Source organism: Centropristis striata, chromosome 17 (genome assembly GCF_030273125.1).
Source record: "Centropristis striata isolate RG_2023a ecotype Rhode Island chromosome 17, C.striata_1.0, whole genome shotgun sequence".
NCBI lineage: Eukaryota > Metazoa > Chordata > Actinopteri > Perciformes > Serranidae > Centropristis > Centropristis striata.
In genome coordinates, this window is record NC_081533.1 from 17,256,016 (window position 1) to 17,328,104 (window position 72,089).

General features: G+C 37.3%; 2 protein-coding genes and 3 non-coding genes across 5 annotated transcripts; all 5 read left to right on the plus strand.

Moving 5' to 3' along the window:
- The first annotated feature begins 9,073 nt into the window (after positions 1-9,073).
- Positions 9,074-23,680, plus strand: cited1 (Cbp/p300-interacting transactivator, with Glu/Asp-rich carboxy-terminal domain, 1). The gene is made up of 2 exons (XM_059355182.1): positions 9,074-9,240; positions 16,551-23,680. Exon 2 carries the CDS (start codon positions 16,571-16,573, stop codon positions 17,150-17,152), a length of 582 nt encoding a protein of 193 aa, XP_059211165.1. The 5' UTR covers positions 9,074-9,240; positions 16,551-16,570; the 3' UTR covers positions 17,153-23,680.
- Positions 23,681-28,715: 5,035 nt separating this feature from the next.
- rps4x (ribosomal protein S4 X-linked) lies at positions 28,716-39,765 on the plus strand. Its single transcript, XM_059355176.1, has 7 exons — positions 28,716-28,778; positions 29,335-29,412; positions 30,863-31,043; positions 33,976-34,073; positions 36,179-36,350; positions 37,349-37,506; positions 39,610-39,765. Exons 1-7 carry the CDS (start codon positions 28,776-28,778, stop codon positions 39,709-39,711), a joined length of 792 nt encoding a protein of 263 aa, XP_059211159.1. The 5' UTR covers positions 28,716-28,775; the 3' UTR covers positions 39,712-39,765.
- LOC131990252 (small nucleolar RNA SNORD61) lies at positions 31,254-31,329 on the plus strand. Its single transcript, XR_009396056.1, has one exon. It is a non-coding gene; the product is annotated as a small nucleolar RNA SNORD61 (small nucleolar RNA).
- LOC131990249 (small nucleolar RNA SNORD61) lies at positions 35,964-36,034 on the plus strand. Its single transcript, XR_009396054.1, has one exon. It is a non-coding gene; the product is annotated as a small nucleolar RNA SNORD61 (small nucleolar RNA).
- Positions 37,621-37,691, plus strand: LOC131990251 (small nucleolar RNA SNORD61). The gene has a single exon (XR_009396055.1). It is a non-coding gene; the product is annotated as a small nucleolar RNA SNORD61 (small nucleolar RNA).
- Positions 39,766-72,089: the final 32,324 nt, after the last annotated feature.

A 72,089-nucleotide genomic window follows, 5' to 3' on the forward strand; every position in this document is an offset into this window, starting at 1 on the left:
GAGGTTACCACTAGGTGAGGTTAACGCTAGGTGAGGTTAACGCTAGGTGAGGTTACCGCTAGGTGAGGTTACCGCTAGATGAGGTTACCACTAGGTGAGGTTAACGCTAGGTGAGGTTAACGCTAGGTGAGGTTACCGCTAGATGAGGTTACCGCTAGGTGAGGTTACCACTAGGTGAGGTTACCGCTGGGTGAGGTTACCACTAGGTGAGGTTAACGCTAGGTGAGGTTAACGCTAGGTGAGGTTACCGCTAGGTGAGGTTACCGCTAGATGAGGTTACCGCTAGGTGAGGTTACCGCTAGGTGAGGTTACCGCTAGGTGAGGTTACCTGTGTATACTGCAGTAGGGATGTTACACAAGACATTATAGCCTATTTTAAACTTTTCTGTAGGGATTTTTAAAATTTAAATAAATGAATAAACGTTTAATGTATCCCTTATTTAGTTGTTTTTGTCACACAAATGAATTTAATGCTGACTCATCTATATTTAACACATTAGATTTATTACATCCCTGCTTTAGAGCTCCATCAGCTTCATTAACCCTCAATATAATACCTGAAAAAAGTTCTTTTTTCTTTCCCTGTTCAATGACTCATAAAGTTTTCCAGAGCTGAACAACTGGTTTCATTTTCTTTTACTAGTTCCTGTTCTGGTTTGTGTTGAACACACCTTTACTGCTCCGTGACAAAAGAAACTTTTCCAACGACTTTTATGCAAATCAGGAGTTGTGGGCCCCTCGAGGCGCTTTGAATAGAGTCATCTGACCCTTCGCTGTACTTTAGTTTAGATAAACCACAAGCCTCGTCCTTCCTCTTCCTCTGTTATTCTTTAGGTCCGCTTTGGTTTTGCCAATTGTGCTAAACATTTGCATAAATCTGCTTCAGTTTGGGGATTTTTTTTTTTTCAAAAACAATGCATCTACTTTGGGAGTGGAAAATAACTTAAAATATCTTATCCCCAACCTCAGAACAAAAATCCAGTTTGTGCCCTGGAACTCTGACAAAAAAAATAAATCTGAATTTCAACGATTAAAATTGTAAACATACAAGGAAAAAAATGAAAGACACCAATAAATTATTTGAGATTAAAGTCATACATTTATGTGAAAGAACTTGAACCAACATGCTTAAATTATTTGTCCTGCTAAAGTTAATTTATATATATATATATATATATATATATATATATATATATATATATATATATATATATATATATATATATATATATATATATATATACATATATTAATATAATTTATAATAAATAATAAAATTCAGAGAAAATAACCTTTTTCTAAAGTGCTTAAATTATTTGTCCTGCTAAGGTTAAAAAAAAATATATATTTATATATATATATATATATATATATGTATAAATTATTATTAATAACTTTTTTTAAATATTTATTTTTTATTTTAAAGATTAAATTTGAAAGTTTATATAAAATGAAACTCAAATATAATTTTTAGAATTGAGTAAAAGGATTACAATTTTACAAGAAAAAAGTCAAATATTCTGTGACATTGTAAAGACACAAATTTGCAAGAAAATAAATAAAGGATAATTGTATTTTTTTTTTTTTTATTTGGCCAAGGAAGTCCAACATTTCTACCTAAAACATACATTTTTAAACAAACATTTAATAAGTCTGCTTTACTTTGGGGAGGGACAAAAGAAGACAAAATATCTGGGGAGTCCACGCTGTTATTAGATGGAAGTCACAAATTTCCAAGAGGAAAAAAAAGGAATCATGACCACTTCTTCCTAAAACAAGATTATTGATAAATTTACAAGAAACAACACTATTTTATTTATATTCCCTGAGATATTTTTTTGGGTCAAGGAACCATGACACATTAGGAAGTCCAGACAGTCCAACACTTCTTCCTAAATCAAGATTATTCATACGTTTACGAGAAAAAACCTTGTTTATATATTCTCTGAGATGTCTAAATTTAGGGTAAAGCCACAAATTTACAAGAAAAAAACTCAAATATCCCCTGAGATTATTAAATCATGAATTGGCGGGAAAAAACTAACAGAAAACTCTGAGATTTTAGTAATTTTTTGAGATAGAAGGGGAAAAGGAAAATTGTTGGGTTTTTTTTGTCAAGGAACCATGACACATTAGGAAATCAAGATTATTCATACACTTACGAGAAAAAAACTTTTTTTTTTCTCTAAGATGTCTAAATTTAGGATAAAGTCACAGATTTACAAGAAAAAACTCAAATATCCTTAATATTATTAAATCATGAATTGGCGGGAAAAAAAGAAAACTCTGAGATTCAAGTCACAAATTTACGAGAAAAGTTTTGTCACTGTTGTCAAGAAACGCCACATCACATGAGTAAATCATGCCGTTTTAAAGCTTTCATCTCTTCTTCTTCTTCTTCTTCTTCTTCTTCTTCTTCTTCTTCTTCTTCTTCTTCCCTCTGCTCATGTCCTGGCAGTCTGACCAACATGCTAAAATTATTTGTCCTGCTAAAATGGAAATCACAAAAGATTATTCACTCAATAAAAGATTATTACAAGAAAGTAAAGTAAATTTTCTGTTCAAAGATACAAGATTATTCATAAGTTTATGAGAAAAAACTTTATTTATATTCTCTGAGATGTCTAAATTTAGGGTAAAATCACAAATTTACAAGAAAAATATCTTATTATTAATTCATGAATTGGCGGGAAAAAAAGAAAACTCTGAGATTCAAGTCACAAATTTACAAGAAAAGTTTTGTCAAGAAACGCCACATGACATGAGGAAATCATGCAGCTTTTAAAGCTTTCATCCCTTCTTCTTCTTCTTCTTCTTCTTCTTCTTCTTCCCTCTGCTCATGTCCTGGCAGTCTGACCAACATGCTAAAATTATTTGTCCTGCTAAGACAAAATAAATATAATAATATATATAAATTGGCGGGGGAAAAAACTAACACAAAACTCTGAGATTTAAGTCACAAATTCACAAGTCAAGTTTTTTAATTGTTGTTAATTGAAACGACACATCACACAACAATTCAGAGAAAAAACTCAAACATTATTTGAAAATTTACAAGAAAAAAATTAAATGTTCTGTTCAAAGATACAAGATTATTCATAAATTTATGAGGAAAAAACTCACAAATTTACAAGAAAATATCTTATTATTAATTCATGATTTGGCGGGAAAACAAACAAACTGAGATTCAAGTCACAAATTTACAAGAAAAGTTTTGTCAAGAAACGCCAAATCACATGAGGAAGTCATGCAGCTTTTAAAGCTTTCATCCCTTCTGCCTCTTCTTCTTCTTCTTCTTCTTCTTCTTCTTCTTCTTCTTCTTCTTCTTCTTCTTCTTCTTCTTCTTCTTCTTCCCTCTGCTCATGTCCTGGCAGTCTGACCAACATGCTAAAATTATTTGTCCTGCTAAGATGGAAATCACAAAAGATTATTCACTCAATAAAAGATTATTACAAGAAAGAAAAAAAACATATTTTTATTCTCTAAGATATCTAAATTTAGGGTAAGGTCACAAAAAACTCAAGATTCTTAAATCATGAATTGGCGGGAAAAAACTAACACAAAACTCTGAGATTTAAGTCACAAATTCACAAGTAAAGTTTTTTAATTGTTGTTAATTGAAACGACACATCACACAACAATTCAGAGAAAAAACTCAAACATTATTTGAAAATTTACAAGAAAAAAATTAAATGTTCTGTTCGAAGATACAAGATTATTCATAAGTTTATGAGGAAAAAACTCACAAATTTACAAGAAAAATATCTTATTATTAATTCACGAATTGGCGGGAAAAAAACAAACTCTGAGATTCAAGTCACAAATTTACGAAAGTTTTAAGAAAAGTTTTGTCAAGAAACGCCACATCACATGAGGAAATCATGCCGTTTTAAAGCTTTCATCCCTTCTTCTTCTTCTTCTTCTTCTTCTTCTTCTTCTTCTTCTTCTTCTTCTTCTTCCCTCTGCTCATGTCCTGGCAGTCTGACCAACATGCTAAAATTATTTGTCCTGCTAAGATGGAAATCACAAACGGTTTGTTAGATTTGCATAACGTCTCCCCCCGGGGGAACAAAGCTGCCGGGGCCTCGTCTCTCCGTCCTCCTCCTCATCAACATGTGAAGTGTCGGCGGTCAATGGCGGAGGGGATTTACTCACACAATAAAGACAGATGCCACCTTTTATCTGCTTAACGGAAGAGAGGCGAGCGCGTGGCACTTGACCACGCCGACGCATGTTGTTGGCGCGTAAAGACGTCCTCCCTCCGCACCGGGGACATGAATGCTCAATGGACTTGTCCTTTTTTTTCTGGGGACATGGGGGAGGGACAGAGGAGGGTTTTTTTTTTTAGGGATGAATTGTTGGAGGTTCCCCAACGACACTTTGGGTGATTTTTCTTTTTCTCCCAAGCAGCCTTTTGTTTGTCCCGTATGAATAAAAGAGGCTAAATCGACCCTCGGGAGAGCAGAATCTGTGGTTTTTAGCAGATCTGGTGACAAACTTTTATACTTTTAAAAAGTCCAATACACTTTTTATATTGTGACAGTCTGTGATCACCTCTGATACCTGATATTTCAGCAGGAATTAGATTTAAAGCAGGGGTCTCAAACTCAAATTACCTGGGGGCTGCTGGAGGCAGTATCAAAATGACCAAAAAAAGACACAAAATGACTAAAAAAGACACAAAATGACTAAAAAAAAAAGACACAAAATGACAGAAAAAAAACTAAATTACTTAAAAAAGACACAAAATGACCAAAAGCAGACACAAAATTACAAAAAGACACAGAATTCCAAAGAAGACACAAAATTATAAAAAAAGATACAAAATGACCAAAAAAGACACAAAATGACTAAAAAAAGACACAAAATGACTTAAGAAAAGACACAAAATGACTAAAAAAAGACACAAAATTATATAAAAAAGACACAAAATGACAAAAAATGACAGAAAAAAGTAATTAAAGGGACCTTCCACACACAACACGGTAAAGTTCCATTCATATAAAACTCACATTAAACTTTAATCACTTTATCAAGGTGGGGGCCACAAGATATCGTCACAAGGGCCGAAATTGGCCCGCGGGCCGCGAGTTTGACACCCATGATTTAAACAGTCCAGCAGGCCGATACTGTGAAGTTTTAAAGCCTTTAAAGTGTCTGACAGTCAGTGATCATCTCTGATAGTGATTCATATTTAGCAGAAAATAGTTTAAAGTGTTGCATCTGTATCTAATTAAACTGCAACGGCAAGAATGCATGCAGATGTCAGACACAAATCAAAGAGTAAAAGCTACAAAATCACATAAATGAAACATTTTATGTATTTATTCTGCAAAATTTCATAACATACTGACTGACTTTGACTCTATTTCTTTTATTTTGTGTATATATTTTGCAAGAATGCTGTTTTATGACAGATTATAACCTTGCCAGAGCAAACTTTGTGACCAAAAACACTAAATAAAAGCAATAAAATGAAATAAACTTTAAAGAGGGGAAGTTTTAAAGCCTATAAAGTGTCTGTCAGTTAGTGATAATCTCTGATACTGATTCAAATTTAGCAGAAAATAGTTTAAAATGTTGCATTTGCATCTAATTAAACTGCGACAGCAAGAATGCATGCAGCTGTCAGACACAAATCAAAGAGTAAAAGCTACAAAATCACATAAATGAAACGTTTTATGTATTTATTCTGCAAAATTTCATAACATACTGACTGACTTTGACTCTATTTCTTTTATTTTGTGTATATATTTTGCAAGAATGCTGTTTTATGACAGATTATAACCTTGCCAGAGCAAACTTTGTGACCAAAAACACTAAATAAAAGCAATAAAATGAAATAAACTTTAAAGAGGGACATTTTAATGATGTCAATAAAGTGTCTGACAGTTAGTGGTCATCTCTGATACTTTATATTTAGCAGAAAATAGTTTAAAATGTTGCATTTGCATCTAATTAAACTGAAACTGCAAAAATTCATGCACAAGAATAAATGATGTTTTTATTCCCCAATATTTTCCTACACAAATACCTTTTATTTTGTTAATTTTCTGTATATATTTTGCAAGAATGCTGTTTTATGACAGATTAAAACCTTACCAAAGCAAACTTTGTGACCAAGAACACCAAATTAATGTACAATAAAATGAAATAAACTTTAAAGAGGGAAAGTTTTAAAGCCTATAAAGTGTCTGATAGTCAGTGATCATCTCTGATACTGATTCAAATTTAGCAGAAAATAGTTTAAAATGTTGCATTTGCATCTAATTAAACTGCGACAGCAAGAATGCATGCAGCTGTCAGACATAAATCAAAGAGTAAAAGCTACAAAATCACATAAATGAAAGATTTTATGTCTTTATTCTGCAAAATTTCATAACATACTGACTGAGTATGACTCTATTTCTTTTATTTTGTGTATATATTTTGCAAGAATGTTGTTTTTATGACAGATTAAAACCTCTCCAAAACAAACTTTGTGACCAAAAACACCAAATAAAAGCAATAAAATAAAATAAATACTTTAAAGATGCCAATAAAGTGTCTGACAGTCAGTGATCATCTCTGATACTTTATATTTAGCAGAAAATAGTTTAAAATGTTTCATTTGCATCTAATTAAACTGAAAACTGCAAGAATTCATGCACCTAAATAAATGATGTTTTTATTCCCCAATATTTTCCGATATAAATATCTTTTATTTTGTTAATTTTGTGTATATATTTGCAAGAATGTTGTTTTATGACAGATTAAAACGTCTCCAAAACAAACTTTGTGACCAAAAACACCAAATAAAAGCAATAAAATAAAATAAATACTTTAAAGAGGGAACATTTAAATGACGCCAGTAAAAAAGTTGTAAGTGGCTCTTAAACTCTCATGTCAGTGATATAAGTTTTTCCTCTTATGTCACTTTGTATTTAAAAGGTGGTAAATTAACTGTTTATGGGAGCCAAACATGACAAACGTTATTTCTTCTGTTCTAACCACCAAGCAGCCTGACAGAATAAATCACCCAGGACATATTCATCAGAGTCTCTAATCACATGAGGACATTTCCACAACAAGAACACGCAGTTATTATGCAAATCAGAGCGAGGTCCCGCTCTCTCTCTCTCTGGGTGAGGGACACAGACAAAGACAGGCTGGTCTCAAATGGTCCATTTGATCCCTGATGGTGTTTGCTTCATTCTGAGCAACATCTGCCCTGCGGAGCGGCAACGAGCAAACTCTGGAGGCCGGATCCATCAGGACACACGGAGCTGGAAGGAGGCTTTTTTGGTCCACCGAGGACAAATCAAGGGACAATCGTTCTTCTAAATCAGGGGCCTCAAACTCAAATTATCTGCGGGTAGCTGGAGCTGTATCAAAATGACCAAAAAAAAGACACTAAATTACTAAAATAAAGACACAAAATGACAAAGAAGACACCAAAATGACCAAAAAAAATTCACAGAATTACTGCAAAAGACACAATTATTTTTTTAAAAGACACAAAATTACCCAAGAAAGACACAAAATGACGAAAAAAGACCCAAAATGACCAAAAAAGACCCAAAATGACCAAAAAAACACACAATTATTTAAAAAAAGACACAAAATTACCAAAAAAATACACAAAATTACAAAAAAAGACAAACATTTTTTAAGAAAGAAGACACAAAATTACCAAAAAAATAATAATTAAAGGGACCTTCCACACACAACACGGTAAAGTGCCATTCATATAAAACTCACATTAAACTTTCATATCAAGGTGGGGGCCACAAAATATCGTCACAAGGGCCACAATTGGCCCGCGGGCCGCAAGTTTGAGACCCATGCTCTAAATGAACCAAACACTGAACAAGACGTTTTTATGTGACCAAAATGTTCCAGTTTACTTTGATGAAATGAAAACAAACTGTGAAAGGATCAAAGACGGAAACACGCAGCGCGACCCGGCCGTCCTGCCAAGAAGCATAACCGGTTTTATCGTCTAGTTTCTCTAAACAGGAACATAATTTACAAAACAAACATCATGCTGTGTTGAAGAAGACTTTGAAATACAGATTGAGACCATAAACTTATTTGAGAATGTTTACTGAGGTAATAAATTAAGTGAAAAGTAGACTCATTTCCATAATATTGGACTTCTTTCTGCAGCCAGTGGAGTCGCCCCCTGCTGGCCATGACAGAGAATGCTAAAGGCTGTTTTATAAAATGGTTTAAAGAAATAGTAACAACAAAAACAGTAAAAAGTTTGGCAGCAAAAGTTGCCAAACACTTTGTCATATTAAAGTAAAAACAACTGCATTTTTTTGTGTTTGTAAACCATAATATTTTTAGTTATTTCATTTATTTTCTCATAAATATAACTAAAGTTGCCTGCTTTCTGTTGAGATTTTGCATCTTTGTCTTGATTTAATTTTTTTAATATAATTTTGTCTTTTTTTTTTCTTGGTAATTTGTCCAGCCTCACAGTTGTCTTCTGATATTGTCAAATAATTTTGTAAATACTGATTTTTAAAATTGTATTAGTTATTTTTTCTTTTAGTATTTTATTATATATATTTTTACATTATAATTATTATAGTTCTTTTTATTATTTATTTTAATATTTTATTATATTTTTTTTACATTTTAATTTAAACAAAACTTTAAGATGCTAATATATATATATATATATATATATATATATATATATGAGAGAGAGAGACAATAGACATACTAAACTTATATGAAAAACGATTTAGATTTGAAAAAGAAGGCTGGTTTGGGGAACTATAAACTTTCCAATTCTATAATATTTCCTCAAATGTATTTACATGAAGTTTCATTATTTCCTTTACAAAAAATCCATAAATTATATCATACCATTATCCTATAAACGGAGTGTCCCTAAACATTGTTTTTAAAGGATCTTTATAAATAAAATTACTATTTAGCCCCGCCCACTCGCTCAGCCTCAGCCAATAAGATTCCTCCACCCAGATCCTGTGGAAAATCCAGCTCCTTGTTTTGGGATGGCGGCATGCCCGGACACACACACACACACACACACACTCCGGGCTGGTCAGTGAGAAGAGAGCGAGGCACAAAATGCTTTTTATTCAGTGAGGAGCTCATTGAGCGGCAGGCAGCCAGTCAGAGAGGACTTCAGCCTCCGAGTCTCCAAACACACTCTAACTTCTCCTCTCTGGACTTTATTATCCTCCTCCTGCGGACTCCACCGGGCTTCTCTCTCTTTTCTCTCAGGTCAGTTTATTTCTCTTCGGTTTGTTTTTTCACGCTGCACTGACAGGACTTGTCAGTGTGTTTCAGTGTGTGTGTGTGTGTGTGTGTGTGTGTGTGTGTGTGTGTGTGCGTGCTGTAAATCTGCCCGGTGAAAGTTTTTTTCCCCAACCTGAAGTGTTTACATAACATTTTCAATGAGGTCAAGCGTTTGCGCTGACTTTCGCTGCAAAAGCTTGTGTGCAATTCAACATTTTGAGCTGAAAATAAGTCAGTTTGCACGCTTTTTATTGCACACATGCTCTCATCTGTATACTAGAAATTCAATTATTGTATTGCATTTGCAACAAAACTGATAAAAAAAGGCGTTTAATTGAAAAAAAAACCCTCTTTAATTATGTTTTTCATTGTAATTTTCCCCCTAATTCACGTTAAAATCAATAAAAAATGTCACATAAGCTTATTAATTAGAGTTTTTAATGAGTATTTTGACTCTTTTCCGAGTTTTGCAGACTGCAACAGACAAAAAGTTTGCTGAACAAAAGTCAATTATCCTGTTTTTTCCCTGTTTTAATTTGTCTTCTCATTAACTGTGTTCAATATGGAGTTTGAGGCAATTAAAGCAAGTGGTGAATGCGTCACGCAGGGACAGCATATGGTGTGTGTGTGTGTGTGTGTGTTTGAAAGGGACAGACTGACGTTTCAATTGGCTCGTCACGCTTTAATTGTGTAATTGAAACCTCTGTTGTTTTGTGTGTGTGCGTGTGTGTAGTCATCAATAGTTACTTTATATTGAAGTTTTTGCACTTTTATTAACATTATATCATTTCTTTTTACTTATTTTGATCACTTTGAGGACTTCTAGTTCATGCATTGCATGAAAACTTGAAGTGATGAAGGCCATGTGGTTTGATAGAAAGCTCCAGAACAGCTACTAAATGGATTGTTGTCAAGAATAAACTTAATCTTATGTCTCCTGTGGGGACTTTTGTACGTTTGTAGAACCCACATTGACTTTCTACAGTGTGAGGACTTAAAGGTACAATGTGTAACTTTTCAGCATTAACCCTTTGCAGTAGAAATAGTCGCTATTTATGCTTATTGTGATGTAATGTCTTGGAGTATCTTAAAAAGCTTTATATCACTAAAATCTGTACAAACTAGGTTATGTAATAACTCAGGAGCTAAATGTCTAAAAAACAACTCGAACTATGTTATTTATTTGTTGAATTGTGGACTTAGATTACCCCAGATCAGAAGAAATCTGTAATTATCATGAAGGTAATGGTCTGTCATATTTGGTCGCCAGAAGCTCATAAATTTACATTTTATCAAGTTTTAAGCACATTTTGGGAAACACTTTTTTAGTTCTTGGTTGTTTTACCCATATGTTTGAACCAGATGAACATTTCCAACAGTCCTTGAATGGATCATATGTTACAGAAGTTTCTGTTAGAAAAAGTGACCAAAACTAAGCTTAAAATTGTGATATTTCTGTAAAAAATAACTTTATTCTACACTACAAATGATTTGGTTCTTACCAAGATAAAATTTAGAAGTGTAAGCTAGATAATTTATCTTGTTTTAAAAGTTCATGTTCAAAATGCTTATTTCTAGATTTAAGAATCTTAATTCAAGAAATCTTGTCAAGTGAAATTATATTTCCATGCAGCAGGATAATTTCCCTCAGATTTAGTGTTTTTATCTTGTTTTTAGACACACCTTTTTTGCAGTGTACATGTCTCAAACATGTCTAAAACATAGTTTTTAATAGCTAGATCCTGTTAAAAAGATTAAATTATCCTCCTCAGAAAAACTGTAAAGCTGTGATTGATTCTAATGAGACAAACAGTCATGTGACAAATATTCACAGAAAATCTGTTTACACAGAGCTGAGAGGAGAGGACAGGAGAGGCTGTAAAAATACAAATAGTTCAACATGTATAGCATGTGGAGACCCGTTTTCAATTCTTTTTTAACATGTTGTAATTGATTTCCTTGAATGCACAGTGATTCCTCACTAAATTAATAATCATTAGGTGCAGCCTGAATATATAATAAGACATGGAGACTCTGTTGTTCTCTGTCATCTGTTACGGAGACTTTCCGACTTTCACTGCTGATAATTAAAATAAATGCAGACCAGTCGACGGCCAACACAGCAGCCGAGACTGCTAATGAAACCGTTTACTGAGCCAGGGCAGATTTCACAAACTCATAAAAAAGTGCTGGAAGAACACAATGAGTCAGGTCAGCTGTGAACAGGAAAAAACATTGGCCCGGCTCCAGCAGTTTCACACAGAACGGCGTCCTTCCTCCACTGGACCGTCCTCCTGCTCTGCAGCCCGTGAAGACGCTTTTCACTCCAATCCATCCTCATTTCTGGGTTTGTGTTATTGTGAGCGACAGCCAAAAAAGCTGTTAATGTGAATACGAGGGAAATAAAACTAACTTCTTGACTTCCTCCAGGCATTTTTATGTCTCCTGAGTGCTTATAAATGTCAAATTGACTCAATTAAAATACTGAAAATCACAACTGGGACACTTTATTTTATGAGGAATAAAAACATTTCGACTTACATGGACATACAACCTGATTTAATCATTTAGATTTCCCTGAAAATATGAACTCCAAGTCGTTTTGCAAGGTTTCTAAGTTTATAATTTGTGGTTTTGTGGCTCCAAAGTATCCAAAATGACATCTGCACCGCTGTTAAGTCATGACTTCTTTGCGTTTGTTTGCGTTTCAGTTACCAATCAGCGTAACCTCATAGTTGGCTACATTTACATGGTCAAAATATTCAAGTTTTTGCCCGTATTAACTAGGTTTTCTTGAAAAGATTGCCAAAAATACACCGTTTATTGTAGAAAGAAACTTAAAACAGGCATTCTCGTTGAAATTTGAACATTCCGTACTTGCATTTATAGTTTCTGTGAGAAAAAGTAACCAAAATGAAGCTTAAAATTGCGATAGTTATGTCAGAATCACTTTATTCTACATGTCTTATTCAAAACATCGGCAAAAATAAACTGTTTGTATAACTAAATTTGTCCTCAGAGACACTGTGAAGCCATGATTGATTCTGCTGAGACGAATGACAAATATTCACTGAAAATCTGTTTACACAGAGCTGAGAGGAGAGGGCAGGAAAATGTAAATAGTTCAATATGTAAAGCATGTGGAGACCCAATTTTTTTCCAATATTCATGACACGTTTGGGCACTTGGAAAAGTGTTGTTTATATAAATTCTAATTTTATTTATTACTCTCACTTCTAGCCATGATTTTGCTGATTCCATAGAGGTGCAGTACTTATATATTGCAGTAAAATACAAGGCCACAGTGAGGAAAATGTAGAAAAAGCAAAAGGGTTTGAGCACTAGTGTGTATTTAACTGTAATCACTGACAGTAGTTGCTGTTGTGCAATAGTAATAAAGGGGGGGGGGGGGAATGTGGAAAAGTGTCAATATCCAACTCTAACAATAACAATCAATGGCCTCTAATTTTTAAAATGTAAAAATGTGAGTTTATATTTCGTTTTTAGGAATCAAAATTCTGAGATGTTCTCTTCTGCACCCTGGGGAAAAGAATGTGCAGTTTTTTTTTATTTGTTTGTGTCTCCTGGACTCAATGTGCTGGAAAGCTGTTTAGCAGAGGCACCATGTGCAGGCTGGCCCTGACAGTAATCAGTCAATGAATAATGAACACACACACACACACACACACACACACACACACACACACAAACGGACCTGCCATTGACAGCTGTTTGGTATCTTTGTGTGTGTATTAACTCTATCAGTGGAGTGCAGCTGCATGCCTGCCTGTAGCAATTATGTCCTGCTAAATAAGAGCCAGTGCTGGGAGGAGGGGCTCTGTGTGAGTGTGTGTGTGTGTGTGAGCGAGCACATATTAAGTGATTAACTTACTCAAAGGATAGCCGCATGATGTGTGTGTGTGTTGAGGCACACATGCTGTTTGAACTGTATGTAATATAAACCAGCTCGGGGACTCTAACATGAGCCTCCAGGAGCCTTTTTGCAAGCGGGTTTTGAGTCTAACACACACCTTTTTTTTTTCTTACCTCAACACACATCTCAATAACATTTTGTCAGTGTGTCAGGCTTTACACAACACACACTTCCTCCCATGCACACACACACACATTCTTGTACTTCTATCTTTGTGAGGACCCTCATTGGAACAGTGAATTCCCTTGCAAGGTTATAATAGTTTTGGATTTTTCATTAGTTTTAGTTTTAATTTTGTTGTGAGTTTTTGTTTTCAAATACAGTTGGTTTTAATGAGTTTTTAGAGTGAGTTTGCTAGTTTTAGTTTAGTTTTTATTAGTTGTAGTTTTTTGTAATGTGGTATTTGTTGGGTGGGAGATTAAAAGAGGTCACAGTAAATTTTGCCTTTATTTCCTTTGTCTCTCAACTTTTTTCATACATAATGAAGATGGATCAAAGATGAAAACGAAGGACATTTTTGCTGTAATTTTAGTTAGTTTTGTAACCACACAATACAGTTCCTTAACCTTTAAAACAAAGTCTGAAATCTAAAAAATGCCTTAAAAGAAGTGAGGACCGGCCGAAATGTCCTCACTCTGTTGGTTAAAAATGTGTTCTGGTCCTCACTATGTAGGAAGTACAAGAACACACACACACACAAACACATATGCTCTGTTCTCAGGGCCCATATGTATTTATCCTTCCATGTGACCCAATCACTCTTTAAGATCCTCAAAGGCTCTGTTGTGTCGTGAACTCCATTCACACACGCACACACACACACACACACAGACCTATAAACACTCACTAACCCCGTCAGTGCCCACAGGTCGCCTCCCCGCAGCTTTTTCATGGTTAATTTGCTGCTCAATAGGTCAAGAGAAAAAACAGACATCAAGCAAACACACACACACACACAGACACACACAGACAGCCTCAAACACGTCGAGTCATGCGGCCGCCCAGTCACCGGGGTCGGCTCTCTCGCTGCATGTTTCCCAGACAGTCGGTGATTTAAAGACTCATAAGAACGCGGATAAAGAGCCGCTCTCAAGTCAACAGCACCATTGTTGTTGCGGTCTGAAGCCGCCACATGTTTGTCAGGAAACACTACTTACTGACCACTTCACTTATTTGTCATCTCTTTCTGTCTGTGTGTGTGTGTGTGTGTGTGTGTGTTTGTCCAGTGGTGGAAGAAGTACTCAGAGCCTTAAGTAAAAGTTTCTAATACACCGTGTAAGTCCTGCATTTACTAGTATATAATATAATCAGGAAAATGTATTGAAATTATGCAGTATGACTGTTATTTTATTATATATCAGGGATGGGCAACTTAAATGCTGCAGGGGGCCACAATTTTTCATGGAGACTACCACAGGGGCACATATAGGAGCGTGCACTTAACCAGATATGATGAAACTGCAATTTTAAATATGTTTACAGTGCAGTAACTTAACATATTTCATGGTCAAATGCATGTATAACAGTATAAATAGAAATACAAAAGGTTGGAAGCAAATAAAAAGCTGTGATTTCTGCTGTGAAAATGACATTTCATTCTTCTTTTCATTGCACTACATTTGTCTGATGGTTGAAGTTGTTTTAGAAATCAAGATTTTTGCACATAAAACATAAAAAAGCTTATAAAATATGGTAATTTGTTATGAATTAAAGTACCCAGCAGCTGAAGAGAAAATGTATTTTAAACTATTATTTATTTTTTTTATACAAAAATTACATATTTTAAACAACTTTATTTTCATTCTTCTTTTTTTTTCTTTTAGATTTTCCCTGCCTTAATCACTTTGCCTTTTTATAGTTCTGCATTAATTACATTTTCCTGATTTGATTTACATGCTTTAACTTGATTTTCGGATGCAGGACTTTTTGGGACTTTTTTTAAAAGTGGTATTCACGCTTTTTACTTCAGTAAAGGATCTGATTACTTCCACCACTGCAAGTTCTTTCACTTTCTGCAGCTGATATTAAGCTCGTGAAATCTTTGCAAAACGATCTAATTAATTAAGTCTGGACGATTCGTTACAACCCGACAACCAGTTGCAGATCAGCAGGAAAGTCCCTTCTGCCGAACAACACACAAAGATAGAGAGATATCACACAAATATTAAAGTTGCCAAGATGTGAAGCCCGCAGGCTCCTCGTGTGTCTCCTACATCACTGTTGTTGTGCAGAGCAGACATGTGCACATGTTCACACAGGTGCAAAGCAAGCAATAAAAAAAATAAAAAACAAGCTGATGAATCAATTCACAGCTGTGTCTGATGTTTCTAGTTGGAGCTGCTCTCCTAACCTGCAGCACTTAAAACTGACAGAGAGCAACTCTTGTTTTGAAATGTCACATAGAAATGCTAATAAATTCACACACATAATGAGCAGGTTCAGGTTTGTACAGCAGATTTTGAGCTGCCTACAAAGTGTTCAAAGATATGAAGCATTACAAATTTGATAAACTTTGATTTGGGCCTTGCTAATGCATGTTTAAAATCTTCTTTTTTTCTTTAAATAATCGTTCTGCTTCATAGTTGAAGTGCCCAAACATGTGAAAAACATTTTGGAAAATATGCTAAATCGCAGATCATTACCACTCTCTCTCATATTAGTTTGTTAAGTATAAAACTTAAAGCCAGGCTATTAGCTTAGCTTAGCATAAAGACTGGAAGCAGAGGGAAACAGCTAGCCAACAGGTGATGCATGTCATAAATCACCCTTTTTTTTAATCATTATTTTGCAATAATGACCCATTCACTGGACATTATCCTTCTTATTACACGGCCACTCACAGAACACATTCATAATTTGACACAAAATATTAATTTAAACTGAACTAAAGGAAACTAAAACTTTGCTTCCGCTTAAAAATCAACAAAAAATCCAACCCAAATCCATTTTATTGGTCTGTTGTTTATAAATAACAGAAAATCTAAAAGACTAAAAATTGAAAATAACAGAAAATTGTTTAAAATATGTAATTTTTGTATAAAAAAATTAAAATTAATAGTTTAAAATACATTTTCTGTCAATATACTGATTAATTGACTAATAATTTCAGCTGCTGGGTACTTTAATTCATAACAAAACACCATATTTTATAAGCTTTTTTATGTTTTATGTGCAAAAATCTTGATTTCTAAAACAACTAACAGACAGAATGATTCTGTAATCAATCAAAATTATCTCTTCCACTTAAGTCTTTATCTTTATTTTGAATCCAGCCCACATGACGGAGCCTCTCCAGCTATCGAGCTCATCTCTGTTTCTCTGTTTTATGACATTATGTAACATCTCCCGTTTCTTGCGGCAGGCTGTGGCGTTTTCCTGGTGATGACCTCACTGCTGTTTCCTGGCAACGCCCACGCTGCGATGAAGGACCTCTCCTCCTCCTCCTCTCCTCTCAGCTCCCTGCTCCACTACCCGTCCTCCAAAACCTCCGTCGTGCCGTTCACCCCGTCCGCCGGCCCCGCCTCCTCGCCGGGATCGCCGCTGACATCGTCGGCGCCGCTCTCCAAACCTCAGCCCTTCTGCCTCCAGACGGGGCCGCACCTCATCGCCAGCATGCAGCTGCAGAAGCTCAACTCGCACTACCAGAACCTCGCCGGCGCCTCCGCCGGACACCCGGCACCCGGCGCTGCACAACGGGGCTTCGGGGCCTCGCCCCTGGGCACGGATCGGAACCAGCTCCTGGGGCCGTCCGGAGGACTCGCAGGAGCCGGTCTGGGCGTCGGGATCTCCATGGCGAACCAAAGCTCCGGCGCCGGTGGAATTATCGACTTTGACCCCGTGGACGAGGAGGTCCTCATGTCGCTGGTGGTGGAGCTGGGACTGGACCGAGCCAACGAGCTGCCCGAGCTCTGGCTGGGTCAGAACGAGTTCGACTTCATGTCAGACGTCCCGGCAGGATGCTGACCGACAAAACTATTGAGGAGCACCAGAGTTGATTGACAAAGAGAGGGAAGACTTTCTTTCTCTCCTCTGTTTCGTTGTACTCTTTCCTCCTTTTCTTGGTTGGTAAAAAGAGGAAACCGGAGAGACGCTGGAGAGATTAGAGGCGTATTCTTGTTTCATACAAAGACGGATAAAAGACAAGTTTTCTTTCGATCGAGCACGTTTTTTCGTTCGATCAGTCCTTTTTATTTCATTTTTTTTCTGTTAAAGTGAAAAAAAAAAGTCAGATCATGGTGAAGCTGTGCTGAAAAAATGGATACCAACATTTTTTTTTTGACGGATAAAAGACAAGTTTTCTTTCCATTTCCTTCGATCAGTCCTTTTTATTTCTTTTAATTAAAAAAAAAAAAAAATTCTGTTAAAGTGAAAAAAAAGTCAGATCATGGTGAAGTTGTGCTGAAAAAATGGATACCAACATTTTTAATTTAATTTTTTTTTTGACGGATAAAAGACAAGTTTTCTTTCGATCAAGCAAGTTTTTTTTTCCGTTTCGTTCGATCAGTCCTTTTTTATTTCTTTTCTAGGATAAAACTGGTGGTTGAACCTGTTGGGATTAATAATACGTCTTTAGTTTTTTTGGCCTCATCGAACTCTTGACTTTTACAGTGCAAACAGAAACAGGGACTCTTTCTGCTGGAGGTGATTCATTGACAGGTGTTTGGAGACGTTTCTCACTTTTAGGAAACAAGTCCGTCAAGATGACGTTGACGCGCCTGTTGGACTTTCTCCGTGCAGACAACTTAAGGAAAAATTGAAATGGGAAACATGACATTATGGGAGATTTGTGAAGGATGACAAACACCACATTTCCTGTTTGTTTCCTAATGGACGATATAAGACTCTGGTCTCACGGGAAAGAGACTCCTGTCTCTCGCCTTCACAAAGAAACTGATTGTTTGAGAACTGGTTATCTCAATGTACTTTTTCTTTCTTTCTTTCCCTTTTTTTTTGTTTGAATTAAGTTCAACCATTCACAGAACATGTTATTTAAGACAGTGGCTGATATCCATCTGGACTTCTGGACAAGGAGCGCTTCTGTAGCGCGTCTATAATCGGTTCTACTTTTCCGAACGTAATGAATTAGATCAAGGGACGTGGAATCTCTCGGAGCATGGGACCTGAATGGAGTAAATTGTTTCTTGCTCTGGAGCGCAGCCTCATTAAAACCATCGAGGCCTTTTTTGGTCATGCAAGTCGCCGCTACATGTACATGTTTGGTTTTCTGGCCTGCAGTGTAGGAAACGTTGACCCAGGTGGCCTCTGTGATCATGGATAGCACTTCCTCCCACATGGAGGACACAAGGTCTTGTCAACCAAATGGCAAGAACAGATAAATTCATGCGGCCGGTCTGTTTAACCGTCGTTGTTTGTGTCAAAACAGTTTGTTCAGCCCCCACAGACCTTATTATCACCACACTTCCATGTCCCTGATAAGGAAGCATTGTCTGTTTTGTCATCATTAGGCCTGGAGGCGGCTGTTTGCACACTTTACTGTGCAGCCTTTGACCTGAACACACACTGTGGTTTGGTTTCAGCGGTGCAGGCTTGGCATGATTAGAGTTAGACCAATGCAAACCAAACCTCAAAGATGCTACTGCGTTAATAATCATAAAAAAGTCAGCATAATTTAACTACTAGCTGCTTTTGTTCTTACTGCTTTACTGTGTTTTGAAGGCAAAGACAATATGGAGACCATATTTTAATCTTGGTAGCCGTCTGGCAGCATTGGAGGTCCTTATGTTGTTGGGCTTCAGTTGAATTTTGTTGTTATTTGTTGGTTTAACAAATAATTAACTTTTTCAACTTACAAAAAAACAGAAGACATTGTGGTTTTGGTTTAAGCACTTGCTAGCTAACTAATATCTGCTAAATATTTGATTTTTAGGTATGTTAGCATTAGCTTTATATATATTTATTTGCGTAACTGTCGAAATCTTTACACAAAAAAATCGCAAATGAAAATGATTTGACAGTAAAATATTATGTTTCCCCTTTGTTAATATAGTAGCTCATTAAAACAAAACCAACTCAAGCTCCACTTACAGGTTTTTCCAGCGCTTTCAGTCGTATCACACACATTAACTTCTAAGCTAACGTGGACAAGAAGTCCTAAAAGTTTTACAGCATAAGAGCTACTTATTTGTTAAACTTCTACTCACGAGATTAAACAATATATTGTTGTTTTGGTTTAACCACTTGCTACCTTGCTAACAATCTCTATCTGCTAAGCATTTGACTTTGGTGGCTACTTGTAGAAATTAGCATGAGCATTTGCTGTATATTTATTATGTTGAAATCCTACATCCTGCATGTGAAATATCAAGTTTTATCACTTTAAAATAGTAGTGGGGAGAATAAAAAAAACATTGTTCTTTCATTGCATTAGCTAACAGTAGTAGCCCTTTTAGGACAATCTGATATGACTAGTAAATGGACCTTAAATTGGGATTATTTTGTAAAAAAAATCCTTAATTAACCAACCCAAAAATCTAACTAATATCTTAGCAGTGTTTCTGTTGCCTGGCTGTTGCAAACCACTGTCATATATTTCTTTTGTTGCCTGATATTGGACCTCCATGTTGCTGCCAAATGCTGCTGCAATTAAATTCATAGAGTCCATCTACCAGGTGTCGTTTCTTGTTGCTGCAGACTTTAGTGGTTGAATAAATCCCCAGGGGTTAAACCGTCACCCACCCCTCCACCCTAACCCACCTATAGGAGCTTTACTGCTGTTTTTCCTGCTGCAGATGGATGCAAGTCAGCATGGGGCCTTAACCTAAATCTGTAGTGGTAAGAGGAGACAAGGCTGGAACTGTGCGGCGGCAACAAAGGCCTTTCACCTCAACCTGGCGTGTCTGTCATCTGGGCATTGTGGGTCTCCTCTTGGACCACACACACATGAAATAACACACCTGTACGTGCATGCACACACCTTTTATAGAACCTTGCACGCATGCTGAAACCAAACTATGTGCGGGCGTACAAAGGCACCGAAATAAACCCACCACACACACACACATAGGAGCTGAACGGGGATGGTATTACAGCAGGGAAATGGGAGTAGCAGCCATGAAACAGGCACTTGTTCAGTTACACACAGACTTCACAGGGTATTGAGGTTGTTGGTGTGTGTGTGTGTGTGTGGGGAAAGAGATAGTGATGTTAGACCAGACCTGGGCATTGGGCGGCCCTTGGGCCACATCCGGCCCGTTGGCTGCCCTTGTCCGGCCCAGAAATTAGAAATCAATACAACCGCAGTGCTTTTATTTTGAAGGTGGTTTACGTACCCACCTGCAAAGACTCGACTCTTTAACTGATAGTTCACAAGATTTATTTAAAATCGTTGCTCCATGAACATAAAAATAAGACATTCCTTGGTCACCTTGTGAATCCACCGTAAGAGATAACGAACATTAGCATTAGCACTTGAGCTAACAAGCAGTTTTACTATAGTTAAGACAAAAAATACAGCCGCTAATATATGACAGAAAAAAATAAACTTTAACAAACCTTGTTCCTGTCAGCCAGCCGCTGTAGAAGCCTTTTAGATACTTTATATCAACTTTATATGAATTGCGACGCACTCGTTATTATTTACCGTTCATTTTTATTTTTTTTACCGTTCTACCGGTTATATCCTTTCACTACCTTTCAAAATAAAAGCATCCGTTTCACACTGGACGGCGCCTTTTCAAAATAAAAGCATCACAACATTGTGAAACACCTAGAAAATTTACAAACATGAAAAAACAAGCTATATAATACAAAAACACCAATAGGAACCTTGCTAAATGTCATTTACAGTTGTGTTTAAAATAAATGTTAAAGTGATATAGTGATCGGAGTATTTACTACTTTTTACTAGTTTATATTTGATTTACTCCACATTAACAGTCTTATCATAACAAGTATTCTTATCAGTAGCAGGTCAAAGCCAGATAATTTACTGTATTTTATAAAGCGATTAAATTAATATTAAGCAGAATTTAGTTCCGAGTTTTGGTCCGGCCCCTGCAACCTTCGTAGAATTGGTCATGTGGCCCCTTGGGAACATTAATTGCCCACCCCTGTGTTGGACTGTATGCAAGTCTGAAAACGCAAGTTGTGTGTGAGAGGAAACTGTGAGCAGCAAGTAATCCGTCCACATAAAGACCACTGACTGAGGGGAAAAAAACACGCCGGGCCTTGTTAATTTATTTAGATACAGACAGGTCAGCTTACACACTTGTTCCCTAACAAGTCGGCTATTTTCCCTACACACACACACACACATGCTGCCTAATACCAGTTTTTGACGCTGATTATGGTCTCGGTTACAGTCGCCGAACTTCCTCTTCTTTCTTTAATGAAACGTGAGAAGCTGTGATTAATGAAAAGCCGACGAAGGAATAATTTGACAGAATCCCTTCTTTAAAAGGGGATTTGCGGGAGATTTTCCTTCGTAACAATCGCTTTATTGAAAGAAATAAAGACGCAGCTTTTCATCACCTCCAAATCCAAAAGACAGACTGAGTGCTGATTCTTCTCTTCCTCTGTCTCGTCGCCTGACTGGGTCAAAGAAACAAACCCAAGACTGTCTTGTGTTTGTTTCCATCTACTAGACATTGTTTTAAAGTCCTTTTTTTTCTCTGTGTGTTGTTTTGTGGTCCAGCCTTGATCCCAGCTGAGTGAATGTTGTTTTTTGGCTGTGTGAAGCAGAGAGACGCCCCCCTCCTCTTCTCCTGCTCCCCTGAGAAGTCGCCTGGTCGAAACGTTTGAATCGTCTTAGGGCTTTCATTTCCTCTTCCCCTTGACGCCCAATATTGCAGATTAACCCCGACCGGGAGAGACCTTTTGAACCTAAATATACCTCACAGCTATCTGGTGTCTAATGACACTTAACCCCATGCAAAATATTCATCATTTTGCTCTCAATTTGCTTGGAATGTGTCATTTAGCCACTACAACTGCAAAGTTATCACAGTAAACTATTTAAAACTGGGTATTTCTCCAACAGACAACCCAAACATGATCTTAGAGTCTGTCTTTTTGCATGAGAAGCCCAAACTACAAAGCATAATAGAGATCATGAACCAGAAGTTCAAAAGTTAAATTGGTTGGATTTATTGCAGGACTTTTGTTTGTACCTAATAAACTGGCATGTAAATGTTTCTTTAGTTGCTGTCCTGTCAAGAGTTAGCAAGCTGGAAGAACATATCAATAACACTGTCATGTTTGGATTGTAATTAAACTACAGCTAGTGGCTAGTTAGCTAGTCTAGCTTGGTGCCGTCACTACCAGATTCATAATGAAAGCCCCAATTTGTCACTCCGGTTTCACTCCTAACTCGCAAACAAGCTCCCATTACTGTGTGTATGACTTGCACAGGGCTTTCCAATTGACTATAATGTAATATTAGATGCTTAGAGTCAATTACATAATCCAAAAAGCGTGATGGTTTGCTCAGGGCAGGTGGCAGTGGAGGTGAATGGGTCTTTGACCCAGAAGATGCTTTCACAACTCAAGTCCCTTTGGTTAGTCCCAAGTCCCAGAGGGAAATTGATACTTTTGGTTGTTTTTTTTTTTTTAGTTTGGTTTGCTTTTGCATAAGCGAACAAACAAACCATAACAAGGATTTAACCACCAGATTTCGATCAAAACAGACTAGACTTTGGGTTGTGAAAGCGTTCTTGGTGTCCAGTGGGACGAACCGAGAATCCGTGTTGTTATTTGGAGTCAACCTGCATAACTGTGTTCATAGTTCAGTAGCAGTTTTTAAACCCAACCCTGTTCTTTTACCCTAACAATAGTCAAGTGTTTTCATTGCCTAAAGTTACCATGATCACAGAAGTTGCTTTTAAAAAGCCACTATTCATAAAACTAGCGGAAAGTGACATATACCGTCCCTGATACATCCAGAACCGAAGCAAAGGTTTTTGTTTCCGTTAATATCTCGCGCTGAGGGCCGGGGGATCGGGTTATGCATCGTAAAAGATTTACACAAATTAAAAAAGCTTTCTTTGTGAGATTGACACTTCTGGAGGTTGAGGTTCCTTCTTCTCCCTGAGCTCTGCGTCCATGTAAACCTGGTGGATTTACAGTTTCCACGTGACGGCAGTGATTTGTTGCACACTGGGCCGTTGCCTCTGGGCCTCAGGGTCATGAAAAATGTTCCAGCACATCAAGGCCTGTGAAATCCTTCAACATAAGCAGTGATGTATCTGTTAAAAGGTCGATGTTACAAGGTTTCAGTGAGAAATGTTCTGCAAGTCGACTCTGCACTGATTCGTCCCTTTTTTCTTCCGTCATATTTACTTTTAAAACCTGTAAAGTCTTATTTTGTTGTTTGGTTTTCAGTTTCTTTCCTCGTTTTTTTTCTTCTTTTTTTTTCTAATGATGAAATGAATATTATTCAAAGATGATTTTTAAGCACTTTTTGCTCACCGGCTCTCACTTGTACATCTATATGAATATGTAAATGACTGAGATCATATTAAAAAAATGCTTGTATTTTTGTTACGGCTCTGAGTTTTGGGGGGAAAATAAAGAAAGTAAAAGAAAAACCGAGCTGGAGTGAATGTCATTAAAACAGCAGAGAGGCACTACATGTTGTACATATGTTTAAACAAATATAATAAATAGTAAAAATATTTTATAAACAGTTGGATTTTCCAGTGTCGACATTATTGTACAAGTCTTCCCCCTGCTGGCAGGTGGTGGTAAGTACACCACATAAAGTTACTTTTGACCACCAAAAAGTTTATTACATAAGTTTTCTTTGCATTTTCTGCATTTCAGATTGAGTTTTATGTTTATCTGTATTTACTTTACAATTTATTTTAAATGTTCTGTGAAGAACTATGACATTTGGTAATAATAGGGAAAAATATTTTTTTTAAATATATTTTTTAATTATTTCTGTTATTTGTGTTTAGTTTAAAATCATTTTATTATTATTTGAAAACTGAATAATTAGTAATTTGTTATTTTACTATTGGTATTCTTTACATAGTGCATTTCTTCTTAGCTGGACCTTGCTTAACACTGACTTAGATACTAATAGATCAACATTTTTGGTGTAATTAATAACTGAATATTGTCTTTGTCAACCTATAATTTGTACTTAACTGACTTAAATCTTTCAATGCTACTTTCTAGGATTTTAAATATTAATTATGAACAATAATTCCCAAATTACACATATGAATTTTGCTTTTTTTGTTCTTTTTTTCAGGTTTTAAGCATTGGTCAGTACAGCTGTGTTGACACAGGTTAAACAAGTACTCAGATCCTTTGCTAAAGTAAAAGTAGAATTGGAATAAATAGTCTAAAAATAATCCATTACAAATACAAGTCCTCAATTCAATGTTATTAATTTTATTTACCTAAAAGTACAAAGGTGTTATCAGCATAATGGACTTAAAGTACACACCACGTGGATGTTATTTCACTTAATTCAACATAATCTTTCTGTCCAATAAGAGTATCAAATTATCTTCTTCTGTTGAAAGTTGTATAGGAAGTTAATGCAGTGCTGCCATCTAGTGGTGATGTCAGCACTGTACACACAGGAGATACATGTCACTGTAGAGCTCACTAAGAGTGCAAAAACAGTCACTGTGCACCAAAATGTGTACGTTTTTGGATTATTTTATTGCTGCATTATTGTGTTTGTTGCATTTTGAATTTTGCTGATTTTAGCTAGATTCTCTAAGTCAAAGGTCCATGTGACCTCACCAAACATGTATTTAGGCAAAACAATGGATGTATTAGTCTGCAGCCGCACAGGAAAATTCAATACTGGCAAATATTCGCCTCCTGTTCACTTCCACTCCATGCAGACAAAGGAGAGAATAAAACATTCACTTTCTGTTGCAAAGCAGATTTGTGTCTTTGCATCACATAGAATTCAACTGCAATTTTGCAGCTTCATTCGTTAACAACAACGTGTGTGTATGGTCAGGGCCGGCTCTAGCCCATTTGGTGCCCTAGGCGAGATCCATTGGTGTTGAACAGCTCCGCTTGCTGTTTCACGAAGGGGGGAACTCTTGTTTTTGTTTGCCCATGGTGCCAACCAGGCTATATAATACAACTGTCTGTCTATATAATTATTAACTTACAAGTAAATTCTCAAAGAAGCACAGCTGGAGACCGCTAACAAAGTTAGAGATAAGAGAGACGATGAAAGTGGAAACCCCACGAAAAATGTGCTTAACTGTCATAAGCTAGCATTGCTTTATTTCAACCTAGCTATCAAGCTAATACAAATGAAACGTCTTCACACAAAAAGGCATTTAAAAAAAGACTGGGACTTCTTCTCCTCCTCCTCCTCTTTTCTTCTCTTTCAGTACTGCACACTGAAGAGCTTTGATGGCTGTTTCATCTTGTGAGATTTATCAAAACACAACCTGTCTGTCACTTGACATGATCTCTGTGACAGCGATCTGACCGTCTAAAGGGGGGCAAGGCAACGACATGTGACTCAGCACCACGAGTGACAAAATGTCATTGTTTATCCGTTTCTTTATTTTGTTAATATTTATTATTTTCAAGACAGAACACGAAGCGAGGGCGACAATGGGCATCGAAAATTATTATTATTATTGTTGTTTTTTTTCTGCCTCGATGGTGACTGGCGGCGCCCCTCCAGCAGATGCTGCTCTATGCCTAGAGCCGGCCCTGTGTATGGTTGACCCCACTTGGCCGTCTACAAACCACCAGGAAGCATACAACTATGAAGCGATTATTCTGTTTTCTGGCTCTTTGTGGTTATTTTATGTCACTTTATGGTAATTATGCATCTTTTTAAACAGTCAGTAAATATATCTTCAAGTACCATTTTGCAGTTGAAAGCCAGGAGGGTCCGTGACGCTTTGGGCCCCTGCATGGTTGGCCCATTCAGTAATCCATAAAGAGTATATAGAATAAAGAGAAGAGAAGCAAGATTGAAAACATTAACAGAAGAGGGACAGAAATAAGTGCATAAAACTACTAATTAGTAACCCTCGAGGCACCTTAGGGACCAAACATGTACATTCAGCTAATTTTATGTTTTTGATTCTCAATATATTGGTCAGTTTAAAGGCTGATTGTATCAAACTTGGCCAGTGTATGTTTTTTATTATTATTATAATTGAAAACATTCCAAAATTCCTCTTTTACAAGGTGTATAGTATAGGAGATAAGCATACCACTCACACTTTGACCCTTAAGGCCTGTTTTGGTCCCATTGACTCCCATTATAAACACATATTTTTGATACACTGTAATCCTGACATATTATAATGTTTTTTCCCATGAATACCTAATAAATCTAAGTCTCTCCCTTCAAAATACAGGGAAAATGGGTTTTAGGTGTGATGACCCCCTTAAACCACCAGGGGCAGCAGAGATAAATCACACACAGTTTCAATGGTTCTCTTACCTTGCATAATGCATGGCAATGAAAAAGCTGAACACCATAAAAATGGTCTTGGTGTGTTGGGATTGATATAAAGTAGTTATCAATTATTGACCTAGTCAAGGCTGTAATAACCTCACCCCAAATATTCCACTTTGCACCTTATTTTTGAAAATATTGCATATTTTGTGTTGTTGCCCTTGAGAAAATCAGCGGTTCTTATGACAAAAAGGGCATTAAATGGAAAAAAACGAGAGAAAAAACAAAAAAACATTTTTATATCTATGTTAGGTCGAAAGTGAGAAAAAATATTTATATATCACATTTTTATGACACCTGTATGAGAGGGACCGTTTAGGGACCTTAAGGTGTAAAGTGTAAGGTGATTTTAAAGAGGCCTCGAGGGTTAATGGGCTTTTGTCAATTTTGCCAGGTCTCTAGTGTAAAATATAATAATAATAATAATAATAAGGGCTACAGAAACAGTTACTCACCATAAGAAACAAACAAAAAAACACAGAAAGAGCTGCTTATAATTAAGCTGAATTAACTAAAAGAATTAACTTCTTAAAGAAGAGATCCAGCTGCAGCTGGACTTTATTACACTCTACATCTGCATTAAACAATATTTCAGCCTTAAGACAGTTTAAACAAACGTCACCTCCTGTCTCCTTCAACGCTTGTAATGTGAGTCCAGAAATGTGTCTTTAATCCTATAGAACTTCCTGCATGGAGTGGTCAGTGCAGCAGCATTAGGAAGGAAGTGGGTCAGGAAATTAAAGCTGAGAAAATGTGGCTGGGTCCCTGACTTTCTGCTGGCTGCCGGCTGCTGCTGAGCTCCTCCGTGTTTCTGCAAACATATAAAAATGTGCTGAATAAAAATGTAGGTTAGTGGGTTGCAACACTGCCCCAAAAATCAGAGTTGTGCACACTGTGAAGATTCAAGGAATAAAATAAAGTGGGACACCACAGATAAATGTATGAAAACAGTGAGACACTGGAGATTTTTGTTATTTTTTAGGTATAAATAGGTTTGTCCCAGGGTTTGGGATTTGTTCCTGCAGCCTGAGGGGAAGCAGAGAAGCCTACAGAGAGAGAGAGAGAGACGGCATGTGTGCATCAGTTGGTATCATTTGGCAGGAAAACAAAGACCCAGGAGGAGCTTTATCTCCATCAGTGTAAACAGGAATGTGTGTGACACGGGCATTTCCTGACCAGGAGACTCTGAAACACAGAGGAGTGGATGCAGCAGCAGCAGCAGCAGCAGCAGCAGCAGCAGCAGCGCGGCTAAATGGACTTTATACATGATATTCCAAATCCGTAGACAACAGCACTGTGTTAGAAATAATCTGTTATTCTGTCTCTGTTAACTCTATGGAGTTTTGGGCTATTTCGTCCATTTCTGAATCCTTTTCATCCTGCCCGTATACACCACTTAAAAAATGTTTAAATGTCATGTTGGTATATTTTTTTCAGCACAACCTCACCTATATGACCTCATAATAATTGATGTTTTATTCTGACTTACTGGATCAAGATTTGAACCAAAAAGAAACAAAGAAAAACCAACATAAATGCGATCTTGTGATTGTGTGTGATCCTGTCATCCAACTAGGTTTTTATTCGAGTGGGACTCTATTTTATTTGTGTCTTGTGTGTTAAGCGTAACAATTTTGGTCATTTTGTGTCTTTTTTGGTCATTTTGTGTCTTTTGTGTGTCTTTTATGTGTCTTTTTTGGTAATTTTGTGTCCTTTTTAGTCCTTTAGTCCAACATAAAATGTGATTTTGAATCTTTTTTTTGCTTTCAAAACAATATCATGCTCAATAAATTATTTTTTTCTTTGGTAATTCTGTCTTCTCATTTTGTCTTTTTTTGGTCATTTTGTGTCTTTTTTTAGTCATTTTGTGTCTTTTTTGGTCATTTTGTGTGTTTGTACATGCATACATTCTCCTTAAAAGAGCCTTATTCCAGATGCCTTTTTTTACACTTACACTAAATTATGATTTTTATGGATTCATTTACACTGTGGTATTATCACTTTGATTCAAATAAAATATCTGATTATATCTTTCACCACCATCCACAGCGATTGATAAACTTTCATATTGCGCCTTTCGCTCCTTTTGTCCCTCCCAGTCTGCCGTAGCGGGCCTTATCACGCACTACCGGAAACCAGGAGGTCCTTTTCCCCGCAGACTCCAACATGGTGAGCAGTTTTTCCTCACGATTCCGCTCTGAAATAATCATTAAACATCACTTTCTGCCGCTGTATTATCACAAACATACATGTCCTAGGTTAACATTCAACATATTATAAAACGATCGATGTCTGTATTGTGACTAAACGCGTCGATTCTTGCTCTTTATTGATGATTTTAAATCATCTGACCCCACTTTGGGTTTTTAGCGTTAGCTGCAATGTGGCTAACGCTGTTAGCTTGCTGTAAGGACAGAAAACTGCTCTTCAGTGTCGCAGATGTGTACGCGACTTCAGTATATTGTGTTTAACAGTATAATGTAAGTCAAATAACTACAGAAACGTGAAATACAACTGTTAAATGTGTGCTAATGTTAGCAACCGCTAGGCCGCAGTCGGCTTATGTGTTACAGCAGCATGTTAGCACGCAATGCTAACCGGGTGTACTGTCTCTTTAGCGGGTTTCCAGGCTTCTCCACTCCGCTAAATTAGACATTTGCGGATCTTGTTTTGTCGGCCGGTTATTGCCCCGTTATTTACCCGGTCTTGCTGTCTTTTTCTCCAGGCAAGAGGACCGAAGAAGCACCTGAAGCGCGTCGCAGCGCCAAAGCACTGGATGCTTGACAAGCTCACTGGAGTTTTTGTAAGTAACATTTTCTTCCAGCATTTTCTCTTAAATTAACTTTGTTTTATCATGTGTGGTTTTTATCTTTACTAACCATTATTGCTGAATATTTGGGATGCTTTGTATGTTGGGAAACCAAGTTAAATCCTTTCTAAAGGATGGATATGCAGCACAGCCATGGGTTCTTATTTATTATATGATGTACTCATTGTATATGCTTAGTTTTATGCAGGTTTTCAAAAGGCCAGTTAATTAGAGCTGCAACAATTATTCGATTATTATATTAATGTTTTGATAATCGAATAATTGGTTTGAGCAGTTTTTTTTAACGACAATTAGTCTAAATTCTCAGATTTCCTTTAAATAATCGACAGATTAATCGATAACGAAAAGTAAGCGTTAGTTGCAGCCCTACATTTTATCCCCTACTATATATATTCTAAACATTCCTCAAGTTACAGATTAGTGTCATTACTTAAGTCTTTGCAAGGTATTTCTTTTCTTAAAAGTTAAAAGTAGAAGGAAAATATGCTTTCTCTCCGTCTCCAATCTGTAACTTGAATGGGTAGAAAATATATTAAACTAATAATTAAGATGTAAAAGAAGGAAAATATGCTCTTTAATATGTGACATTTTAACATGTCTTGTGCTGTTAAGTGTGGCTGAGTTTATTTACTAATGTGGCAAGATTAAATTAATAAATGGCCTGGAGATGTGTTAGTACTGGCTGTTAACATTTTGAATTGAGTTTCAACATGGGAAAACTAGGCAAATGTCTTTAGATGTGATGGGACATTTGTTTTTTAGGAACAGGTTAATGTTAAATCAGTTGGGGTTTTAACATCTTGAGTGAATTTATAAAGCTTAGAGTTTCTCCTGTGGCTTGGGCACTATGAGGAGCATAAACTGATGTGATTTTTGCTTTTATAAACACAAACATGGCTTGTGAACATGAATTATCTTTTCTATATAGAAGTTCACTTTAACGTTTTAAAGTTCTGTTAGGTGACATTGAGGTGATGCAGCAGTTGTGGGAACTATAAAATTGGCATTAATGTGGATTTTGATCCTATTTTTACCTTATCTAAATCACCAGCCGGCTGTTATTTATCATCACAGAATAAACCTTTATGATTATGCCAAACTTGGGATTGAATTCACAAACTTGCTGATGAATTGAGACTAAAAAGATTGATTAAGAACGATTAGAGTTAATCATTAGTCTATGCACAGGCTCTAAAAGGTAACTGAGGTTTTGAGTAATGTTGGATATGTTATAAACAAGAATATTATTAGTCGAGATGAAACACTGGATATAATCAAGAATAGCTAAGTATGATGAGCTGTTGTTTTTTTAGCTGGATGGATAGATTAATTCCTTGGGAAGGTTCCCTCAGGAAATTGCCAAAAGGTAATGGATCTTGATCAGACCTCCTTCCAGTATAATAATCAGTTATTCTTCTCTCAGGCTCCTCGTCCCTCCACCGGTCCCCACAAGCTGAGGGAGTGCCTGCCCCTCATCATCTTCCTGAGGAACCGCCTCAAGTACGCCCTGACTGGGGATGAGGTGAAGAAGATCTGCATGCAGAGGTTCATCAAGATCGACGGCAAGGTCCGCACCGATGTCACCTACCCTGCTGGATTCATGGGTGAGCTCACTTTATCTCACTGGTCCAGAGCAGCAAACAGCTGCTACAGGATTTGTCTGTCGTTGTTATTAATAAGAGAGGCTTTACAAATTCTGCAGAGTGGATCTTTGTTTGCGCCTTTTCTTATATTTGAATTATAAAGGATGTGCAGCTTATTTCTACAACACAAAGTAGTTTGAATACAAAGTCAGTCATCTGGAGGCAGAAGGGGCCATGATGAATATTTGGTTTTGATCAGCAATGAGCTGAAACTACACAACCAATTCCTCTAAGAAGTTCTGAGCTCCAGCTAAAACACCCTCACAAGTTGTTTTTTTATTTTATTAGACCTTGTTGAGACAAGTAAATACATGTCCCTCCCTATATGGATTGGGACTTAGTTGCTTTTAATCTCCAGGGTTCCTACAGGTGGGTGAAGTCTTAAAATGTTCAGTTTATTTTTTATTCTAGGTTTGAAAAGTGTTCGAAATATAGGTTATATAGGATACAAATTCTACTTGCAAACAGGTGACACACTTGAATGTGTATTCCTTTAATGAAGTGGAATCAAGTATAAACTGCATATACATATGTAATTTAATTCAACTGAAGCTTGAAAACCTACAAATCACATCTTGAAGTGCTTAAAGTGTTTAAATCTGACTACGGACAAGATGCAAGGTAGACTTGATTTTAGGCTTCATTTGTCGCCACATTTTCTTCTGAGGAAAAGTGACTCCTGTAAAGTTTTAAACTTTTTTGAACATGGAGCCATCACTAAAGTTGGGTCAATTCAGTCTTTCGGTTAGTTGGTGATTTTAGAGAAGGCTGGACTGGATCATGGTATTTTTGGTAGATGTGTCAAGGTGAGCTATAGAGGTGTCTAAATCGGTTTGATTCAATTGTAAATGTGTTGATGGGATGAAACCATTGGGAAGAGGACTGGTAAGTATTGTGTGTATGCACACTTAGCAAGAATTTAGGAGAGACTGGAACTTTAAGTAAACTTCTCCTTCACTGTCGAGTCAACGGTTCTGTCACTTACAAATCTTGGGTGCAAACTTTCCTCGTTTATAGATTTTCTGTTTATTCCAGGGTTGGCCCCTCTTTTGTTCTTTTGTTTCCATATGAAAACAACGATCCCACTGAGAAACGTACGGATTTTCTGCTTCACCGTGCATTTTACTTAAGTGTAAAAATGTTTGAATACTGGCAGACTGTTCTGTTAAGCTCTTTATTTTCATATTTAATTTCCTGTTCATCTTGTGTGAAGAATTGCTTCATTGGAAACACTTCAATGGCTGAATCTACACCCCCCCCCCCCAACATCCAAAAAAAATGTATTGATGGAAACAAGTGCAGTGTTGTGGATCTGGCAGCAGGGCCTTCAGCAGAGGAGTTATTGTTTTGTTATTGTGCACGCTGTCTGTCACGCCTCCTTCAGACCTGTCGCACACTTTGACACTGACCCAACAGCCTCCATATGGAGGTGTGGATTTTTAATTTCAAAATCCAAGGGAAGTCTTCACAGCTCGATGACTGCAGCCTATTTATATACACTAAACACTCAGTCAGGCCAGGTCACAAGCAGAGGAGTCATTTTATTTTTGTTCCTGTAATTTATTGTATTGCAATCATTTATGGCTATGGAATGAATGGCCTCTGTATATAGAATTTGTGGCTGCATATAAACATACCCTGGAATTCATATGAAGTTCTTTATTGATATCCTAATATTTTCAGTTTTGCCTAAATTGAATGCATTTTAGTTTTCTCAACTCTTTAACTCACGGACCTCGTTTTGCAGATTATCTGTATTTTTGTCACATGACTGTTGGTCTCAGCTGACTCATTCATGGCTTTCCATATGCACATGGGGGGATAAAATGTAATGTTTTCTACAGGATCTGGTTCAGTAAAAAGAGCTCTTTAGCACAATTTAAAATGAGACTTGTAGAATTGAGTGTTTTGGTGAAATGGCACTCAGTCTTTTAGGGGTTTCTCCAGAATAAAAGCATTCATTGTACATGATTTATTCAAGGATCTTTGTAAATGTGACTACTTTGTGATCATAATTTTGGGGACTTCAGGGCATTAAATTAACCAAACTGGCATTTTATGAATAAATTGTATCCAAACTGCAGATATCGTCATATTTTAACTGTTTTTTTGTTTTTGTATTGTGCAAAGCCTTTAAGTAGTTAATGCCACTTGTGGAATAAAACTTGGACCAAAACAGAAACCCTTGATGCTGCGTTTGCCCATATTTGGCTCTACATCTAATCAAAGTGTCTTGAAAGACACGGATTCCTCCCCTTTTTATAGTTAATTACCTGAATGTGTGAAAATGCTTCGTGCAGTTTGCCAACTCGTCTTCCTCCTTTTTAATGTGACATGACTCTCTTGGTTTCTGCTGGTCTGTGGTGCTCTTATTTCAAGATGGTTAAATGGTTGTTTGGGAAGAATATCAATTATTGCCGTGAACTCAAATTTGTCAAATGAGGCAGGAAGTCGTGTTGGTAGAATTAGCGTTTTGTTTGTACTGCAGGTTGGAATGAATAGACTGAATACTGTCGTGCTCCTGACTTTATAGAACGTGGGTCGGTGTAAAAAGGTTTAAATTGGCACAAGAAGACTGCAGTAAACCAGTGTTTTGGGTCATAGTGAGAGGATGGTAATTTACCTTCCAGGCACCAGCTCTTAAATTAGGACCAATCCTGCCAGGTGGACTAATTCCTGTAATGGTGTTTGTGGTTTTGACAACGAATAAACAGACCATTAGGAGTAAAGATGTGGTCAGCTGGCTGTGAAGTTAAAAAAAAAAAAACTATTTCCACTGCGTTTAACTTTTAACTATCCAGATGGTGTGAAGCTCCAGTAATAAGTAGCACTAATGCATTGAATAAACACACGATTTGGATGCTAAGACTGTTGAATATTTCTCTTTATTCAGATGTGATCAGCATCGAGAAGACCGGTGAGCACTTCCGTCTGATCTACGATGTGAAGGGACGTTTCACCGTCCACCGCATCACCGCCGAGGAGGCCAAGGTAACAACAGAATTTAGTTTATTTGACGCTATTTTTTTTTCTTTTCGAACCGAAAATAAACAAACACAACAGCGTAGGCTAGATGCATATACATATTCATACACATACTCACATAGGCACCATTAAACAGATGTACATAAATATATAAACATTTACACACGTACAGTATATATAGTCCTATACATATACATGCATCTGCCCCGTCTAAGTAATAAGATAGAAATAAGAACCAGTTAACTTAATATTCAATGCGCATTCCCTGATATCATTTTGGTTTGAAAAAAAGATGAGTAGGCTGAAGTATTAAAATACTTATCTAGGCCTCTCCCCTGGTACTCAATACTTAAAATAAGAAATTTTATCTCTATATACAGCCACTTAATGTCAAATATGTATTATTATTATTATTTATTTATTTACTTACTACTTATTCGTCAACCATAGTATATCAAACAACTTAGATCTGAGAATTTCTATTACTCCTGCAATTAGAGTCACGTAGAGTGTTTTTTTTATGATTTTTTTGTTTTTATTTGTATACATATTTTATTTTGTGCGGGCAGAACATTTTATTTTGTTTATATTTATCCTATTTTTAATTTATTTTATCTTATTGCATGTTACTGTTCTATTGTTTACACCTTTGTATTGTGTTATCTATTTATTGTTTGTGCAGCACTTTGGAAACCTTGTGTTTGCTAAAATTGTGCTATATAAATAAAGTGGATTGGATTGAAAGATTCATGTAGCACCATAACACCCATTAGCAGCTAAATGGTTTAAAACTTCCTATGTTCAGAGGGGAAAGGGGGAAGGATAATTGGCAGAAAATCTGTTTTAGATGAAAACCAACATTGTGCGTAATGTTCTTGCTGCATTTAGGTTTGTTATAGTGGCTCTGGTCTGACTGATTCCCTATTAATTTGACTGGTTTTAGGGATTTCGTTTCTGGCTTAAGCCAAATGAGATCAGCAGTGTTTTAAACTGATTTCATCTCCAAAAACCTTGGTCATATCTGGTTGATTGAAAGATTTATTGTGTTGTAAAAATCGATTTCTGTCCCAGACTTGCAATACAATAGAGATACAGTAGTTTATTTGCTTTATCAATATCAACTCAAGTTCAGCAAAAGTTATCAAGATCATGTTCATATATCGTGCGATGTCACCAGCTTTGCCACAAACAGCGCTAGTATTTTCACAGCACTTAAGATGAATGAAAAGAAATGCTGCTGTCTTTTCTGATGGAGCAGTGTCCCTCGTGTCTGCTTTTTGTATTTGAGATTGTCTTCATTGCTCTTTATAAGGTTGTATTTGCATTATTATGCTGTTATATTTCTATATCGGTGACATTAAATGGTCTTAAAATTGTTTGTTGCTATTATTCCTGGGACAACATATCCGACAAATTGTGGTTAAAGTGACAGGCACATTTATTATTCCTTGCTTTAACAGAATTTAAAGACCTGGTTAATGCAAATGGTTTATTTTTAGTTGCATTTTAAATGAAAAAAGTAGAATAATTTGATGAAATATCACCATTTTAGAATTGGGACGTTTTTTTTTTTTTATTGAAGCGTTTAAAGACTGGAGGATATTTGAAAATTCAATGATAATTTCTATTCATATTTCAGGGTTCGTACGGGTGCTTGAAATCCTTAAATGCTTGAATTTAAATGTTGTATTTTCAAGGTTTAAAAAGTGCTTGCATTTTAGATGAAGTGCTTATAAATTCTTACTGTATTTCTCTTGCAATCTGACTAGTGTAAGATACTAGAAAAGCTTGAAAATTGAGCTTGAAAGTTGCTGAAAAGTGCTTGAATTTGACCACTGCTAAAGTGTACGAACCCTGAAAGGAAAACGCTGAGATAGAACTCTGATGGTTTTTGGAGCAATGATGATGTTTTTGGTTTTGATCAGCAATGAAAATACACAACCAATCCTCTAAGAAGTTCTGAGCTCCTCGATGCAAAAAAAGACACAAAATATTTTTTATTTTTGGCAAAGACGTGTAACTTGTGTGTAAAAATGCCTTTCAAAGCTGCCAGTGTGCTGCAGGGATCAGAGGTTACCTGTTACTGAACCCACCTGTTGTTGCTCCTGCAGTACAAGCTGTGTAAGGTGAAGAAGCTGATGGTCGGCACCAAGGGAATCCCCCACCTGGTGACCCACGACGCCCGCACCATCCGCTACCCCGACCCCCTGATCAAAGTCAATGACACGGTCCGCATCGACCTGGACACCGGCAAGATCACAGACTTCATCAAGTTTGACACCGGTAGGTTCCCCTCACCAATATAAACTCCAGGATTCATACGGGGGCTTGAAATCCTTAAAAAATGCTTGAATTTTAATGTTGAATTCAAGGTTTAAAAAGTGCTTGGATTTTGGATTAAGTGCCTGTAAATGCTTGAAATTCTTACTGTATTTCTTGCAATCTGACTAGATAACCACATTTTCAATGGAAAAATATATATACTGAATAGCCTATAGCAGGGGTCTCAAACTCAAATTACCTGGGGGCAGTATCAAAATGACCAAAAAAGACAAAAAAAATGACCAAAAAAGACACACAATTACCCAAAAAAGTAATTAAAGGGACCTTCCACACACAACACGGCAAAGTGCCATTCATATAAAACTCACATTAAACTTTCATATCAAGGTGGGGGCCACAAAATATCATCACGAGGGCCGCAATTGGCCTGCAGGCTGAGAGTTTGAGACCCCTGTTATAGCCTATCTGTAATGAAGAGGGCCAGCCTGCGTCTCGCCTGCGTCTTCTTGTTTCTGAGATGTTTCTTGTTGCTCTACCCTGTATCTTCTTACTGAAGGGAGTTTTTCTAATTCCTAGTGGATGTGAGGGCTCCTGAAGTAGCCTATTTGTGTTTCCTTCCTCCTAGTTTGGGTTGTGTTTAGTTCCACCAGCTGCTGGTTGATTTTTGTGAGCTTCCTTTTGCTCCTAGCCCCTAGATTCCCATACAAGTATGTTTTATGAGATTAGCAAACTACTTTTAGTTGTTAAAAGTGTAATACCATTGCTGCTGGTATAGTTAAGGGGGATTACCCCTTTTAGTATGGAAGTACTCATCTAAAACATGCAACTTACAACCGTTGAAAGGTGCTGGAAAAGCTTGAAAATGGACCTTGAAAAGTGCTTGAATTTGACCACTGAAAGTGTATGAACCCTGAATACAGAACCAGCAATTAATTTAATAGTAAATAGAGTAAGGAAACCTTGTGCTGAGGCTTTGTGTCCTGTTCTGCTCCCTCCAGGTAACCTGTGCATGGTGACCGGCGGTGCTAACTTGGGGCGTATTGGTGTGATCACCAACAGGGAGCGTCACCCCGGCTCCTTCGACGTGGTGCACGTCAAGGACAGCACCGGCAACAGCTTCGCCACCAGGCTCTCCAACATCTTCGTCATTGGCAAGGTAACTTCAGTAAACATGTATGATAAAATAAGATGCTGCAGGGTTGCATCATTCCCAAAAGGAAAACAAGTGTTTTATTGTCTCAGCTGAGACAGAATTCTGATGGTTTTTGGAGCAATGATGACGTTTTTGGTTTTGATTAGCAATGAAAATACACAACCAATCCTCTAAGAAGTTCTGAGCTCCTCGATGCAAAAAACCTTTATCGGAAGATTGAAGCTTTCAGTTAACTTTAGTAGAATGAATTCATTTATTAATGTACTTTATCGACCACAATGTGAAATGAATTAAATTAAATGTAAAAATAAAAGCTTCAACTCACACAGCCTTATTCAAAACAATTAAGGGAGGTTCGAACAATTAACTTGGGTGATTTTTAAACAGAAGTTAAAACTGTACTAGTCTAAATGTATGAAATATTCAGTCAAAATTGAGAACCAATTACTCTAAAACAGGGGTCTCAAACTCAACATGACCAAAAAAGACACAAAATTACTAAAAATAGACACAATTATTTTTTAAAAGACACAAAATTATTTAAAAAAGACACTATTATTAAAGACACAAAATTACTAAAAAAGTAATTAAAGGGATAAAAGGTTAAACCTTGTTGGAAGAAATGTGAATATTCGATGTTTATAAATATATATTCGAAGTTTAAAAAAAAAAACGTTTTTTTTTTTTTCATCAATCAAATTGTATTTTAAATGTGGCATGTTGCATGATCAACACTGCACAACACATGAAAATAACTTGCAAAGTAACATTGAATTTAATTAAAATGGCAACATTTTTATTCAACATTTGAACAGGAAGACATCACATTTGAGTGCAAATCATGTCCATGTAAAATGTCAACATTGTATCAACCATGCTGTGAAAATTGTTTACACTATAGATGACAAGTACAACTATAAAACACCAACATAAATTGATGAAGACGTAATTCCAGGCTGCTTTTCAGGCTCTTTTCTCGCTTTAATTCCTGATTTTTACTCTTAAAAAGCTGTTCGAACCCTCAAACGAATAAAAACGCAAAATCACCAAGTTGGGATCAATGTGACTGCAATCTCTGCACTTTTTAAAATGTTATTTATGGAGTTATGTACATGGCAAATACTCAATTATTTTGTGATGTCCTTATTATGGGACATTGACACTGTATGAGTCCTTCTATTGCCAAGGGTTGGCAGAATAAAACAAAAACAAACAGCTTTTTAAAGGCTCATAACTTTGGCAGAAGAAAGATGAGCTAGATATTTGGTGACAGTGTGTAAAAAGCTTTATGGATTGTCAAATCAAACAAATTAAATTATGAGGAGGAGAGCGTCGGCAGTAAAAGCGCTGCTCTCTCCTCTCGGCCGCCTGACATTTATTTGGCTGCTGATGTGACCACAGCTGTCGTCTTTCTGCTGCCTGACATTTATTCAATGTCGCTTTTCTGCACCTTGATCATTTCTCCGCTGAAATGTTGCCGTCAGATAAATGTTAGCACAACGAAGAGACTTCTGCCTGTTTAAACACTGGATTTTAAACCTCTGAAGTCCAGGAGATTTTGGTTCAAATTTGTCAACTTCCTATGAATTAATTTGTCTCTGTTCAGCATCTTTCAGTCTGTCCTTACATCACATGCATGGCTCCTTTTTCTCCACACAAACTTGGCTATCAGTCAGATTTTTAATTAACAAAGTATAAAGCTGCCAGGAACCCAAAATACAAAGAAAAGACACAGGTGTCTGTTTGACACGTTTGAATGTATAAAGCTTAATTTATAGATTAATTCAGGGCTGCAGCTGGTGTGATTTTCTAAAGGTTGCGCTTTTAGATTAATTTTATTTAATAAAATAGTAATTTTTCACATTTTTGAGGCTGAACTCAGGATGTTTGACCTTTTTTGTGCTTGGAGAATTTGATCTTATCAATACATGCCCATTTATTTTCAGTGTTCTGCACAAATTCAGATTTTAGTCATCTAATCTGTGTTAAAATGAAAAGAGAAAATAAGATCACAAAATGACTTTGGATCAGTGTCCCTATTTCCCACCTGTTGTACCATGTACTTCTTTGATCATCATGAACAAATGTTGCTCTTCTCGTCTCCAGGGCAACAAGCCGTGGGTGTCCATGCCCAGAGGAAAGGGAATCCGTCTGACCATCGCCGAGGAGAGAGACAAGAGGCTGGCCGCCAAGCAGGGCAGCAGCTAAACACACAGATCAGTCTGACCCATGGTTTTCAAATAAACTGTTATTTACAAAACACTTCATGTTGCTGTTGTTTTTTTTCTTCTTACACATGCACTAAGGGTACCTGCAAGTCCTGCAGAAGTAAAGTTTCTATAAACCCAAATGTATTAGAACTAAGTAAAGTTTATTTATATAGCACTTTTCACCGATAAAATCACAAAGTGCTTTACAGAAGATAAAAGAGAAATAAGATAGGGGAACATAAGACAATTAAAACAGTTAAAACACAATTCAAACACAATGAAACAAAAAAATGTATAAAATATGAACAATGCATGGTGGTCAATCAAATGCCTGTCTAAAGCTTGCTCAGCACATTATAAGCAAGGAAAGTTAATTTATAGAGCACATTTCAGAAACGAGGTAATTCAAAGTATATAAAAACATTAAAAACGTCAAGACAAAGTACGCTAAAACGTCCATACATTATACATAAACGTACAACAAAGTTCGGATGGAGAAGCGGCGAAAAAACGGCGCCATCGTCCTCTCGCATCCGAGAAAGTTCTAGCATAACATGAGAGGGGAGCAGCAACATGAGCTCGTCATCAATACAAGTGCTGGTCAACGAATTTGAATAATTTGAAATAGTGCAATCATTAAATTCTTTGAATGCATTTTTTGTGCAGAAAGCAAATCAGGTGTTCACCGCACCTGTCCTACTCGTTAGACTAATCACAGAACTCGTTACCTGTAAAAAATTTGCTCAGCTGAGCTTTCCAAAAGGCCCATTTAGGCCATTTAACTGTGACACTGTTGTTTTATTGAATTAGAATAATGGAGAAACCGTTTCATTGAATTAGAATAATTTTTATTATAATTAGAATCATCACTTTCTCAGTATTTTGTGGCTGCCCCCTTGGCTTGTATGACTGCCTGAAGTCTCTGCGGCATCGATTTGACCAGCTTGTCGCAAGTTTCCGCACTCACAGCTTCCCAGGCAGTGGCGATGTTCTGCTTCAGTTGGTCCAGCGTAGTAGGCTTTCTGTCGCGAATTTTCCGCTTGACGATGGCCCAAAGGTTTTCAATGACATTGAGGTCAGGCGAGTTGGCCGGCCATGCCAAAACTTCAAGCTGTTTTTTAGTGAACCAATCTTTGGTCGACTTTGCCGCATGAGCCGGTGCAAGATCCTGTTGAAATATGAAGTCTTCTTCGCCGAACTGTTCCTCAACAGTCGGAATCAGGAACGTTTCCAGAACATCTTGATATACGGCAGCATTGACAGTCTTCTTGAGGAAGCAGAGTTTCCCTACACCTCGAGCGGACATGCATCCCCAGACCATAACGCTCTGGGGAAACTTGACGGATCTTTTCACGCACTCGTGGTTGTAGGTTTCGCCACCACGACGCCAGACACGAGGACCTTGGTCACCGAAGGAGATGCAGAAGCGTGATTCGTCACTGAAGACCACTTTCTGCCAGTCTTCAGCAGTCCACTCGCCGTGTTCTTTGGCCCACTTCAGCCGTTTCGCCATTTGTTTCTTGGTCAGCATCGGTTTTACTGCTGGAACGCGAGATTTGAAGCCGAGTTCGCGCAGACGACGGTAAGTGGTTGATCTGGAGACGTCAGCGCCGGTCTGCTTGTTCCACAAGTCGGTGAGCTCGGAAGTGGACTTGAACCGGTTGCTGACTGCGATCTTTCTCAGCTGCTTGTTGTCGCGAGCAGAAGTTTTTCGGACGCCGGAACAGTTGGTGCGCTTGCTGCAGTTTTTCTTGAGAGCTTTGCAGACGGAAGACTGGCTGATGCCGAGCTGCTCAGCAATTTTAGTTTGGGTCAAGCCTTGTTGGCGAAGGGCTTGAATTTGAGCCACTATTCCGGTTGAGAGGTCGCGCTGCTTACCCATGATTGATTTTACAACTTAGAAATTCTACTCAACCCTGACTTTATACTGCACAGTGAACACTCTTCACAGTAAACAAAAATTCGAGCATTTATTCTAATTCAATGAAACGGTTTCTCCATTATTCTAATTCAATAAAACAACAGTGTCACAGTTAAATGGCCTAAATGGGCCTTTTGGAAAGCTCAGCTGAGCAAATTTTTTTTACAGGTAACGAGTTCTGTGATTAGTCTAACGAGTAGGACAGGTGCGGTGAACACCTGATTTGCTTTCTGCACAAAAATGCATTCAAAGAATTTAATGATTGCACTATTTCAAATTATTCTAATTCGTTGACCAGCACTTGTACATTAAAAACTGATTGCTGAAATCTCAAGGTTCACAAGATGAAATCAGTTTGTTTCATTTTCAGTTTATGCTTTTTTTCTTCTGTCAATCTGTTCAAAAGGCCAATTAGTCTTCCTCCATCTTTCTTTGCATCTATTCCTGCCTAATTTTCCCCTCCTTCTCTTCCTCTGCAGCGCTCCTTCCTCCTCATCCTCCTTTCCCTGATTTCTACCTCCATCCTTCTCTTTCTCTCCCTCCATCTCTGTGTTCTGACTTCAGTACCAGTCCATATGGTGACTGCTGGGCTGCAGCCTGCTCAGCGCTGCAGAAACCTGGCCTGGCAACCACCACCTCACTCTGTGTGTGTGTGAGTGAGAGAGAGACGTATCCTGTTCTGGCCCTCAGACTCACCTGTGTGTGTGTGTGTGTATGAACGAGAAAAGCTGCCCCTTCTCCCCCGTGACTTCCATTTCCAACCCGCCTCTCCAAACACACTTCATACCATAACCACACACACACACACACAGCGTGAATTTGTGTGTGTGTAGCGCCATGGCTCACCCCCATGACCGTCTGCTCTCTGACTCTGTGCTGTACAGTAATCCATCATTTTTGGCAGCGAGATGTAAGGGCAGAGTGTGAGGACGGTGAGTCTGTGTGTTCAGATCCTTTAAGTAAAAGTACACATACCACACTGCAAAATACTGCAGTACAAGTATGAGTACTGCATTCAAAACCTTAAACTTAGCTATTGTGTGTATTATAGGATGGTTTGGGGTTAATATTACTGTTGCATGTTGCATAGCTGTTTAAGGATTTGTCCATTTTAACTCCTTTTTATACTTTTGTAATCTACAGCTGTGCATCATATTATGAAAGATGTTTTTAGCGTTGCAGGATGTTTTTGTTTACTGTTCGTGGTTATATACCAACTAAAACTAACTAGCTCAAATACATAGGTAAATTATTGTAAGCAGGGCCGGCTCTAGGCATAGGCGACATAGGCGGTCGCCGAGAGCGCCATCTGCTGGAGGGGCGCCACCAGTCACCATCGACGCAGAAAAAAAATAATATTCAATGCCCATTGTCGCCCTCCCTTCTCGTTCTGTCTTCAAATAATAAATATTAACAAAATAAAGGGACAGATAAACAATGACATTTTGTCACTTGTCATGTGACGTTAGGTCATTGCCTTGCCCCCCTTTAGACGGTCAGATCGCTGTCACAGGTTATGTTTTGATAAATCTTGCATCATGAAACAGTCGTCAAAGCGCAGTATCGAAAGAGAAGAAAAGAGGAGGAGGAGAAGTCCCAATATAAAGGTAACGTGATGTCATCTTTTTTTAAATGCCGTTTTGTGTGAAGACGTTTCATTTGTATCATTTAATGACACAATAGATGTCTTTGCTGCAAGGAAGTCCAGGCGTGTACAATTTACTTGAAATGTAGTTGAAAAACTTCAGATTCTGTCATTCAACATCCTTCAGAATGATCCTTTAATGATCTACAACTGTGTAACTATGGTACAAATCTGAAGCATGTGCATGGTGTTATGATGACCTTTGACCTCACATGACTGGAGGCTGCAGTGTAAACAGATCTGTGTGTGAGGTAATGAAGCGTCTGATCAAATGCTGTTAAGAGTTTCTGGTTTATTAACAAATCAAAAGTGGCAGCAATGTCCTCATTTTTTATAGGCCTGGGACCAGTTCTTGTAAACAAATAAGTGCACACACACACACACACACACACACGTTTGCACATGCACACACACCACACACAGTCTTTGAACATTTTGAAATATGAGACTCGGTCCTGCTCTGTTCCCCCTTGTGAGCAGAGCAACAATCACATTTGATTCACATACACACGTTCTTGTACTTCTGTCTTTGTGAGGACCCTCATTGGAACAGTGAATTCCCTTGCAAGGTTATATATATATATATATAATCGTTTTGAATTTTTCATTAGTTTTAGAGTGAGTTTGCCAGTTTTAGTTTCATATTTTTTTATTTTTTTAAATGCTTTAGTTAAAGTTTAGTTTTTATTAGTTTTAGTTTTTTGTAATGGGGTATTTGTTGGGTGGGAGATTAAAAGAGGTCACAGTAAATTTTAGCCTTTATTTCCTTTGTCTGATCCATCTTCATTATGTATGAAAAAAGTTGACAAAGACGAAAATGAAGGACATTTTCACTATAATTTCAGTTAGTTTTGTAACCACACAATACAGTTTCAGTTAATTATCTTTTTTTAACTCTCATTTTTTATTTTATTTCAGTTAACAAAAATGTTTTTTTAATTCTAGTTTTCGTTATTTTTTTTTGTTTTCGTGAACTATAATAACCTTGTTCCCTAGCCCCTTAACTAACCTTCACCATCACAACTAAATGCCTAACCCCAACCATAACATAAACCTAATTGTAACCTTTAACCCTAAAACAAAGTCTGAAATCTCAAAAAAGCCTTTAAAGAAGTGAGGACCGGCCGAAATGTCCTCTCTTTGCAAAAATGTCCTCACTCTGTTGGTTAAAAATGTGTTCCAGTCCTCACTATGTAGGAAGGACAAGATCACACACACACATATTGCACAGTCACACTGAGGCTTTGAAGTGAATTTGGCTGGATGATGGTGAGAAAAAGCAAAAGAAATGTGCTCACATTTCAGAGAAAAACCTCTCAGAAGAACAGAGGAGGCAATATGTTGAATTATCTCGAAGAGGATTAAACGTGGAGCAGGACGGCTGAAACAACAGGCGCTCAGTATCAACTGAAAAGCAGCGACAAGAAGTTTTAACTGGTTATGAAACAGTGTCACTTTAATACTGATGCCTCTGTATGACCTACATAAACAAACAGGACCATCAGACAGGAGAATGGCTTCACACAGCTAATGTTCTTCACGTGAAAACGCTTTTAAATACAATTAAAAACAATCATTAGGGCCTCGGGGCAATCGCACCGAGCACTGGTCCCATACAGCAATAGCTGTAGAGACCAGTGCTGCACTACTGTTATACTGTGGATTTTTTCTTCTTCCTCTTCTGGACGCAATTTCGTCCCGCTACTAGTCCTACAACTTGAAGAGTTGCAGGACAAATTATATATCAAAACGTGCGGTTTGATCGGGATCGGTATGCTATTACTTTTCTTGACAGAATACGAATTTTTTCGCGACTTACGTCGCGAAAAACTGCCCAAGATTTGGCATTGAAATGAATGGGATGACCGACAAAAAATGAGCACAAAAGAACAATAATTGGAGATTTTTAAACGTGTACTTCTCCGGCATAATTTCACCTAGAGACTCCATTTAAACTTTAAACAGTAGACACAAGTCTTGTGTATTGGTGTATTAATCCACGTTTCAATAGGTCATATAGTTTTTTATCAATCCCTGTTCAATGACCATGATCATTTTTGGAGAAATTCTGAGATTATAATGGGTGTGTATTGCACGGAATGTTCGTGTCACAGTGTGTGACATCATCACCAGAGTGTGGAGGGAGAGAAGAAATTGTCAAAAAATAAATTTGAAAACTGCGCTCCAGGCCGCAAATTCCACTCTACAGAAATAATTTATACATAGAAACGTAGGAAAATTTGTCTTCTCACTCACAATCCTCTGGTAAAGCTGTCAGAGTTATAGTTTGGGCGTAAGATGCACAGATGCACCACCAACACGCCTCATTGGCTCCCATATCAAAAACGCAGGAAGATTTATGTAGAAAAGCATATTTAACAGTTTTTCAGTTCGCTCTAACAAAGCTATTTCTTCATTTCTCTTCACAAAAAACATACTTAGCTGTTCAGGAAGAACTAAGGACGCTCAAAGTGAAGTCGGATCAATGATAGGTATTATGGTTTTACCAAAAATTATTTTTGTTCGAGGCCAGGAATTCCAGTCCGTCCACCTCTGGCTGCTGTCACTTTTCCGGGACATTCTACAGCGGCAGTTAATTCCGTTGATTGCTCTGCTCTGATTGGTCGACCCCAAAGTCACTTTATGTGATTACAGTTACAGAAACACACACACACACACACACACACACACACACACACAGGTAACTTTATGTGATTTTAGTTACACTCACACACACATTTCTATGGTCATATTGTGTCTCTTTATAGTCAATTCAAGTTATTCATGGTCGTTTTGTCTTTTTTTGACAACTTTTCCCCACTTTTTGAGTAAGTTAGTGTCTCTCTTGGTCATCTTGTGTCTCTTTTGTCACAGAATTAATAACAGTGAGACGAGAGAAGGAGGGAGTAGAAGTAATGGAGGTACATTTGCAGCGTTTGTCCTGTGCAGAGTAACGAAAAGTGGGCTGAGCTGCTGAAACAATGAACTCAGTCATCTGAGGAGGTGGAGGAGGAGGATGGAGGAGGGAGGGAGGAGGGGAGTGGGTGAGGACAGCTGTTTCTAATCAATTGCTTCCATGTGATTGACTGGATGTCGGATGATTGGCTCGTTGACAGCCGGGGGTCACGGGCCCAAAGAGGGCGGGGCTTTTTGACGACCGTTACCTGGTTGATTTTGAGCTTGTGGGCTAATTGGGGGGGTTAAGTTGACGCGTTGGTTGTCATGGCAACTGATTGGGGCCATGTGACAACAACGCTGATACGATGATCGGGAGCGCCGAGGTTCACTGTGTGTGGATGATGTCATGTAGCCGCTCCCTTCCGCTGCCTCGCTCTCTCTCTCTCTCTCTCTCTTTCCTCCAGTCTTCTGCACACACACACACACACACACACATTCTCGTACTTCTATCTTTGTGAGGACCCTCATTGGAATAGTGAATTCCCTTGCACGGTTATAATAGTTTTGGATTTTTCATTCGTTTTAGTTTTAACTTTGTTGTGAATTTTTGTTTTCAAAGTTTTAATTAGTTTTTAGATTGAGTTTCCTAGTTTTAGTTTAGTATTTGTTTTTTTGAAATGCTTTAGTTTTAGTTTTTTGTAATGGGGTATAGTTTTAATTTCATTGTGAATTTTTGTTTCAAAATTCAGTTTGTTTTAATTAGTTTTTATTTTTTGTAATCCTTTAGTTTTAGTTGAGTTTTTACTAGTTTTACTGTTAGTTTTAGTTTTTTGTAATGGGGTATTTGTTGGGTGGGAGATTAAAAGACGAAAACGAAGGACATTTTCACTATAATTTTAGTTAGTTTCAGTTAGTTTTGTAACCACAAAATACAGTGTCAGTTAATTATCTTTTTTTTTTTGTTACCTTAACCCTCAAACAAAGTCTTAAATAAAAAATAAAAGCCTTTAAAGAAGTGAGTACCGGCCAAAATGTCCTCACTTTGCAAAAATGTCCTCACTCTGTTGGTTAAAAACGTGTTCTGGTCCCCACTATGTAGGAAGTACAAGAACACACACACACACACACACACACACGATCCCCCTCTTCTGTCTCTCATAACTTTCTCATGTTGATGTTTTCAATTGTGTCAATAAAAGGCAGTTTATGTTGAAATTCCTTCTCTTTCTCTTTCTCTTTTCTCTCTCCATCCCCCTCTCCCTGCATAAGACACACACACACACAGTATTACGGCTTTTTTTTTTTTGCTGTTTTGTATCTATTTGTTCAAACGTTATGCATTTTCCTTTGGTTTTGGATCTTTGTGGTGATTTTTGTGTCTCATCATAGTCCTTCCGTGTCTTTTTGTAGTCATTTGGTGTGTTTTTGTTGCCATTTTGTGTCTTTTTTGTAAATTTGAAGAGACATAAAATGACCCAAAAAGACAACAAATTACGACTGAGACAGAAAAACGACAAAAAAAAGTAAAAAAAAAAAAAAAAGACTAGAAATGACAACAAAAAGGCAGTTTAGGTTGAAATTCCTTCTCCTTCTCTTTATTTCTCTCTCTCTCTCTCCATCCCCCTCTCTCTGCATAAGACAGACAGACTGCATGAACAAAAACATTTAGGTAGGCCAAGTTCACGTCAGGGAGGGGTTGCTAAAGGGGGCCCAGGGGGCGCTCTGAGGACCAGATGTGCTTTTTTTGTGTTGGGGAGGAATCGAGGGAGGAGGGGGGGCTCACGAGCCTCCAGAAGAGTAACGGGGGAGTTTTCACAGGGCTCCAGAGAAGTGGTGGAAAGAGTTGTAGAAGAGTGGCTGAAACGTCACCGTGCAGTAAATTCACCTCCAGCTGCAGGAGGAAAGTCCTCCGAGTCCTTTAGCTGACGAGGTCAAAGGTCACAGAACTATTAAAAGACAAGATCTAAATCATTTATGATAAGATTTCAGTTAATTGGATAGAAACATTGGGACCCAAACATGCAAAAAGGCCCAACACCTAAGTGTGTGTGTGTGTGTGTGTGTGTGTGTGTGTGTTGCAAGGGAATTCACTTTTACAATGAGGGCCCTCACAAAGATAGAAGTACAAGAATGTAATGTAATTATTGTACTGTATCTTGAATCTTGATTGTAATGAAATACAGTACAAGAATTAAATTACATTCTTGTACTTCTATCTTTGTGAGGACCCTCATTGGAACAGTGAATTCCCTATCAAGGTTATAATAGTTTTGGATTTTTCATTAGTTTTAGTTTTAATTTTGTTGTGAATTTTTGTTTTCAAATTCAGTTAGTTTTAGTTTGTTTTTAGAGTGAGTTTCCTAGTTTTAGTTTAGTATTTGTTTTTTTTTAAATGTTTTAGTTTCAGTTTAGTTTTTATTAGTTTTAGTTTTTTGTAATGGGGTATTTGTTGGGTGGGAGATTAAAAGAGGTCACAGTAAATTTTGCCTTTATTTCCTTTGTCTTATCCATCTTCATTATGTATGAAAAAAGTTGCCAAAGATGAAAACGAAGAACATTTTCACTATAATTTTAGTTAGTTTTAGTTTCAGTTAATTATCATTCTTTAAAAACTCTCATTTTTAATTTTTATTTCAATTAACGAAAATGTTTTTCCAATTTTAGTTTTCGTTATTTCATTTAGTTTTAATTGACTATAATAGCCCCTTAACTAACCTTCACCGTCACAACTAAATGCCTAACCATAACATAAACCTAATTGTAACCTTTAACCCTTAAAACAAAGTCTGAAATCTCAAAAAAGCCTTTAAAGAAGTGAGGACCGGCCGAAATGTCCTCACTTTGCAAGAATGTCCTCACTCTGTTGGTTAAAAACGTGTTCTGGTCCCCACTATGTAGGAAGTACAAGAACACACACACACACACACACACACACACAGTGTTGGTTTTATTGCTTTTTATTGTTGTTTTGGATCTTTGTGGTGATTTTGTGTTGTGTTATAGTTAATTCTAGTTATTTGTGGTCGTTTTGACTTTTTTTGACAATTTGCATGATGAGGAACAAGAAGAAAAAGCTGCAACACTTTTTATTTTTTCAAAAGAGTTCTCTCCAATCTGACGTTTCCTGCTTGTTAAATACTGAATGTAGTTTTACCTTCTGGACTCGGACGGTTTGAGGAGAAAAAATCAGTCTGAAAAACATCTCACAGACACGTTGGACTTCATATAAATAGATCAGAAAACCAAAAAAAGGATGAGACAGACTGATTCACTGGAGTAAAAAACAAACAAGAGTCAGAAGGTCAAAGGTCAAATAAAAGTAATTTTTAGTCTTTCTCGTTTTGCAGATTCTTTGGATAGTTTTGCATAGTCTTCTGGCAGTTTTGCATCAAATTTCGGTCATTTTGCAACTTTTTCTTGTGATTTTGCTTTTTTTTTTGTCATTTTGCATGTTTGGCTGGTTTCGTCTCTATTTTTAGTCATTTTGCATCTTTTTCTTTTGATTTTGCATTTATTTTTATTTTTTTTATCATTTTGCATGTTTGGGTGGTTTTGTATCTATTTTTACTCATTTTGCATCTTATTCTGGCAGTTTTGCGTCTATTTTTAGACTTTTGCATCTTCTTTGGGTAGTTTTTGCAAATTCTTCTGGCATTTTTGCATCAATTTTCGGTCATTTTGCATCAATTTTTTTTGGTTCTGCATAAGACAGACTCTTTCACTGGAGTAAAAAACAACCAAGAGTCAGAAGGTCAAAGGTCAAATAATCAAATGATTGTGTAAAAAAGGAGATCGAGTAGATATTGTTTACAGCTGGTTGATTATCTGCTGGTATTGTTCTTCAGGGACAAACATGCTGCCTCCAACAAAAGGTTCGATCCACCTCACAGCCAATCAGAAAGCTCGTCTTGACGTGTGATTGTGTCTCCAGTCTGATGGTCAATATGTGGACCTGAAAGAGTCAGAACAACAGCGAAGAGATGCTGAGTTTCTACACGTTGTATTGATTCTTAAACCCGAAAACCCCTGTCTACATAGAAGCAACACACAAACTCAAACAGTTTTTCTATTTTTAGTCATTCTCTTTGTAGTTGTTAGGCATCTGTCTTTGGTCACTTTCTGTCTCTTTATGGTGACTTCGTGGCTGTTTAACTGTTTTGCATTTTCTTCTGGCAGTTTTGCATGTCATTTCAGTGGTTTGCATCATATTCTGACAGTTTTGCACATATTTTCGGATGTTTTGCATCATTCTGGCAGTTTTGCACATCTTTTTAGTCTTTTTGCATCTTCTTCAGATAGTTTTGCATCTATTTTTAGTCATTTAGCATCTTCTTCTGGCAATTTGCATCTATCTGTCGATGTTTTGCATCCTATTCTGGCAATTTTGTATCACATTTTGGTCATTTTGCATCTTTTTCTTGTGGTTTTGCATTTCTTTTCTTGTCATTTTGCATGTTTGGGTGGTTTTGTATCTATTTTTATTCTTTTTGCATCTTCTTCAGATAGTTTTGCATCTATTTTTAGTCATTTAGCATCTTCTTCTGGCAATTTTGCATCTATCTGTAGTTGTTTTGCATCCTATTCTGGCAGTTTTGCATCTATTTTTAGACGTTTTGCAGCTTCTTTTGATAGTTTTGCATCTTCTCCTGGCAGTTTTGCATCAAATTTCAGTAATTTTGCATTTTTTGTTTTTTGTTTTTGCATGTTTGGGTGGTTTCGTATCTATTTTTAGTCATTTTGCATCTTCTTTCAGTTTTTCATCAATCTTTAGTTGTTTTGCATCTTAATCTGGCATTCTTGCATCTATTTTTAGTCGTTTTGCATCTTTGGATGGTTTTGCATCTTATTTTGTGGTTTTGCATTTATTTTTTGTCATTTTGCATGTTTGGGTGCTTGCGTCTATTTTAGTTGTTTTGCATCTTATTCTGGCAGTTTTGCATCTATTTTTAGTCTTTTTGCATCTTCTTTGGATAGTTTTGCATAGTCTTCTGGCAATCAATTTTCGGTCATTTTGCATCATTTTTTGTGGTTTTGCATTTATTTTTTGTCATTTTCTTCATTTTCTGACTGTTTTACATCTTCTTTTGGGTGTTTTTGCATCAATTTTAGTTGTTTTGCATCTTCTTCTGGTGTTTGCATCTAGTTTGAGCCATTTTGCAACTGTTTTTGCATCTATTATTAGTTGTTTTACATGGTCTTTTGGTGATTTGCATCTAGTTTAAAAAAAAAAAAAATTTTGCATCTTATCTGCATAGAAACAACACACACAAACTCAAACAGTTTTTCTATTTTTAGTCATTCTCTTTGTAGTTGTTAGGCATCTGTCTTTGGTCACTTTCTGTCTCTTTATGGTAACTTCGTGGCTGTTTAACTGTTTTGCATTTTCTTCTGGCAGTTTTGCATGTCGTTCCAGTTGTTTTGCATCATAATCTGGCAGTTTGGCAAATATTTTCAGATGTTTTGCATCATTCTAGCAGTTTTGCATACATTTTTAGTCTTTTTGCATCTTCTTCAGATAGCTTTGCATCTATTTTTAGTCATTTAACATCTTCTTCTGGCAGTTTTGCATCCATCTGTAGTTTTTTTGCATCCTATTCTGGCAATTTTACATCTATTTTTAGTCGTTTTGCAGCTTCTTTGGGTAGTTTTGCATAGTCTTCTGACAGTTTTGCATCAAATTTCGGTCATTTGCATCTTTTTCTTGTGGTTTTGCATTTTTTTTTGTCATTTTGCATGTTTGGGTGATTTCATATCTATTTTTTGTCATTTTGCATCTTCTGTCAGTTTTGCATCAATCTTTAATGCTTTTGCATCTTATTCTGGCAGTTTTGCATCTATTTTTAGTCGTTTTGCATCTTTGGATAGTTTTGCATCTTATTTTGTGGTTTTGCATCTATTTTTTGTCATTTTGCATGTTTGAGTGGTCTTGTCTCTATTTTAGTTGTTTTGCATTTTCTTCTGGCAGTTTGCATCTATTTTTAGTCTTTTTGCATCGTCTTTGGATAGTTTTGCATAGTCTTCTGGCAGTTTTGCATCAATTTTTGGTCATTTTGCATTTATTTTTTGTCATTTTGCTGTTTCACATCTTCTTTTGGGTGTTTTTGCATCAATTTTAGTTGTTTTGCATCTTCTTCTGGTGTTTTTTGCATCTAGTTTGAACCATTTCGCAACTGTTTTTGCATCTATTATTAGTTGTTTTACATGGGTCTTTTGGTGATATGCATCTATTTTTTTTTTTTTTTTAATAATTTTGCATCTTATCTGCATAGAAGCAACACACACAAACTCAAACCGTTTTTCTGTTTTTAGTTTTGCAGCTTCTTTGGATAGTTTTGCATTTATTTTTTTGTCATTTTGCATGTTGAGGTGGTTAAGTATATATTTTTAGTCATTTTGCATCTTCTGTCAGTTTTGCATCAATCTTTAGTGCTTTTGCATCTTCTTCTGATAGCTTTGCATCTTTTTCGGATAATTTTGGATCTTCTTCTCACAGTTTTGCATCAATTTTTGGTCATTTTGCATTTTTTTTTTGCTGTTTTGCATTTTAGTTCTAGTTTTGCATCTTCTTCTGGTGTTTTTGCAGCTAGTTTTCGTCGTTTTGCAACTGTTTTTGCATCTATTATTAGTTATTTAACAGGTTCTTTTGGTGATTTGCGTCTAGTTTTTATCATTTTGCATCTTCTTGCATCTATTTTATTTGTTTTATGCTTCCTTGTGGTCGTTATGCGTCTCTGTTGTCATTTTATGTTGTGTCTAATTGTTTTGTGTATGTTTGTGGTCATTAAGTGCCTCTGTGATCATTTGGTGTTTTTCCAGCAACAAATAAAGCTTCATCATAAACAATATCACCCAAATCAATTGAGTCATGCTAAATAATTAATATGCCATGCACAGACACAGAAAACATTAAGGTACAAGGTCTCCAAAACACGAGTGGAAGACAAATTAAAACAATTATTACATTAATCAGAGTAAATATTAGATTCTGCAAATCTCATTTTGGAATTAAACTCTTAATTCGTGCGTCATTTCTCATGAGACGAGGCGAACAGAGGACAAACTGTACGATTTACAGCAGAGGATGTGAGCAGCTGGCTGTGGGGAAACAAGTTGTGAAGCAAAGGGGAATAAAACAGCTCCAGAGGGGGAGGAAGGAGCTCCTCCACCCTTCTCCTCCTCCTCCTCCTCCTCCTCCTCCTCCTCCTCCTCCTCAGAGTCTGGGGGGCCACGTCAATGTGCTCCAGAGGCTCCTGCAGAGACGTGATGCCTTAAAGAGACACTCTGACCACTTGTGTCGTGTTTGCTTTTCTTCTTCTTCTGTGCACTTGTTGTCACTTTGTGGGGAGGAGAAGGAATCCACTCTGAGAGGTTGGTAATGTTGGTTGACCAGAAGGATTTGGCTCCGAGCTGAGGGTGTGTTCAGGGACTGCGGAGAAAGCAGGAAAACAGAAACACACGAGAGAGTCAGTGAAATCTAATCATTAACTTGTGACTGTGTTATGTATTCTATCTGTGGTCTTTCTGAAGCTCGTGGACAAATGACATAAGTGACTAAAGAACCGTGACAACAAGACTGCTTGGATTTGGCAGGAAATCAGCTAAATGAGCGGCTTGTTCTCTCCATAGGACAAGACAGTCCAGCTCTGTTCTCTGTCTGTAACTTTTAGACTTTTAATAAATAAAATCATCTATTTGGTTATTCTTTTTGCTCAACAAGTATACATTTGGGGGCTACTGCCGGTGTGTGTACACTATGATGTGTCTGTGTGTATCTGGAGGAGTGTGCACACTTACGTGTGCATGTGTGTATGTGTGTGTATCTACAACTGTAATCACATAAAGTTACTTGTGTGTGTGTGTGTGTGTGTGTGTGTGTGTGTGTCTGTGTCTGGTTCTCTCTTTCTGTGAGAGATGGATGAAAGGATCAAAGGCTTTGGGGTCGACCAATCAGAGCAGAGCAATCAACAGAAATTAACAGCTGTGGAATCTTCCACCACAGTGACAGCAGCCAGAGGTGGACAGACTGGAATTTCTGGCCTCGAACAGAAAGCATTTTTGGCAAAACCATAATACCTATCATTGATCCGACTTCACTTTGAGCGTCCTGAGTTCTTCTTGAGTGTCTACATATGTTTTTGTTAAGAAAAATTAAGAAATAGCTTTGTAAGAGCGATCTGAAAAACTGTTAAATATGCTTTTCTACAGAAATTTTCCTGCATTTTTAATATGGGAGCCAATGAGGCTGTTGGTGGTGTTGGTGGATCATCTGTGCGTCCTACGCCCAAACTATAACTCTGACAGCTTTACCAGAGGATTGTGAGTGAGAAGACAAATTTTCCTACGTTTCTATGTATAAATTATTTCTGTAGAGTGGAATTTGCGGCCTGGAGCGCAGTTTTCAAATGTATTTTTTGACTATTTTTTCTCTCCCTCTACACTCTGGCGATGACATCACAAACTGTGACACGAACATTCCGTGCAATACACACCCATTATAATCTCAGAATTTCTCCAAAAATGATCATGGTCATTGAACAGGGATTGATGAAAAACTAGATGACCTATCGAAACGTGGATTAATACACCGATACACAAGACTTGTGTCTACTGTTTAAAGTTTAAATGGAGTCTCTAGGTGAAATTATGCCGGAGAAGTACACGTTTGAAAATCTCCAATTATTGTTCTTTGTCGCTCATTTTTTTTTGGCCGTCCCATTCACTTCAATGCAAAATTTTGTGCAGTTTTTCATGACTTACATGCGCACGTTCGCACGTTTTGATTTTATAATTTTAAAACAAGTAGGGGGAAATTGTGTCCGGAAGAGGAAGAAGATCATAATTATATTAAAATTATGATATTTTGAGGGAAATTATTGTATATAGGTGATAGCCATGAGCACAAATAAATGTGTGATTTTATAAAGCATGTAGTTAAACGACTTTTTGACAGGCCTACAAACAGTTTTTAACAGTTTTTTGTAATTTATTTTATTTTAAAATAATGCAATCATTTTATGGAAAATAACTTTTTCCTAGTGGTCAATCTGTTGCTAATATCAGCCTCCACGTAGAAGTATTTGGACATCACTCTTCTTTTTCTGCTCGTTTTCTTCTTAACTGACACACATGCACACCAAGACGCACACGTGGGCGCGCACAGTTACGCGCAGTGGTGCATGAAGGACTCCTGAAGAGTTGCTCCATCCCCCGCCTCACTCCACCTTCTTCTTCCTCCTCTTTCTTCTCCTCTCTTCCTCCACATCTCTTCTTCTTTTTATTATTCCATTCCTCCTCCTCCATCTCTCTTCTCCTTCTCTTCCTCCCTCCAGGCAGGTTTCCTTCTCGGGAAACACCGGACTGTTGCGCCCCGTGTCGTCGCGTCAAGCTGGAAACAATGAGATCAGATTCTGGGCTGTTTATTTTCAAAATAAAAGCACGTATAGAAGAAAACGTATTCAGATGCCCTGAGCAACAAAACTACTCCACAATTTCACCATAAAACACACATTAACCCCGTAAACAGTTAAAAATAATGCAATTGCTTCAAAAATAAAAAATGTTAAATGCGTGACAAAAAACATTCTTAAAATATACGAACTAACACCAGTTTGATTGATTTCCCTATCAAACTGCATGAGCGCATAATAAAAAAATTATAGTTATGATTTTTAAAATATCTTAATGTATTATTAAAACAACTTAAACATTGATATTTCTTGGATTGCAAATAAAGCATGATTAATTATATATTAAATGTTTAAAATAATAGTAATAATAAAAATAATACTAATAAAATTATTTATTTTTCCAAATTAACACCTGTTATTTTTCCAGAAGTGACTGCAAAAATGCATATAAAAATACAATTATTCAGGTTTGGAAAAAAGTGTTTAACCTATTGGAGAAAAATGAATTTAATAAAAATAAATTTTTTTGGTTGTGGAGTATATTTTGGACATATTCTACACATTATATGTTGCACTATGACCAATTAAAAATAACGAATTTATAATGTAGCTATGTATAGAAATGATTTGCACTTATGTAATATATGTAATTTTACTGACGTAGGAAATCCCATTTGGATTACTCAAACATACGTTTGCATTTGGGCTTTGATTTTGAAAGCGTAAACCGGATACTTTGTGTATCACACTCTGGCTGCTTTGACACCAATCATCACAGCAGCTGAGTCTCTCCTCTCCACCAAAAAAAAAAAAAAAAAAAAAAAAAAAGGGAAAAGCTCGTTCGCAGTCAAAAACAATGAGGGCGCACGACGCGCAACTCGCTCCAAGCCTCTCCAACAGCGGCGGAGTTTTTCCTCCCGGAGGATTATGCGTCTGCGCGCCAACCGGAGGGAGAAGGACCACAGGAATATAACTTGACAATCTGCGGAGTTTGTGATTTTTTTGTGTGTGGTGGAGTAATCATGCCTTTCTGCAAACGGACGATACTTCCGAAAGATGTGTGCAAGCCCGACGGCAGGAGGCTGCTGCTGCTGGAGGCGCGTCCGCAGCAGCAGCAGCAGCGGCGGCAGGCGGAGATTTTCGGGGACTTGGTGGACGTGTGCGGCTTCACCCTGTGCTCGGTGCTCCGGCAGCTCTCCGATCTGTCCCGGCACTCGGTGAGCATCCTGGAGGAGCTGGAGGGAGAGCTGGTGTCCGTGTGCCACCGGTCCGGCGCGCTGGAGGGCAGAGTGGTCCGGCTGCAGAGGCACGTCGCGGAGCTGCTCAGCAAACCTCCACCGTTAAGTAAGAGGAAATTAAAACACACACGCACCCACACACACACACACACACCTGGAGTCACTTTACACAGCCGCAGGAGGAGCGCGGGGTCAGTTTGGTGGTGTCAAACTTTTTTTTTTTTTTCCATATCGGCTCAAATTCATGCTTTTCTGGGGGAGATTTGTGCTTTTTGTTATTTGAGAGTTCATGACTCACCATGGTTGCACACAGCGGTCCATCCCGAGATTTATTAGGGGTGTGAGTAAGTAAGAGCTTTATTATTGGAGGGTTTGTTATTGTCAGCTGGCGGAGAGAAAGTGTCCCGGAGTTCACTTGCTGCAGGAAATGTAACACTTTTGCACACGCATGGTTAAAAATGATGCAGAAAAGTGATTGAATTCTACAGGGACAAGTGGAAATGTTATGTTATATTAAGTGTGGCGTTAAAAGGGTTGCAGTTACGGGTTACACTCCACTATGAGTCTCTACTTGAGGCTGTTTCACTGATGTTGTGATGGCTGGATTTGTATTTAGTTGTATTTAATTGTTTATGTTAACTGTTTAAATGTTGTAGATTTTTTAATCTCAACGAGACTTTTTACCTGGTTGAATAAAGGATATATATATGTAAACCATGCATGTCAGTAACTGCAGGATGAGTTTATTGTGATGTTTCTGTTTTGGAGTTTTAAACTTTGCCAAACTATGAAGGACAAAAGCAAGATTGCAGAAAGTTTTGCACCCCTTTTTTAGACTAGATAACTCTTTGTGACACTGGCTTTCTGTGAGTTTGGTTTGAGGATGTGCAGGTTTACGAGATGCACCTGAAGGCAGCACGTTGTGGGTGTGGAGAGAGGAATGTGAAAAGCAGAGATGTCAAGCGTGTTTCAGAGTTTTGCCCCTCTACCTGTCACTTCAACCTGTCACCTACTTCTCTGCTGCAACTCTGGCTTTTATTTGAATGTTTTTCTTTAAACATCTGTCGACTTTATCGCACAGTTGTGGACTTACAGTGAGTTTTAGCAGCTCAAAGCATCTGAGTTCAGAGTCAAGATGATGCTCAAGTTGAAGCTCCCCACTGCAGAAAAATGTGTCTTGCATATTGTTATTTCACCTGAATGATTGAGTGATTTATCTGTTTGTATGAGCAGGATTTTTGTGACATTAAAACTAGTTTGAAGCCAGTCGTGATCTAGAAACATCTTGTGTGCAGCTGTTAAACTTTTTAAATTAACAACATTTGCACATTTTTGGTTTCTGGACTTTTCAGGGAGGGAGAATGTGTCAATTTTGTCACAAAGTATTGAACCATTTTGCAGAAAAACTATATCAGAGACAAGTTTTTAATCAAATCAGCGTATTTATATACATCCTCAAACACGCCAGGAGAAGATCTTTAAGTTTGATATCTTTCTAGAGACTTTGAGAGTCATTTTAAGGGAAATTTTAGGATTAAAATGTGTCCTGTTTGGGCATCAGAAAGGCTGCATTTGTAGCCATTGGCGTGGAGTTGTGTGACAGTGAGGGAGCGTCACTTAAATGGCCCATTTGTGTGACGTCTTGTATGCCAGATCCGAAGAGGGATATTTTTATCTACTTTTACTGCAACACTGGACCCCATTATGTTTTGGTCAGTCCTGCTGCTAACATTTGCTAGCACAAGTAGAAATACTAACCAGAAAAAAGGATTTTTCACATGGGTGCCTTCTGGTTTATTCACCATTTATGTAACTGGTCGAAGAAGGACGTCAAGTTGCTTTTCTTCAGAAGTTTATTTTGTTTATTCGCACCAAATCAGGTGTTTCTGCTGCAACACCTGATTTGGTGTAAATGCAGCCTAAACGCCTTTACGCACCAGGGATGTTTTCTTTTGCCAACTTTTGGATTTCAAGCAGAGATTGCATTGTCTTTGTCAGGAAATTTTCATGAGATCCTTTTAAAACTACACATTTACATGATTTGTTTCCCTCAATTGTTCATATTTTGTATTTTCTGACTTTTTTTCATATCATATGTGGCTTAAAACAGGATGAAAAGTACAGTTATGACTGGGCATAACACAACAAACACAACACTGAAAAAATGACAGATTTCGTAGTTTTTAAGGCATTTTGTTGCAGAAAAGTTACACATTATACCTTTAAATAGATACCTTAGTGCACGGAGCAAGACTAGTAAAATTTTGGGTGTTATGTTGACTTTATCAAACCAATCCTACAGGAGGTGTTTCTGCTGTGGTTTGTCCTCCAGAGAAACGTCCACTAACTCAGGAGCTTGTGGTCTCACTGACAGACAGTTTGAATGGACGCTTGGTCTGCTGGTTGGGTTGTTTTCAGACGTGTGGCTTTCTGTGCGCAGGTCATCACATAGTCCATAGTTCAGTCTTTGTTTCAAGCTCTCAATGAGCCTCCAGAAGTCTCACAGTAATGATCAGTCATCTATAATGACCCGGTGATACGTTATATCAGCTTAGTGTGCCATGTAATGTCAATGCACAACACAACAATACTTAAAATGATGCTTCTGCAGCTTTCAGTCTTGATTTAAAGTGGATTTGGCCTTTAATTCCACATGCTATACACATTGAACTATTGACATTTTTACAACCTCTCCCGTCCTCTCCTCTCAGCTCTGTGTAAACAGATTTTATTTTTGTAGATGTTTTAAATGTAGAATAAAGTGATTTTGACATAAATATCACATGATGCTTCTGCAGCTTTCAGTCTTGATATAAAGTGGATTTGGCCTTTAATTGCACGGATTGCATGGATGCTTTTATCACCTGGACTCATCTAGCTCCAAATGCATGATGGGAAATTTGCACCAACCTGCTTTAACTCTGCAAACGTTGCACAAAACTTACAGCTCAAGAGTGAGCGAACGGACAAGGCGAGCTGACTGTGAACAAGTTTATGAAGCTGTCAGCTGTGTGTGTGTATGTGTATGAGTGTATGTGTGTGTGTGTGTGTGTGTGTGTGTGTGTGTGTGTGTGTGTGTGTGTGCACGTACAGTATGATAAGAGAGAAAGTCCCTCTAAACACAGACCAGATGTAGAGCTGGAGAGAGAGGAAGAGAGATAAAACAAAATGCAGCTCGTCTTTTAGTTTACTTTAGCAAGAGGAACTCGCCCGTGTGTTGGCCTCTTAGTCTGTGTGTGTGTGTGTGTGTGTGTGTGTGTGTGTGTGTGTGTGTGTGTGTGTGTGTGTGTGTTTCTGTAGATGTGCTCATCCTTATGAGATACAAAGATCCTCACTCTCTCCTCTTTCTAAATTCTGTGTGGGTTCTTACTGTATCACTAACATGTGGGCAGAAGCACAAGGATAAACAATCAATACAGCCACGGGCCTTCATCATCGTCATCATCATCATCATCATCATCATCATCTTCATCTTCCCCTCTCTCTTATGTGAAGTGCTACAGGTTAAAAGCATAACAGTCTAATTATAAAAAGGATAAAAAAGGAAAAAACAGCTAAAAACAGAAGAAAAAGTATACATACATACATACATACATACTTAATCTAAAAACCGTCTATAGTCTGTCTCAACAAAGATGGAAAACACTGATTTAACTTTCACCAGAAGAAAAAAGAGGTATCAACATCTGGCTTTTCCTGTTTTTGCTCATTTTTAAAGGACTTTGTTTAGTATTGTTATCCTTTTCAAATTCAGAATCCACACTGGGATTGTTGCTTTAGGATATTATATATATATATATTTTAGGATATTGTTATACTTGATAATATAAAATAAATGATTAAAAGAGCTAGAGTTAGGCCTGTCACTATGATAACAACATAGACTTCATCTTTTCACAGCACCTATGAAAAGAAAAAAAAAGAAAACTTTCTGCTTCGTTTTTTTTTTATTTATAAAGGATTTTTTTTCACATTAATGTGTGAATATGATGCATTATTTTGTGCCCAAAAGTGTCATGAATATTGGAAAAAAAGAATTGTGTCTCTACATGCTATACACATTGAACTATTTACTTTTTACAGCCTCTCCTGTCCTCTCCTCTCAGCTCTGTGTAAACAGATTTTCAGTAAATATTTGTCACGTGACAGTTCATCTCTAGTTATTACAAACACTTTATTTTGGCGATGGTTTAAATGAGACATGAAGAATCAAGTGATTTTGATAGAAATATCACAATTTTAAGCTTCGCTTTGGTTACTTTTTCTAAAGGAAACTTTCATAGCTGAAGATGCGTTCAAGGACTGTTGGAAAGTTCAAATTTTGACAATAATGTCTGTTGTTACAATTTCTTTCTATGATAAACAGTGTATTTTGGTGATATTTCAAAGAAAACATACCTTTCAGAGGACGTCAGGCGACTAAATTCTTACATCTGAAGAATTTTAAATGCAATGCAAATGCAAATCTAACATATAAGAGGGTTACATCCAGTTCTATCATTTTATACTAAATATATTTGACCTTTTCTCCAGTTTTACTTGGTATATCATTGTCAAACTGAAACTGGCCTCATGGAGTTTACAGCAAGAACTTTAGAGGTAAATTTACAGTAGGGCTCCACGCTGCTTTGTTTTCTAGTCTGGATGTCATGAAGAAGTCTGCATTTGGAGCTTTTGGAGACTCCAGAGGGTTAAAACTTCATCATTGATCATGATGAGGAAGAAAATCCCGTTCTTTCCCCTCCGTCGTGGATGTGTGCTTTCCTGACATTCCCCCCCTCCACCTGCCAAAAACAGAACTCGGTCAGAGTTGCATAAGTCCGTGCAGAAACACATGTTCCAGGCCTGGATGAGCAGATTTTTTCCACCTCCAGTTTAAAGTTTGTTCAGGAGTCGGATCTCCTGAGCGGCTTCCAGGGGCCCGGAGGGATCGTAGCCGGCTTCCTCCTCCGGGGGGAGAGTTTCTCTGATAGCGAGGAAGAGGAAGTGACTCTAGTGTCAGAGTTTGTGTCCAATTTCCACTGGAAGCTGTCACTCAGACGGGGCTGAACTTGAGGAGTTTGCCCTCTGCAGCTCTCTGTTTCTCATACTGGATTTATTTCCTGCTATTTTCTGTCAGTTGACCCCAAGTAGGGCAGGAGTATCCCAAGTATGTGAGTGGGAACCAGAGTTTGTGTTTTCTTTTGGTGCCTTAATTCTCTGGGAAACCACATTCTTCCTCCGACCCAAAAACTGATCTAAAGGCAGATTTTGCTGAAGTTTGTTGTTCCCTGCTCGCTCCGACGCTCCCAGCTGAGGCTGAGGCGCTCTGTGGTTTGTAACCATCAGCACATTTTCCTTCTGGAGGACTTCCAGTCGCTGATGTCACAGCAGGTGTTTTCCCTCCGCTGTCGATGCACCTGCTATGACATCACAGATCGGGGTGTGGCCGGAAGAAGGAATATGCAAGATGAAATGCTGAGATATCGGAAAGCCTCGTGACCCCAGAGTGACGCTCTGGTGACCCCAAACAGGGTCAGGACCCACAGGTTGGGAACCATTCGACTACATGTTTGAAAATAAAAGAACTGTGGAAGTGTGGAGTTAGAAATAAGTGGGTTTTCCATAGGGATGGGTACCTTTCACCTTTGAACCGATACGGTACCGATACCGGTACCTGGGAATCGGTACCGGTACTCAACGGTACCCATTTTTGGTACTTTTGCGTTTGTTTATGTGGTAATAAATGTTAATTTGTTCAATAATAAAATCTAATGTTTTCAATTCAACATATTTATTTCTCAAAATATAAACTTTAAAAAATATATCAAAACAATATAAAATCCAGGATGAGCAGTGCTTTATTGTTGAGTGAACGTGCATTTTGTAACATGAAGGTTGCAGTGTTATCAAAGAATGCAGAGGAGCGCTCTCAGGTGGCAAGTGCACGGAGAAAAAAAAAAAAAAAATGCACGTGTGATTTGTTGTGATGACGTCGTAGCTGTGCGGCGCAGCACCGGTCAGACAGTATTATGGCCATAGCATGGTTGGAATAAACAAAGTTTAGTCGGGCTGCTCTGTGCACATATCGAGGATGACGCAGGAGTCTGAGGGATTTAATTTCAGCGAGGCAGTTTGGAGTAAAGTGGCAGGTAATATTCCTGAGTTGAAGAGCGGAGTATTAGCGGAGGACTAGAGATGCAGCAGGTAGCTGCTAGCTGCTAATGACTGGTCTACAGAAGAATGGAGAGAGCAAACGGAGTAAGGAAGGTCCAATTTCGAGGCAGACGAAGGCCAAGCCCCGGTAGAGACATTGGAGAGATAGCAGCTGGCGGCTAGCAGGCCTAGAGCCGGCTGTTCGTCTCTGCGCCGGGTTGGAAGAGGGCAGCAGCTAGTGGCTAGTGGCCGCGGTGAGCAGACAGGACCAGAGGAGGTAAGTAAAAAAATAAAAAATTCTGCGATCGTCAGCACGCTTGTTAATCAAAGACGTTAAATGAAAACAGGTTGAAATCAATGATCAGTTTAAAGGAAACGCCGTTAAGGTACCGAAACATGGTACCGTTTGATTTTACATGAATCGGTCGTACCGACGGAATTCGGTCGGTACCTATAAAAGTACCGAATTCGGTACACATCCCTAGTTTTCCAGACCTCTGTAGCTCTCTCCTCAAAGGTACATTAGCATGAATAGCCTATATGGCTGAATTTTAAGTGGTACAGTTGCATTGCGGGTAATGTAGTCACCAAGTTTTACATCTCTGGTTTTGCTTCATTGATTATGATTATTTTTTTTAAAGTAGAGCCTGATTAATATTTTAAATATTTCATATTTTTATATATATTTTTGGCAATGTAGTTTTCATTTTAGTGGAAGTAGGCCTACACAGAAAATGGTGCTTTTATTGTGAAATTAGTGAGTTAGATGGTAGCGCATAGCTATTAATGTGATTGGTATTTATTCTTTATTTTGTTTCTCTCAAGTATAATAATGTAGAATAGTGGAAAATGTTCTTTAATTAAGTTGAAGTGCCTTTGCAGAGTCATATTAGTGCAAACTTGGTGCACAATCCACATTAAAAAAATTATTTAAGCTCAAAAACTCACTATTTTGACTATTGTGGTGTCTTTTTCTCCCACTTCACCTGAATTGGGCACAGGATAAAACTTTCTGCAACAATATTTAGATTCCTGGCGATTCTTTAAATTCTAGTTTTAGTTTTATTTGAAGTAGAGACCAAAATTATGCTTTTATTTTGAAATTAGTGAGTTATTTATTTAAGAAAACAGCCTCCTGACTATCTTTGCAGAGCCATATTGGTGCAGAATTGGTGCAAAATTGGTGCACAATCCACATTAAAATAATAAAAAATAATTTAAGCTCAAAAATGTGCCTGAATGTGGCAGAGGATAGAACTTTCTGCGACAATATTTAGATTCCTGGCGATTCTTAAATTCTAGTTTTAGTTAGTTTAGTAATTAGTGAGAGTTATTTACTTGAGAAAGCAGCCTCCTGACTATCTTTGCAGAGTCATATTGGTGCAGAATTTATGCAGAATTTACATTAAAAAAGAGAACATTTCATTTAGTTTTAGTGCAAGTAGAGACCAAAGTGGTGCTTTTATTGTGAAATTAAGGAGTTGCATCATAGTACTGATCTGTTTCTTCCTTCATATAGTGATGCACTGAACGTTTCACTCTAAACGTTTCTTCCAAATCCTATTATGAAAATCAAATGCTTGATTGAGAAAGAGGCTTTAACTTCCCTCTTTTTCTCTTTATAATTCCTCCCCTCCTCTCTCTCTCTCCTCCCTCGTTCCCACGGGTGGACACCAGCCTCATGACTCAATATCCCTCCCTGTTGGCCTCTCTGTAAATCCCCCTCTCTCCATTTCTTTTCCTTTCCTCCTCCAACACTTCCCAGCATGCCTCTGATGATCAGCGACATGCAGGAGGCTCAAAATCCGTCTAAAAACAGCTTCGGAAACGTTTTTAAAAAGGTTCTGACCCGACAAAAACGCCGCATTCATCTGCGATGGATGACTGCGGACATCTTGTGTGTTTTATTTTGAAGATTTTTCTGTAGTCCCACAGGTTTTTCTGGCAGGTTTAGGTCATGGACTCGTTTCTTCTCCCCCTCCTCCCCCACCATCTCTCTTCCTACAGGCGCTGATTCACAGGTCAGCAGCAGCTTCCCTCCCCCTCATTTAGTTTTTTAGTTATGTTCAATATTTAGAGCTGCCAAAATCACCGGAAGTGAATCTCATTTGGAGATTTCTTTTAAAACAAAAGTGGAGTTATTCATTAAAAACCACAATGTCTCCCTCAAACAAGAGTTTGTTGGCTTATATGTTCAAAGATTTGACCCAGAGACGGATTGTTTTGTTGCCTGATTAATACTAAAAAATCTGGAAGGTTCAACCTTTTGTTAAACTTCTAATTTAGAAATATGTATAGTAGGGCTGGGCGATATGGACCAAAAGTCACATCCCGATATATTTAGGCTGAATATCGATATACGATATATATCCCGTTTTTTTTAATTGCAAAGTGAGAGCAAATGTTCAGTCAAAGCCAAATATGACATGTCACAAGTAGTTTTATTGAAAACATTTATTTAAGTGAACATAAATACTGTATAACAACAGGAGTACCTTTTTAAAAAAAATTAAAGCTCCATAAAGTGCATGTTAAAATAAAATAAAAAAATATCTTAAATCAAAATTGCCTATGAAATAAAATAGGCAAATCTTTTTCTGAAATAAATATATTTATATGAGAAAAGAATAACAAACATTACAAAATAACTTAATATGACAAACCCTAGTAAGGGCAGCATTTATATATAAAGAAAGAAAAAAATTAACTAAATCGATATATGGTCTAATTCCATATCACATTAAAAAATATATTGATATATCGCCCAGCCCAAATGTATAGTATAGGTGTATTATAAGGGCTGAAACGCTGACAAAATATGTTTTAGCAATCTACGGAAACATATAACTGCATAGCTTTCTGATTTATTTCTGTATTCCACTACAACACAAGTTACGTCTTGTCAGAATACTTTAGTTTAACTTGCACTGAAAAAACAACAACATAAGAAATCGGTAAAAGTCTGGCAGCAAAAGCCAACACTTAGGATTGTTTACAGATTAAATATCTGTATTAAAAAAAACAAATCTGTAGTATAACAATAATACGATATCTTTTGACTTTAATATGACTTGAATATGCAAGTGTTTGGCAACTTTTGCTGCCAGACGTTTTACTGTTTTTTCTTTTTTTTTTAAATGTTTTTTTTTTTGTACTTAATTTAAAGTGTTGTGAAAACAGAAAATTGCCTTAATGTTACATATCATGGATATTTTTATGAATAATTCCCTGTAATTTGACATTCAAGACCATTAAGCAAATAAATAATAATGAAAAAAAAGATGTCTCACTATATTAATTAAAAAAACCCTGTTCCATTAATTTTTATTTATTGTATATTTGTAATAAAAGATTTTTTTATGCCATTTGATCTTCTTCCCTGTAAAATAAGAATTACATCCGTCTGATGAAAGACGCAAATATTTAGTTTATCAGAATCATAGCCAAAATCTTGTCCTGATTAATTTTTGTTTATGTAATCTGCATGAAAATCAAAGCAACAAGTCAGAGAATAAGAAGTCGCATATGTTGTGGAAATGTTTCATCAGTTTGGGTCAAAATGACGCATTAGCTGAATATTTTCTTTGTCTGATCAGTTTAATATAGTCGGTGGGAGTTGTATAATTCATGGTAATTCTCAGAAAGTCAGTAAAATAGATCCCCATCTGTGTGTGTGTGTGTGTGTGTGTGTGTGTGTGTTTTCATGGTCAGTGAGAAACCATAGTAAATGTTCTGCGTTTAGTGTTTCTGTTGGAGCTCCAAGTGTTTTTACTGCTTTTTGGAGTGTGTGTTCCCGCAGAGTGTGTGCATGTCGCCCATCTGTGTATATGTGTATGTGTGTGTGTGTGTGTGTGTGTGTGTGTGTGTAAAAGTGCGGAAAATGACCAGAACAGAAAGAGAGAGAAAGTTCTGTTGTTCTTCAGGAAACGAAAGAGAGTTGCAGATTCAGGTAAAAGAGTCGAAAACTCACTAACAACTTCCTGTCTTGGCAGAGTGCCCGGTACACACACACACACACACACACACACTTCTTGCAGTCTTACAGCCAGGGGGATGAAACTTTTCATTCTTTATAACAAACTATTTCTCCCTCCCTCCCACTGCAAATGTCTTTTTTTACTGGTTGGACGGGTTACCATGGCGACCATCCAGCGCTAGTGTCCTGTTGCAGGTGTGTGTGTGTGTGTGTGTGTGTGTGTGTGTGTTTGGTTTCCAAGTGTCTCTCACTGTCCTGCTCTCCTGCTGTGAACTTCATGTAGTTTCTCTTTTTCTAATATCAGCACCCATTTGTCAGTTCAGACACACACACACACACACACACACACAGACACACAGACAACAGAGCATGCAGTGTTGTAAGCATGAAAGACGACAAACATATAAAACACTTGCAGGAAACTTGCAGAGGAGAGAGTGCTGTTCTGCACATGGACTGTATTTCATCACACACACACACACACTGGGCCTCTTCCTGCATTATATCACTGCTGTTACTCAATCTGCTGGACTCCTGTGGTATTTGTTTTTTTTCACAGTGTGGAGAAATCATTACATTTTGGGATCTTTGTGCTGAGACGTCAATCTTTCTCTGCTGAACTCGTGCATTAAAAAAAAAAGCAGCTTTCTTTTAATTCACACGCTTTCATTTTTTCCCGATGATAAACGGTGTATTTCTGCCTATCTTTTTAAACAAAACATACATTGTTGGGGTTCAGGGGGTTAAACAAAAAAGTTACCAAAAAAAGTAATTAAAGGGACCTTCCACACACAACACGGTAAAGTGCCATTCATATAAAACTCACATTAAACTTTCATATCAAGGTGAGCCGCGATACGCGTCTACGAGGCGTAATTTGTGGTACTGACACACGACCTCTTCTGCCGTTTATGTTGGAGAACTTGTTGTTGCATTGAATGCAACGCTGTTTTTGATTTTCAGAACAATCTTTACAAAGAGAAGAAATAACTAGTTTAGCAATTTTCCCTTGCTCCTTTTTTTATGTTTTGCAATTTCAATGGTTTCATTTGTTTGCACAGTTGCCTAAAAACATCCCTCAATGCATCGCAATGTTTTTTTTAAGAAAGTGGCATTGCAGACTACAAAAAAGTGTCCTTCTAAGTCTTTCTCTCAAAAGGAAAATGTCTCTGATGAGAAAAAAAAAAGTAAACAAAGTAAAAATCACATTCAATTTCTGCAGGATCAAGATCAAGGCCATTTCAAAAGAGATCAAGCTGATTTACAATTTAATGAAAATCACAAACTTTCCAGTATTCAGCTTCTTTTTAAAGGATTTTGACCGTCACTGTCGAGTTTCCTCGCCTGAGAAGCGACAGACTGGAAGATAAAACGAGGAGAACTCAAACTGTTTGAGTTTACATAACTGTCTGTTATTCAGCTGTCAATCTCTCCTCCTTTTCATCTTCCCATCCTTCCTCCGATCCTCCTCCTCTTTTCTTACCTCTTTACTTCTGTCAATCTTCTTCCTTTTTCCTCCTCCTCTTCTTTATCTTTAGTTTTACCCCCTTTTTTTTATTCCTCCACCCATTTTTTGTCCCGATTTCTTGCTTACCTATCTCTCTCCTCCCTCTTATTTAGCGCTTTGTAATTCCCAATCTGACTCAGAGGATGGGACAAATATAAATCCTGTGTGTGTGTGTGTGTGTGTGTGTGTGTGTGTGTGTGTCGACTACGACTACAAAGAGACATAAAATTTCACATAAATGACAAAAAAGACACTAAATGGCAACAAAAACACACCAAATGATGACAAAAATCACCACATTTTGTGTCTTTTTTGTCAATTTTTGGTAATTTTATGTCTCTTTGTAGTCGTTTTTCTTTTTTTTGGTCATATTGTGTCTTTATTGGTCATTTTAAGTTTCTTTTAAGTCATTTTGTGTCTCTTTGTTTGGTCATATTGTGTCTTTTTGTTGTCATTTCTAGTTTTTTTTTTTTTACATTTTTTGTCATTTTTTCTGTCAGATGTATTTTTTGTCTTTTTGGGTCATTTTATGTCTCTTCAAATTGAAAAAAAAAAGACACAAAATGACAACAAAAACACACCGAATGACTACAAAAAAGACACTGAACGACTATGATGAGACATAAAAATCACTACATTTTGTGTCTTTTCTTGTAAATTTTTGGTAATTTTATGTCTCTGTAGTCGTTTTTTTTTTGGTCATTGGTCATTTTTGCATTTCTTTAAAGTCATTTTTAGTCTTTTAAGTCATTTTGTGTCTCTTTGTTTGGTCATATTGTGTCTTTTTGTTGTAATTTCTAGGGTTTTTTGGACATTTTTTTGTCATTTTTTGTCTCAGTCGTAATTTGTTGTCTTTTTGGGTCATTTTATGTCTCTTCAAATAGAGAAAAAAGACACGCAACACACACACACACAAACACACACACAAACACACACACACACACACACACACACACACACAACTTCTTGTACTTATATCTTTGTGAGGGCCTCATTCATTAGTTTTAGTTTAGTTTTTATTAGTTTTAGTTTTTTGTAAAGGTGTATTTGTCGGGTGGGAGATTAAAAGAGGTCACAGTAAATTTTGCCTTTATTTCCTTTGTCTGATCCATCTTCATTATGTATGAAAAAAGTTGACAGAGACGAAAATGAAGGACATTTTCACTATAATTTTAGTTAGTTTTGTAACCACACGATACAGTTTCAGTTACCTTTAACCCTTAAAACAAAGTCTGAAATCTAAAAAAAAAAAGCCTTTAAAGAAGTGAGGACCGCCCGAAATGTCCTCACTTTGCAAACAAGTCCTCACTCTGATAAAATATGTGTTCCGGTCCTCACTATGTAGGAAGTACAAGATCACACACACACACACACACACTGTCCGTCTCTCTGTAGTGCTAATATGAGGACAGTTTATACTATCTCCTACAGAGCAGATTCTTATCACAGAAGAAGAGGAGGGGGATGGAAGGGGATCTGAGGATCCAGACAGTGGAGAAGTTTTGGTGTGTGTGTGTGTGTGTGTGTGTGTGTGTGTGTGTGTGTGTGTGTGTGTGTGTGTGTGTGTATGTCTGTGTGTCTGTGTCTCAATGGAGGCACATTGTTCAAAGAGCAAATGAACATGAGTCCATGATGGCAGCAGAATGTAAACACAACAAGTGAGACTACACACACACACACACACACACACACACACACACATGCGAGAAAAGATGAAGCGATAAGGGTTCGGCTGGGGTAAACATTTTCAAACCATTTTGATACCGTCTGCACCCCAACAAGTTTTTTGCATGTTTTACATTTTACTCACTGTGGCTTTGTATTTCACTGCAATATATAAAATATATATAAAATATATAAGTCCTGCAGCTCTATGGAATCAGCACAATCATGGCTAGAAGTGGGAACAACTAAAAAATGTCTTTTGGGCAGAATAACACAGTTAAAATGATATAAATCACTAAAAAAAAGAAAAAAAACAAAGTTGAATTTCACTGATTATTTATCAAAAATTGGAATAACTTGGAATTTATATAAACAACAGTTTTCACTAAAGTACCCACGACTGTCATGAATATTTGGGTAAAACAAATGGGTCTCCACATGCTATACATATTGAACTATGTGCATTTTTAAAACCTCTCCTGTCCTCTCCTCTCAGCTCTGTGTAAACAGATTTTCAGTGAATATTTGTCACGTGACCGTTGGTCTCAGCAGAATCAATCATGTCTTCACAGTGTCTCTGAGGAGCAGAATTTAATGTTTTTAACTGGATCTAGTTATTACAAACTGTTTATGTTTGATGACGTTTTAAATGAGACATAGAATAAAGAGATTATGCCCGAAATATCATAATTTTAAGCTTTGTTTTGGTTACTTTTTCTAATGGAAACTTTTCTGAACCTATGATCTGTTCAAGGACTGTCGAAAAGTTCGAATTTCAACAATGATACCTGTTTTTTCAGTTTCTTTCGATATGAACACTGAACCAGACTTGTATACCAGATTTGACCACTAGGTGTTAAACTTGACTCAGCAGCTGCTCCAGAGTGGAATATAATGAGACTGAGAGAGCCCATTAAAGAGAGTGTGGCGACTCCAGGCCACTAGACGATAATGTACTTCTAAGCCATTCTAAAATAATGTTAATAATAATATAAGGTTTTTCTTGCAGTGTCAACAACTTGCCTTGTCTGTGTTTTTTCACCCGCTCTGGATGTTTTTGCACTATTGATTGGGCATTTATCAGTAGTTATTACTTATAAGTAGGGCAAGTAGGAGCCTACTCTATCTTCTAGTTGTGGTTTTTCAGCCCATTCATTCATTTCACTTTCAGTTTTGTTCTGTTAAGGCTTTGAAAAAGGCTAAAGTTTAATTTGGTTCAGGCTACAAAACTACTTCTCTAAGGTTAGGGAAAGAAACTTTATGGTATGCGTAATAAAAGAACATTTAAAAAGTAAAATAAATGCACATAAATGCCAAAGAATCGAATCAGTTGTTGTTGTTTTTTTGTCTTTTTGTGTCAGATTCACATCCAAAAATGTTGCCATTTAGTTTTCTTTGAGACGAACTCTTCATATTTTGTCTCGTCACTCCAAAAACACATAAACCGTGTAGTTAACAAACACAACGTGTTAACTGAAATTTGATCTCCTTTAAAAATTGCGTGTTATGGCTGTCCTCAAGTAAAGAAATTCTCACTTAGAATTTTTTTAATGAGGAACATTTTTGGAATAGTCATTAAAGTTTATACGATTTTTTGTGAAACATTAGTCATTTGCATTAGTCATTTGTTGAATTTTACATACATTTTTTACAAAAATGACAAAAGAATTGATATATTTCAACGTGGAGGCGACCACGAGTAGGCGAGTATAGTTGTTGTGGTTAAGAGTGAGCTAACAGACGGCATCGTGTGTGTGTGTGTGTGTGTGTGTGTGTGTGTGTGTGTGTGTGTTCGCAGTGCGAGCAGCTTTTATCAATGTGTTTCTCTCAGCGCTGTAACAACCAAAAGGCTGGCTGTCAACACCAACACGCTTAACGTGGCCAAGGCATGCTGTAATGGTGAGCGCAATCACTTCCAGATGACGGACAGAGAGCAGTGAGGTGTGGTGTGTGTGTTTGTGTGTGTGTGTGTGTGTGTGTGTGT

What these genes read in the sequence shown, in the direction of transcription:
- cited1 (XM_059355182.1), top strand. Translation starts at nt 16,571, where the DNA reads ATGACCTCACTGCTGTTTCCTGGCAACGCCCACGCTGCGATGAAGGAC.
- rps4x (XM_059355176.1), top strand. An exon ending in ACAAGCTCACTGGAGTTTTT is followed by an intron (nt 29,413 to 30,862) that starts GTAAGTAACATT and finishes TTCTTCTCTCAG; the next exon opens with GCTCCTCGTCCCTCCACCGG. An exon ending in TCACCGCCGAGGAGGCCAAG is followed by an intron (nt 34,074 to 36,178) that starts GTAACAACAGAA and finishes TTGCTCCTGCAG; the next exon opens with TACAAGCTGTGTAAGGTGAA.